The sequence below is a fragment of the Eretmochelys imbricata genome, chromosome 1, assembly GCF_965152235.1.
Source record: "Eretmochelys imbricata isolate rEreImb1 chromosome 1, rEreImb1.hap1, whole genome shotgun sequence".
Lineage (NCBI taxonomy): Eukaryota > Metazoa > Chordata > Testudines > Cheloniidae > Eretmochelys > Eretmochelys imbricata.
Genome location: NC_135572.1, coordinates 7182890 through 7254978, shown reverse-complemented (window position 1 = coordinate 7254978; position 72089 = coordinate 7182890). Strand labels below are relative to the sequence as shown.

At 44.1% G+C, this 72089-nt stretch overlaps 2 protein-coding genes across 2 annotated transcripts; both read left to right on the top strand.

Annotated features, from left to right (window-relative positions):
* Positions 1–24677: 24677 nt before the first annotated feature.
* LOC144279206 (olfactory receptor 52P1-like) lies at positions 24678–25625 on the top strand. Its single transcript, XM_077840695.1, has one exon. It carries the CDS (start codon positions 24678–24680, stop codon positions 25623–25625), a length of 948 nt encoding a protein of 315 aa, XP_077696821.1.
* A 30684-nt stretch (positions 25626–56309) lies between these two features.
* On the top strand, positions 56310–57257 carry LOC144279195 (olfactory receptor 52M1-like). The gene has a single exon (XM_077840683.1). It carries the CDS (start codon positions 56310–56312, stop codon positions 57255–57257), a length of 948 nt encoding a protein of 315 aa, XP_077696809.1.
* The last annotated feature ends 14832 nt before the right edge of the window (positions 57258–72089 follow it).

The window sequence follows — 72089 nt, the reverse complement described above, 5'->3', positions numbered from 1 at the left end:
AAGGTGCTCTGGCTTCGGCCATTGCTACTACTCCAGGAGCGGTGGTAGCGGCTGGGAATCCCTGGCTCTTTTAAATAATCAGCCACTGGGGCAGCTGTCCCCTTTGCCCTCCCCTGCCTAGTCAGTGGCCCTGTTCACACTATTTCCTGACTGTCTTAAAGCCCCATTTTCTAGGATCAAGACACTGCATGGGAATCTCAGCTTTCGGTTTTCTTAAAAAACTTTATTTCAAAAAGTGAGTTGCAGAAAAGTTGAAAAACTGTAGTAGGTGCACCCCCGATGCCCAGAAAGCAAAAGCAAATGAAAACAAAGTGCACATTAGAATATTTTTATATCTCATCCTTTTAATCCAATCTCATGGTTTTTTGGAGTGTGACTCATAAGTTTTGAATGGGGTATGACAATACTGCATACCTAGTTTAAAAGATCTGAAGAGCAATTAGCAAGAGATACAAAAACCAGCATTTTTTTTAAAGTACATCAGAAGCAGGAAACCTGCCAAGCAATTAGTGGGGCCACTGGACGATTGAGGTGCTAAAGGAGCAGTCAAGGAAGATGAGTCTGTTGCAGAGAGGCTAAATGAATTCTTTGCATTCGTCTTCACTGCAGAGGATGTGAGGGAGATTCCCACACCTGAGCCATTCTTTTTAGGTGATAAATATGAAGAACTGTCCCACACTGATGTGTAAATGGATGAGGTTGTGATGCAGCACCCAATACTCATCATAGTGGTATGATTATGAGATGATTATAACATAATTATGATGCATCAAGTACACAATATGTCTTGTGAAGTGTCTTTAGAAAAGTTTTGATTTACTGAATATGATTATCCTATTGGCATCCATGTATCATTTTTGTACCTGAAGTTATGCATAATGACTATGTATTTGTACTTCAGATGTGCTACCTCTTGGTAACACCCACAACTAGCCTTTCTGGAACATCCATGAAGAAGCTAGACAGGGCTGTTGGCTCATCAACAAAGACAATGAACAAGGAAAGAGCTTAGCCATCCTGTGAACATTTCAGCCAGTCTATCAGTAATGGCTGCTATGACTCAGCATGGCATGCAAGGGCAGGGCACCAGAGCACATGACACTGGACTTCATTTTGGTACCTGTATTTTTCTACAAACTGACATGGAACTTGGCTTGAAACAAAGGGTTCCCACCATAAGGAAAGACTTTATGAAGTGGAGGATGATATCATCTCTTGGCCTCACTCCACAGGCAAGAGACTTCTTGTAAACCCTGACAGAACAAAGACTGAATTAGGGAAGTAGTGGTCCCAGGCCAAAGGGATTTCTATCCTGCGTATAAAAACTTGGTGGACTGCTTGTATCATCAGTCAGGGTGAGAAACTGCCATTCCATATCCTATCTAGTATGGTAGCCTTAGGTAATTTGCTTTGATCTGTTTTCTATCACTTATACTCACATAACATCTATCTTTCTGTAGTTAATAAACTTGTTTTATATTTTATCATAACTGGTGTATTTTGAGTGAAGTGTCTGTTAAAATCTCAGCTCTGCAAACAAAGGCCAATCTATCCCACATCAAGGAGAAAGAGACCTATAGTAAGAAGTTTTCATTATACAGACCTCTGTGCAATCTGTATAAATCTGTATAACCAATCTGTATAATTCTGGGTTTATACTCCAGCAACTTTGCAGAACTGTGAAATTAGCTCTGGTCTCCTATTTGTCCTTGAATGGCTTAATTAAAGCAATCAGGTAGCTCACTTCAGTATGTGGCACAACCTGCTCTCATGTTGCGAGCAGGCTGGCTAACCTAGTGAGGAGGGCTTTAAACTAGGTTCACCGGGGGAAGGAAACCAAAGCCCTGAGGTAAGTGGGAAAGCGGGATACCGGGAGGAAGCACAGGCAGGAATGTCTGTGAGGGGAGGGCTCCTGCCTCATACTGAGAATGAGGGGCGATCAGCAGGTTATCTCAAGTGCTTATATACGAATGCACAAAGCCTTGGAAACAAGCAGGGAGAACTGGAGGTCCTGGTGATGTCAAGGAATTATGACGTGATTGGAATAACAGAGACTTGGTGGGATAACTCACATGACTGGAGTACTATCATGGATGGTTATAAACTGTTCAGGAAGGACAGGAAGGGCAGAAAAGGTGGGGGAGTAGCACTGTATGTAAGGGAGCAGTATGACTGCTCAGAGCTCCGGTACGAAACTGCAGAAAAACCTGAGTGTCTCTGGATTAAGTTTAGAAGTGTGTGCAACAGGAGAGATGTAGTGGTGGGAGTCTGCTATAGACCACCGGACCAGGAGGATGAGGTGGATGAGGCTTTCTTCTGGCAGCTCGCAGAAGCTACTAGATCGCACGCCCTGGTTCTCATGGGTGACTTTAATTTTCCTGATATCTGCTGGGAGAGCAATACAGCGATGCATAGACAATCCAGGAAGTTTTTGGAAAGCGTAGGGGACAATTTCCTGGTGCAAGTGCTAGAGGAGCCAACTGGGGGGGAGCTTTTCTTGACCTGCTGCTCACAAACTGGGAAGAATTAGTAGGGGAAGCAAAAGTGGATGGGAATCTGGGAGGCAGTGACCATGAGTTGGTTGAGTTCAGGATCCTGACGCAGGGAAGAAAGGTAAGCAGCAGGATACAGACCCTGGACTTCAGAAAAGCAGACTTCGACTCCCTCAGGGAACGGATGGCCAGGATCCCCTGGGGGACTAACATGAAGGGGAAAGGAGTCCAGGAGAGCTGGCTGTATTTCAAGGAATCCCTGTTGAGGTTACAGGGACAAACCATCCCAATGTGTCAAAAGAATAATAAATATGGCAGGCGACCAGCTTGGCTTAACGGTGAAATCCTAGCGGATCTTAAACATAAAAAAAGAAGCTTACAAGAAGTGGAAGGTTGGACATATGACCAGGGAAGAGTATAAAAATATTGCTCGGGCATGTAGGAATGAAATCAGGAGGGCCAAATCGCACCTGGAGCTGCAGCTAGCGAGAGATGCTAAGAGTAACAAGAAGGATTTCTTCAGGTATGTTGGCAACAAGAAGAAAGCCAAGGAAAGTGTGGGCCCCTTACTGAATGAGGGAGGCAACCTAGTGACAGAGGATGTGGAAAAAGCTAATGTACTCAATGCTTTTTTTGCCTCTGTCTTCACGAACAAGGTCAGCTCCCAGACTGCTGCTCTGGGCATCACAACATGGGGAATAGATGGCCAGCCCTCTGTGGAGAAAGAGGTGGTTAGGGACTATTTAGAAAAGCTGGACGTGAACAAGTCCATGGGGCCGGACGAGTTGCATCCGAGAGTGCTAAAGGAATTGGCGGCTGTGATTGCAGAGCCATTGGCCATTATCTTTGAAAACTCGTGGTGAACGGGGGAAGTCCCGGATGACTGGAAAAAGGCGAATGTAGTGCCAATCTTTAAAAAAGGGAAGAAGGAGGATCCTGGGAACTACAGGCCAGTCAGCCTCACCTCAGTCCCCGGAAAAATCATGGAGCAGGTCCTCAAAGAATCAATCCTGAAGCACTTACATGAGAGGAAAGTGATCAGGAACAGCCAGCATGGATTCACCAAGGGAAGGTCATGCCTGACTAATCTAATCACCTTCTATGATGAGATTACTAGTTCTGTAGATGAAGGGAAAGCATTGGATCTATTGTTTCTTGACTTTAGCAAAGCTTTTGACACGGTCTCCCACAGTATTCTTGTTAGCAAGTTAAAGAAGTATGGGCTGGATGAATACACTATAAGGTGGGTAGAAAGTTGGCTAGATTGTCGGGCTGAACGGGTAGTGATCAATGGCTCCATGTCTAGTTGGCAGCCAGTGTCAAGTGGAGTGCCCCAGGGGTTGGTCCTGGGGCCGGTTTTGTTCAATATCTTCATAAATGATCTGGAGGATGGTGTGGATTGCACTCTCAGCAAATTTGCGGATGATATTAAACTGGGAGTAGTGGTAGATACACTGGAGGGCAGGGATAGGATACAGAGGGACCTAGACAGATTGGAGGATTGGGCCAAAAGAAATCTGATGAGGTTCAATAAGGATAAGTGCAGGGTCCTGCACTTAGGACGGAAGAACCCAATGCACAGCTACAGACTAGGGACCAAATGGTTAGGCAGCAGTTCTGCGGAAAAGGACCTAGGGGTGACAGTGGATGAGAAGCTGGATATGAGTCAGCAGTGTGCCCTTGTTGCCAAGAAGGCCAATGGCATTTTGGGATGTATAAGTAGGGGCATAGCGAGCAGATCGAGGGACATGATCGTCCCCCTCTATTCGACATTGGTGAGGCCTCATCTGGAGTACTGTGTCCAGTTTTGGGCCCCACACTACAAGAAGGATGTGGATAAATTGGAAAGAGTCCAGCGAAGGGCAACAAAAATGATTAGGGGACTGGAACACATGAATTCTGAGGAGAGGCTGAGGGAACTGGGATTGTTTAGTCTGCAGAAGAGAAGAATGAGGGGGGATTTGATAGCTGCTTTCAACTACCTGAGAGGTGGTTCCAGAGAGGATGGTTCTAGACTATTCTTAGTGGTAGAAGAGGACAGGACAAGAGTAATGGTCTCAAGTTGCAGTGGGGGAGGTTTAGGTTGGATTATAGGAAAAACTTTTTCACTAGGAGGGTGGTGAAACACTGGAATGCGTTACTTAGGGAGGTGGTGGAATCTCCTTCCTTAGAAGTTTTTAAGGTCAGGCTTGACAAAGCCCTGGCTGGGATGATTTAATTGGGGATGGGTCCTGCTTTTGAGCAGGGGGTTGGACTAGATGACCTCCTGAGGTCCCTTCCAAAGCTGATATTCCATGATTCTATGATTCTATGATTCTATGGGTGACAACATTGCCTGGACAGGCTGGCTGTGTCTCCAGCAGAGCAACGTGAGAGAGTCCAGCCCACTTGAATGGATAAGGGGCTCCGCAGTTCCATCGGCTGTCAGACTGCACCCCAGGGGGGACAAACTGTTACAGAGGTTTTAGAACAAACTGATACATTAAATGACAATAGGTCTCCAGGACCAGATGATATTTACTCAAGAGTTCTGAAGGAACACAAACAACAAATTGCAGAATTACTATCATATGTTTCAGAGTAACAGCCATGTTAGTCTATATTCGCAAAAAGAAAAGGAGTATTTGTGGCAGCTTAGAGACAAACAAATTTATTTGAGCATAAGTTTTCGTGAGTTACAGCTCACTTAATTGGATGCATCCGATGAAGTGAGCTATAGCTCACGAAAGCTTATGCTCAGTTAAATGTGTTACTCTCTAAGGTGCCACAAGTACTCCTTTTCTTTTAACCCGGTATGTAATATTTCACTTAAATCAGCCTCTGTACCAGATGACTCGTAGATAGCTAATGTGATGCTGATTTTTATAAATCTCTCCAGAGGTGATCCTGGTAATTACAGGCCAGTAATCCTAACTTCTGTATCAGTCAAATTTGTTGAAATTATAGTAAAGAACAGAATTATCAGACACATACATGAACATAATTTGTTGGGGAAGAGGCAACACAACTTTTGCAAAGGAAAACCATTCCTCACTAATCTACTAGAATACTTTGAGGGTGTCAACAAAATTGTCGACAAGGGTGATCCAGAGGATAAAGTGTACTTGGACTTTCAGAAAGCCTTTAAGAAGGTCCCTCACCAAAGGCTCTTAAGAAAAGTAAGTTGTCATGGGATAAGAAGGAAGATTCTTTCCTGGATCAGTAGTGGGTTAAAAGATAGGAAACAAATGCTAGGAATAAATGGTCATTTTTCAGAATGGACAGAGGTAACTAGTGGTGCTCCACAGGGATCTGTACTGGGACCAGTGCTTTTCCACATATTCATAAATAATCTGAAAAAAATGGTTAAGCAGTAAAGTGGCAAAATTTATAGACGAGGCAAAATTATTCAATATCCTTAAATCCAAAGCAGAGAGTTACAAAGGGATCTCACAAAACTTGGTGACTAGGCAACAAAATGGCAGATTAAATTCAGTGTAGATAAATGCAAAGTAATGCACGTTGGAAAATCATAATCCAAAATATACATACAAAACGATGTAAATTAGCTGTTACCACTCAAGAAAGAGATCTTGGAGTCATTGTGGATAGTTCTCTGAAAACATGTGCTCAATGTGCAGATGTAATAAAAAAAAAACCCTAACAGAGTGGGGGGAACCATAGGTGGCAGATATATTAGGCCAGGACAGGCTAAGCCTCTCCAGCCACAGCTGTGGCCACCGCATACCAGACACCAGACACCAGTTGTGTGATTTGCACAGGGAGTTTGTTGCTTATTATTATGCACCATGCAGATTCTGGGGGGTGGAGGGGGAAATGAGGAGGCATTACATGCTACTCAGTTTCCTGGGTTCATCAGTAATCTTCCTGGATTCCATGGAGATTATTGATGAACCCAGTGTTGGGGTATGTTAGGGTTAAGGAAAGACCTAGGAAGCTGCTGATGTGCTGACATGGCATTAGGGGATAAAGGCATAAGCAGGCAGTATTTCTTTGTTTGATAAATAAATTGCCATATTTTTCTCTTCCTTGTTGCTTTTAAGAATTGATAAGCCCTGTAGATGCATGAGAAATGTAATTGTCTAATGAATCCCCTTTGTGTTAAAGAAGTGTTATCTCTCTCTCCTTTCCTTTTCCAGTTACATAAACAAGCCACGGGTCATGGTCCCTTCCTCCCTTGCCTGAGAATTGCTCATGGCCCTTCCCTCCCTCTCCTGAGAACCGCTAATTAAGGACATTTGTAGCAAAAAAATTACAGCAAAGAAATGTATTTTCGAGGTAAAAATGCCTGTGTAACATGTGTAATGCTGTGAACAATAGATAGGGGTGAGTATACTAATAGTATGGGTGTTTCTATTACTTAATAAGGGATTTTGGGATGTTGTAACAAAATTTAGGCATTTACATACTAACGTAAATAAAAAGAGTGTGCTGTAACTAATCCAGTGCTTACTCAACAATTGGGTTGAGGAGAACACGTATCGCAATAAAGAAGCCCATACTCAAATCTGCCTCTGGGTCAACCTGCTCTTTTCTTCTAACACCCAGAAAGCAGAGTAACACACCCCTTACCTCTCCAGCTTTGCTGGCCATTCTGACACTGTTTTGTTGGTGACACAGCCAGCCTCTGCAAGTCCGGTGTCACCCAACACAACAGCAGGTGTTGCCACACATCCAACTAAGGTGCCTGAGTTCTTTACCTAAGCCACTCAATGACAAGCAGGAGACAACAGCCCATTTCCCAGCTCCTCCGCCTTTCACACTTGCTGGAGTATAAACCCAGAATTATACCCTCTTGCACTGCACAGGTGCCTGTACAGCATAAACTCAGTAATATAGGTTGCTTTCTTCTTGATGTGGGAACGATAAGCAACAACCTTTGTACACAGAGCTGAGATTTTTCCCAGACACTTTACTCAGAACATGCTGGTAAAGATAAAGCATAAAACAAGTTTCTTAACAACAAAAAGATCAATTTTATGTGATTATAAGTGACAAGAAACATATCAAATCTGATTACCTAACAAAGACAAACTAAGCCTAACATACTAAATAGATGAGATACGAGTTAACAATTTCTCACCCTCACTGATGATACAAGCTGTCAACCAAGTTTTCCTATGCAGGCTAGAAATCTCTTTAGCCTGGGACCAGCACTTCCGCCAGTTCAGTCTTTGTTCCTCTGGTGTTTACATGAGTTCTCTTGTGTGGGAAGTGAGGCCAAGAGATGATGTCAGACCTCACCTGATCTATTGAAAAAATACAGGTACCAAAATGGAGTTCAGTGTATGTGGTCTGGTCCCATGCCCTTGCTTGCCCTGCTGAGTCATAGCAGCCATTATCCATAGGCTGGCAGGCCAGGAGCATTCTCAGGTCAGCTTACCAGGTCAGGGATAAGCTTCTCGTATGCCCTATAGTTTCTCCTATTGGCCAATTATCCTGAATAAGCCCTTTACAACTAGCTGTCTAGAATGGAAGCATTTTGACTAGTGGGTGTCACCCAGGAATAACTACATTTCAAATACAAAAAGGACAGGAGGACTTGTGGCACCTTAGAGACTAACCAATTTATTTGAGCATAAGCTTTCGTGAGCTACAGCTCACTTCACCAGATGCATACTGTCAAAGTGAGCTGTAGGTCACGAAAGCTTATGCTCAAATAAATTGGTTAGTCTCTAAGGTGCCACAAGTACTCCTTTTCTTTTTGCGAATACAGACTAACATGCCTGTTACTCTGAAACATTTCAAATACTGTTACATAGTCAATAATCATAAATTCAGATAAAAAAATGACGCATGCACAAATAGGATCATCTTATTCTGAAAATTATAACTTTTCCATAGACACTTCACAAGATATGACAGTGGACGAGAAGCTGGATATGAGTCAGCAGTGTGCCCTTGTTGCCAAGAAGGCCAATGGCATTTTGGGATGTATAAGTAGGGGCATAGCGAGCAGATCGAGGGACATGATCGTTCCCCTCTATTCAACATTGGTGAGGCCTCATCTGGAGTACGGTGTCCAGTTTTGGGCCCCACACTACAAGAAGGATGTGGATAAATTGGAGAGAGTCCAGCGAAGGGCAACAAAAATGATTAGGGGACTGGAACACATGACTTCTGAGGAGAGGCTGAGGGAACTGGGTTTTTTTAGTCTGCGGAAGAGAAGAATGAGCAGGGACTTGATAGCTGCTTTCAACTACCCAAAAGGGGGTTCCAAAGAGGATGGATCTAGACTGTTCTCAGTGGTAGAGGAGGACAGGACGAGGAGTAATGGTCTCAAGTTGTAGTGGGGGAGGTTTAGATTGGATATTAGGAAAAACTTTTTCACTAGGAGGGTGGTGAAACACTGGAATGCGTTGCCTAGGGAGGTGGTGGAATCTCCTTCCTTAGAAGTTTTTAAGGTCAGGCTTGACAAAGCCCTGGCTGGGATGATTTAATTGGGTATGGGTCCTGCTTTTGAGCAGGGGGTTGGACTAGATGACCTCCTGAGGACCCTTCCAGCCCTCGTATTCTATGATTCTATATGTTTTGAACAAGATGCATCATAACTAAGCCACAATCATATGGGGGTAGTGTAACAACTGCCTCCTCAGCTGCCCTGGATCCTGCATGGCACATATAAAAATCGCAGGTTCTTGGGGAATCGCAGAATCATAGGACGGGAAGGGACCTTGAGAGGTCATCAAGTCCAGTCCCCTGCACTCATGGCAGGACCAAGCACCACCTGGACCATCCCTGACAGGTGTTTGTCCAACCTGCTCTTAAAAATCTCTAATGATGGAGATTCCACAACCTCCCTAGGCAATTTATTCCAGTAGTTGACCACTCCGACAGTTATGAAGTTTTTCCAAATGTGCAACCTAAACCTCCCTTGCTGCAATTTAAGCCCATTGCTTCTTGTCCTATTCATCACAGGTTGAGGAGAACAATTTTTCACCCTCTTCCTTGTAACAACCTTTTAAGTACTTCAAAACTGTTATGTCCCCTCTCAGTCTTCTCCTTTCCAGACTAAACAAATCCACCTCTTTCAATCTTTCCTCATAGGTTTTCTAGACCTTTAATAATTTTTGTTGCTCTTTTTTGGACTTTCTCCAATTTGTCCACATCTTTCCTGAAATGTGGCGCCCAGAACTGGACACAATACTCCAGTTGAGGCCTACTCAGCATGGAGTAGAGCAGAAGAATTAATTCTCATGTTTTGCTTACAATACGCTTCCTAATAAATCCCAGAATGATGTTTTCTTTTTTTTCATACAGTGTAACACGGTTGACTGATATTTACCTTGTGGTCCACTATGACTCCTAGATCCCTTTTTGCAGTACTCCTTCTTAGGCAGTCATTTCCCATTTTGTATGTGTACTACTGATTGTTCCTTCCTCAGTGGAGTAATTTGCATTTTTCCTTACAGAATTCCATCCTGTTTACCTCAGACCATTTCTCCAGTTTGTCCAGATAGTTCTCAATTTTCATCCTATCCTCCATAGCACTTGCTAACCCACTCATAGAATCATAGAATATCAGGGTTGGAAGGGACCCCAGAAGGTCATCTAGTCCAACCCCCTGCTCGAAGCAGGACCAATTCCCAGTTAAATCATCCCAGCCAGGGCTTTGTCAAGCCTGACCTTAAAAACCTCTAAGGAAGGAGATTCTACCACCTCCCTAGGTAATGCATTCCAGTGTTTCACCACCCTCATAGTGAAAAAGTTTTTCCTAATATCCAATCTAAACCTCCCCCACTGCAACTTGAGACCATTACTCCTCATTCTGTCATCTGCTACCATTGAGAACAGTCTAGAGACATCCTCTTTGGAACCCCCTTTCAGGTAGTTGAAAGCAGCTATCAAATCCCCTCTCATTCTTCTCTTCTGCAGGCTAAACAATCCCAGCTCCCTCAGCCTCTCCTCATAAGTCATGTGTTCTAGACCCCTAATCATTTTTGTTGCCCTTCGCTGGACTCTCTCCAATTTATCCACATCCTTCTTGTAGTGTGGGGCCCAAAACTGGACACAGTACTCCAGATGAAGCCTCACCAATGTCGAATAGAGGGGAACGATCACGTCCCTCGATCTGCTCTCTATGCCCCTACTTATACATCCCAAAATGCCATTGGCCTTCTTGGCAACAAGGGCACACTGCTGACTCATATCCAGCTTCTCATCCACTGTCACCCCTAGGTCCTTTTCCGCAGAACTGCTGCCTAGCCATTCGGTCCCTAGTCTGTAGCGGTGCATTGGATTCTTCCGTCCTAAGTGCAGGATTCTGCACTTATCCTTATTGAACCTCATCAGATTTCTTTTGGCCCAATCCTCCAATTTGTCTAGGTCCTTCTGTATCCTATCGCTCCCCTCCAGCGTATCTACCACTCCTCCCAGTTTAGTATCATCCGCAAATTTGCTGAGAGTGCAATCCACACCATCCTCCAGATCATTTATGAAGATATTGAACAAAACCGGCCCCAGGACCGACCCCTGGGGCACTCCACTTGACACCGGCTGCCAACTAGACATGGAGCCATTGATCACTACCCGTTGAGCCCGACAATCTAGCCAACTTTCTACCCACCTTATAGTGCTTTCATCCAGCCCATACTTCCTTAACTTGCTGACAAGAATACTGTGGGAGACCGTGTCAAAAACTTTGCTAAAGTCAAGAAACAATACATCCACTGCTTACCCTTCATCCACAGAACCAGTAATCTCATGATAAAAGGCGATTAGATTAGTCAGGCATGACCTTCCCTTGGTGAATCCATGCTGGCTGTTCCTGATCACTTTCCTCTCATGCAAGTGCTTCAGGATTGATTCTTTGAGGACCTGCTCCATGATTTTTCCAGGGACTGAGGTGAGGCTTACTGGCCTGCAGTTCCCAGGATCCTCCTTCTTCCCTTTTTTAAAGATTGGCACTACATTTGCCTTTTTCCAGTCATCCGGGACTTCCCCCATTCACCACGCGTTTTCAAAGATAATGGCCAATGGCTCTGCAATCACAGCCGCCAATTCCTTCAGCACTCTCGGATGCAACTCGTCCGGCCCCATGGACTTGTTCACGTCCAGCTTTTCTATATAGTCCCTAACCACCTCTATCTCCACAGAGGTCTGGCCATCTCTTCCCCATTTTGTGATGCCCAGCGCAGCAGTCTGGGAGCTGACCTTGTTAGTGAAGACAGAGGCAAAAAAAGCATTGAGTACATTAGCTTTTTCCACATCCTCTGTCACTAGGTTGCCTCCCTCATTCAGTAAGGGGCCCACACTTTCCTTGGCTTTCTTCTTGTTGCCAACATACCTGAAGAAACCCTTCTTGTTACTCTTGACATCTCTTGCTAGCTGCAGCTCCAGGTGCGATTTGGCCCTCCTGATATCATTCCTACATGCCCGAGCAATATTTTTATACTCTTCCCTGGTCATATGTCCAACCTTCCACTTCTTGTAAGCTTCTTTTTTATGTTTAAGATCCGCTAGGATTTCACCATTAAGCCAAGCTGGTCGCCTGCCATATTTACTATTCTTTCGACTCATTGGGATGGTTTGTCCCTGTAACCTCAACAGGGATTCCTTGAAATACAGCCAGCTCTCCTGGACTCCTTTCCCCTTCATGTTAGTCCCCCAGGGGATCCTGGCCATCCGTTCCCTGAGGGAGTCGAAGTCTGCTTTTCTGAAGTCCAGGGTCCGTATCCTGCTGCTTACCTTTCTTCCCTGCGTCAGGATCCTGAACTCAACCAACTCATGGTCACTGCCTCCCAGATTCCCATCCACTTTTGCTTCCCCCACTAATTCTACCCGGTTTGTGAGCAGCAGGTCAAGAAAAGCTCCCCCCCTAGTTGGTTCTTCTAGCACTTGTGCCAGGAAATTGTCCCCTACGCTTTTCAAAAACTTCCTGGATTGTCTGTGCACCGCTGTATTGCTCTCCCAGCAGATTACAGGAAAATTAAAGTCACCCATGAGAATCAGGGCATGCGATCTAGTAGCTTCCGTGAGCTGCTGGAAGAAAGCCTCATCTACCTCATCTCCCTGGTCCGGTGGTCTATAGCAGACTCCCACCACTACATCACTCTTGTTGCACACACTTCTAAACTTAATCCAGAGACACTCAGGTTTTTCTACAGTTTCGTACCGGAGCTCTGAGCAGTCATACTGCTCCCTTACATACAGTGCTACTCCCCCACCTTTTCTGCCCTGCCTGTCCTTCCTGAACAGTTTATATCCATCCATGACAGTACTCCAGTCATGTGAGTTATCCCACCAAGTCTCTGTTATTCCAGTCACGTCATAGTTCCTTGACATCACCAGGACCTCCAGTTCTCCCTGCTTGTTTCCAAGGCTTTGTGCATTCGTATATAAGCACTTGAGATAACCTGCTGATCGCCCCTCATTCTCAGTATGAGGCAGGAGCCCTCCCCTCACAGACATTCCTGCCTTTGCTTCCTCCCGGTATCCCGCTTTCCCACTTACCTCAGGGCTTTGGTCTCCTTCCCCGGTGAACCTAGTTTAAAGCCCTCCTCACTAGGTTAGCCAGCCTGCTGGCAAAGATGCTCTTCCCTCTCTTTGTAAGATGGAGCCCGTCTCTGCCCAGCACTCCTCCTTCATGGAACACCATCCCATGGTCAAAGAATCCAAAGCCTTCTCTCCGACACCACCTGCGTAGCCATTCGTTGACTTCGACGATTCAACGGTCCCTACCCAGGCCTTTTCCTTCCACGGGAAGGATGGATGAGAACACCACTTGCGCCTCCAACTCCTTTATCCTTCTTCCCAGAGCCACGTAGTCCGCAGTGATCCACTCAAGGTCATTCTTGGCAGTATCATTGGTGCCCACGTGGAGAAGCAGGAAGGGGTAGCGATCCGAGGGCTTGATGAATCTCGGCAGTCTTTCCGTTACATTGCGAATCCTAGCCCCTGGCAAGCAGCAGACTTCTCAGTTTTCCCGGTCAGGGCGGCAGATAGATGACTCAGTCCCCCGGAGGAGAGAGTCCCCGACCACCACCACCCGCCTTCTCCTCTTGGGAGTGGTGGTCGTGGAACCCCCAACTTCAGGACATCGCATCTCATGCCTTCCAACCAGCGGAGTCTCCTTCTGCTTTCTCGCCCCAGACATATCATCTGGTCCACTCTCTGCAATGGTACCTGTGGAGAGAACATGAAAGCGGTTAGTTACCTGTGTCTGTGTTACTGGAACCCGGACATTCCGCTTACCTCTTCTGGAGGTCACATGTTGCCAAGCTTCTTCACTGGCCTCTTGGCTCCTCTGTGCAACCTGCTCTATATCTTTAGAGCTTTGTGCCCCTAGAAGCATATTCTGAGTTTTGTCCAGAAAATCCTCAGTTTCTCGTATGCAATGCAGGGTTGTTATCTGTTGCTCCAGACCTTCAATCTTCTCTTCCAATATGGAGACCAGCTTGCACTTTGTACAGACAAAGTCGCTTCTGTCCTGTGGAAGAAAGACAAACATGGCACATCCAGTGCAGGTCACAACAGCTGAACCCCCACCCCTTCCATATCACCTTCCTACTATGAGCTTCCTCAGAGCAGTTTGCAAGATGTAAGCCTCACTGGGCTCACTCCAGGCGAACTCCCAAGCAAACTCCTGCTGTGAGCTGCTCTGCTGTCCCCCGCTGCTCAGCTGGTTCGCCGCCGCTCAGCTGGTTCGCTTAGCTCTGGCTATTTTTAAACAGCCAGGCTTCCCTGACACAAACAAACGGACACCCTCAGCTTGGTATCATCTGCAAACTTTGTATGTGTACTCTCTATGCCATTAGTTAATCATTGATGGGGATATGGAACAGAACTGGACGCAGAACTGATCCTTGCAGATCCCAACTCGTTATGCCCTTCCAGCATGACTGTGAACCATTGATAAGTACTCTCTGGAAATGGTTTTCCAACCAGTTATGCACCCACCTTTAGTAGAGGGGGGAGGGATAGCTCAGTGGTTTGAGCACTGGTCTGCTAAATCCAGGATTGTGAATTCAATCCATGAGGGGGCCATTGAGGGATCTGAGGAAAAAATTGGGAATTAATCCTGCTTTGAAAAGTGGGTTGGACTAGCTGACCTCTTAAGGTCCCTTCCAACCCTGATATTCTATGATATCTTAAAAATAGATCAATCTAGGTTGTATTTTCCTAGCTTGTTAATGAGAAGGTCATGCGAGACTGTATCAAAAGCCATACTAAAGTCTAGATATATCACATCTACCACTTCCCGCCATCCACAAGGTTTGGTACCCTATCAAAGAAAGCTATCAGGTTGGTTCAACATGATTTGTTCTTAACACATCCATGCTGACTATTACTTATCACCTAATTTCCTTTTGATGTTACAAATGGATTCCTTAATTATTTGCTCCATTATCTTTCCTTGTACAGAAGTTAAGCTGACTGGTCTGTAAATCCCTGGTTGCCCTTATTTCTCTTTTTATAGATGGACACTATATTTGCCCTTTTCCAGTCTTCTGGAATCTCTCCCTTCTTCCATGACTTTTTAAAGATAATACTTAATGGTTCAGATATCTCCTCAGTCAGCTCCTTCAGTATGCATTCCATCAGGCCCTGATGACTTGAAGACATCTAAGTTGTCTAAGTAATTTTTAACTTGTTCTTTCCCTATTTTAGCCTCTGATCCTATTTCATTTTCACTGGCATTCACTATGTTAGCGAACAATTGCCACCAACCTTCTTGGTGAAAACCAAAACACAAAAATCATAAAGCATTTCTACCATTTCCGCATTTTCTGTTATTGCTCTTCCCTCTTCATTGAGTAATGGGCCTACCTTGTCCTTCGTCTTCCACTTTCTTCTAATGTATTGGTAGAGTGTTTTCTTGTTACCCTTTATGTCTCTAGCTAATTTGATCTCGTTTTGTGCCTTGGCCTTTCTAATTTTGTCCCTACCTACTTGTTTTATTTGTTTATATTTATCTTTTGTAAGTTGATCTAGTTTCCACTTTTAGTAGGACTCTTTTTTTTTATTTTTAGATATTAAAGATAATTCAAGATAAGCCAGGATGGTCTCTTGCCATACTTCGTATCTTTCCTACTCAGTGGAATAGTTTGCTCTTGTTCCATGGATTTCAAGAAGGCAGACTTTAGCAAACTCAGGGAGTTGGTAGGTAAGATCCCATGGGAAGCCAGTCTAAGAGGAAAAACAATTAAAGACATTGACTTTATTTTGCTGTTTTCCATCCTACCATTCCTTAGAATCATGAACTCTATCATTTCATGATCACTTTCACCCAAGCTGCCTTCTACTTTCAAATTCTCAACCAGTTCCTCCCTATTTGTCAAAATCAAATCTACAATAGCCTCTTTCCCAGTAGCTTTCTCCATCTTCTGGAATAAAAAAAAAGTCTCCAGTACATTCCAAGAACTTGTTGGATAACCTGTGCCCTGCTGTGTTAATTTCCCAGCAGATGTCTGGATAGTTGAAGTGCCCCATTACCACCTAGTCCTGTGCTTTGGATGTCTTTGTTTATTGTTTAAAAAAGCCTCAACCACCTTTTCTTCCTGGTTAGGTGGTCTGTAGTAGACCCCTACGATGACATCACCCTTGTTTTTTACCTCTTTTGTCCTTACCCAGTGACTTTTGACAAGTCTGTCTCCTATTTCCATCTCAACTTCAGACCAAGTGTACACATTTTTATGTATAAGGGAACACATCCTCTCTTTTTTCCCAGCCTTTCCTTCCTGAGCCAGCTGTACCCTTCTATACTAATATTCCAGTCATGTGTATTATCCCGCCAAGTCTCTGTGATGCCAACTCTGCAATAGTTTTGATTTATTTACTAGTATTTCAAGTTCTTCCTTCTAATTCCCCATATTTCTTGCATTAGTATAGAGACATGTAGGATGATAATTTGATTTTCCCCCAGTTCTGTCTTGACCCTCTTTGATCCCTGCTATTACAGCCCATGCTTCCCCTGATCTCTGACCCTTCTCCCAAGCCTCCAGGTTTTTGATTTACCTGTGGGCTTTGTTCACCTGCCGCCTTCTAACCTAGTTTAAAGCCCTCCTCACTAGATTAGCCAGTTTCCAAATATGCTCTTCCCCTTCCTGGATAGGTGGACCCCATCTCTGCTTAACAGTCCTTCTTCCTTGAACAGCATCCCATGGTCAAGGAACCAAAGCCTTCAGGGTCTCAGGAAGAGGGGCTGGTGTATTGTCCTCTCCACAATGAGGGAGGGGCATACTGGGTTATAAACTTACACTGCTCAAGCTTTTGACGAGGACAAGACAAAACAGATCTGGGTCCTATGCTGGGGAGGTGGGGGGAACTGTCTGGAGACCCGCTATTTCTGGTTCATGAGTGATTAGTGACAGTACTCATGGAATGGCAGCTGGGTGGATCCCTGTCTGTTTATGGCTGTATAAGTGGAAGACCTGGAGAGGATTACACATGGTCATAGCCTCACCATGTGATAGGGGGCTGAGATTGGTATGCCAGAGGGCTCAGTGGTGCTCCACTTATAGGTTGCACAGCGCAGAAGTCCATCAAACCAACACAAGGCACAGGTTCTGCTAGACCATGAGTCCATTTCCCTCTTATTGGGTGCTCAGTTACTGACAGAGAGACCATGGTTATTGGCAAGGAACTCTGGACTGCTGGGTTCTGTCGTGATTTGCTTTGTGACCTTGGCTGAATCATGTCTTGTTTTTGTTTTGTTCAATATCTTCATAAATATATCCGGTTTTGTTCAATATCTTCATAAATGATCTGGAGGATGGTGTGGATTTCACTCTCAGCAAATTTGCGGATGATACTAAACTGGGAGGAGTGGTAGATACACTGGAGGGGAGGGATAGGATACAGAAGGACCTAGACAAATTGGAGGATTGGGCCAAAAGAAATCTGATGAGGTTCAATAAGGATAAGTGCAGGGTCCTGCACTTAGGATGGAAGAATCCAATGCACCGCTACAGACTAGGGACCGAATGGCTAGGCAGCAGTTCTGCGGAAAAGGACCTAGGGGTGACAGTGGACGAGAAGCTGGATATGAGTCAGCGGTGTGCCCTTGTTGCCAAGAAGGCCAATGGCATTTTGGGATGTACAAGTAGGGGCATTGCCAGCAGATCGAGGGACGTGATCGTTCCCCTCTATTCAACATTGGTGAGGCCTCATCTGGAGTACTGTGTCCAGTTTTGGGCCCCACACTACAAGAAGGATGTGGATAAATTGGAGAGAGTCCAGCGAAGGGCAACAAAAATGATTAGGGGTCTAGAACACATGACTTATGAGGAGAGGCTGAGGGAGCTGGGATTGTTTAGCCTGCAGAAGAGAAGAATGAGGGGGGATTTGATAGCTGCTTTCAACTACCTGAAAGGGGGTTCCAAAGAGGATGGCTCTAGACTGTTCTCAATGGTAGCAGATGACAGAACGAGGAGTAATGGTCTCAAGTTGCAGTGGGGGAGGTTTAGGTTGGATATTAGGAAAAACTTTTTCACTAAGAGGGTGGTGAAACACTGGAATGCGTTACCTAGGGAGGTGGTAGAATCTCCTTCCTTAGAGGTTTTTAAGGTCAGGCTTGACAAAGCCCTGGCTGGGATGATTTAACTGGGAATTGGTCCTGCTTCGAGCAGGGGGTTGGACTAGATGACCTTCAGGGGTCCCTTCCAACCCTGATAATTCTATGATTCTATGTCTTCCTATCCCTCAGTTTACCTATCTATATGGTGGGGATATGTTCCCATTCACTAACTTTCAATGAAACAAAAAGAAAAGGAGTACTTGTGGCACCTTAGAGACTAACCAATTTATCTGAGCATGAGCTTTCATGAGCTACAGCTCACTTCATCGGATGCATACCGTGGAAACTGCAGCAGACTTTGTATACACACAGAGAATATGAAACAATACCTCCTCCCACCCCACTTTCCTGCTGGTAATAGCTTATCTAAAGTGATCATCAAGTTGGGCCATTTCCAGCACAAATCCAGGTTTTCTTACCCTCCACCCCCCCCCCCCCCCAAATTCACTCTCTTGCAGCAGGCTGCAGCAGGAGAGTGAATTTGTGTGTGGGGGGGTGGAGGGTGAGAAAACCTGGATTTGTGCTGGAAATGGCCCAACTTGATGATCACTTTAGATAAGCTATTACCAGCAGGACAGTGGGGTGGGAGGAGGTATTGTTTCATATTCTCTGTGTGTATATAAAGTCTGCTGCAGTTTCCACGGTATGCATCCGATGAAGTGAGCTGTAGCTCACAAAAGCTTATGCTCAAATAAATTGGTTAGTCTCTAAGGTGCCACAAGTACTCCTTTTCTTTTTGCGAATACAGACTAACACGGCTGTTACTCTGAAACCTTTCAATGAAACGTTACTGAGGAGTATTAGTGGATCCCTTGGATCCCTTAGACAGCTCTGTGTGCATGCATAAACTGCTCATGTTTCCCCTTAGTCATCTTTCTCCAGATCATTCTGTCTACTGCAGAGGTGGGAGAACTATGGCCCTCAGGCCACATTCGGCCCACGGGACCCTCCTGTCCGGCCACTGAGCTCAGGCCCGGCAGGCTCGCCCCTGGCCCCTCCCCTGTTGTCCCGTCTCCCTCATAGCCTCAGCGAGCTCTGCTGCCAGCGCAGTGTTCTGGGCGGTGGGGCTGAGAATTCCTGTGGCAGCTGCAGAGCCCGGCCTGACCCCAACCACCGGTGCTCCAGGCAGCATGGTAAGGGGGCATGGAGCGGGGGGATTGGATAGAGGGCAGGGGAGTTTGGGGTGGTGGTTAGGGGCTGGGGGTGTGGATAGGGGTTGGGGCAGTCAGAGTGTGGGGAATAGAGGATTGATTGGGGCAGGAGTTCCGGTGGGCAGTCAGGAAGGAGCGGGGGTTGGATGGGGCAGCAGGGGGCAGTCAGAGGCAGGGGTTCCAGGGGCATTCAGGGGACAGGGAGAAAGGATGGTTGGATGGGGCAGGAGTCCCAGGGGGGCAGTCAGGAATGAGAGGAGGGGTTGGATGGGGTGGCGGGAGGCAGTTAGGGGCAGGGGTCCAGGGGCGGTCAGGGGACAGGGAGCAGGGCGAGTGGATGGGGCAGCGGTCCCAGGGGGACCATCAGGGAATTGGGGGTTTGGATGGGGCAGGAGACACGGGGGGACTGGACGGATAGGAGTTGGGGGCCGGGCCACAACCCCCTCCCCTAACCGGCCCTCCATACCATTTCTGAAACCTGGTGCGTACCTCAGGGCAAAAAGTTTACCTGCTCCTGGTCTACTATCTACCCAGCCACCCTGGCACGTACAGGGTATCAGGCACAATAGAGAGCTAACATTAACCCTCGTTTTCTTGCTAATCAACTATAATGTTTTCAATATACACAAATACACAGAGCAGCCAATTCTTCTCTGACTCAGCACAGATCCCAAGAGTTCTCCTCTCCCTTGGGAAGACCCCTTAATTACTGTTTGCTGCTAAAGCTGGATAAACAGCACAGAAGAGCAGACAGGCTTGTCTCCAGCCTGTTTACATCCAGATGCCTCTTCTCCGCTAGAGTCTGAGTGAACCCCACTGGGATAGCACAGAGCTATATAATAAAAGGTGCACATCACGCTGTCAGTTCTCAGTTTGTAATGTGAGACAGATGTGGGACACAACTATCTGAGGGGAATTCCCAGGGAAGACTCGTCTGTCTCGGAATTCACTGCTCCCCATCTCTTGCTGAGGAGTTCACCTGCTCGACAAACCCCATGCAACGTGGGCATGATGAGATAGAGAGTAAGTCTGTGGTCTTTTCCACTGTGCACAGCCATGAAACATACCTGGGCCGTTGCCTCAGGACTTGAGCTTGCTCCAGTATCATGGGCCAGAATGTCCCTGTTTGCTGTGTCCCCGTGGCTGATGGCCTCGAGCCCCAATGTGGCTACATTCCAGTGGCACAGGGGCTCCTTCAGGATGAAAGGTGTTAGAGGATGTGTGATACAAGGCCAAATTCTGAGGCTGTAGCTCATAGTTTGGTCAAGCGCCACTGAATCAAAACTCCCCTTGGAGTAAGAATTGAATAAATACCTCAGGAGTGAGCAGTGAGTTAATGCATAGACACTGTCCTCCTCCTCTTAAAATTCAGGGCTCTGGTAGTTAATGGGTGCATGGAGAGGGGGGAATGCTCACCTGCCTTTATCTGCTGGAAAGCATGGAGATGCTCGGGCTCTTCACTGGAACAATTATAAGAATTTTTCAACATGGGCAAGACATTTTCTCTCCTAACTTAATTCAAGAAGTTGCTTGTACTGTTATGCTGGAAAATTTCAAAAAAACAATTCAGCCAGATGCAGACACCCACTGTGGGATATTTCAGTCCAAAAGGTTAAACTTCGACAAACTTATAAGCAACTGAAAATGAGGCCTCCTAATTGAAGGTGTCAGGCAGCCTTAACTGAAGTTGGTGACACCAGCACAACCCACAACGGCCAATACATTTGTTAATTACATCAAGCTAAACGCTTCTTTCCAATAATGACAGTGGCAGAGAGTTCCACAGGCTAAATATGGATTATGTAAACAACTTTCTTTTCTGAATGTGATATGTTCAGACTTTCAGTGTAATTCCGTATTCCCTTGTTTGAGTGTTATGATACACAGTAAATATGAATGTCTGATCTACTTTCTTTATCAATAAAGATACTTTCTTTATCTTTAGCTGTGAACTCCTGTATAACACGGGCCACTAAATTTCACCCATTTCCCCCTGTATTGAGCTCCATGGCTTCTGTTTGACTAAGACTTGGTCTACACTAGGATTTTACATTATGGACTCACAGAGCTATAGGGTTAGAAAGGACCGCAAGGGTCATCAAATCTGACCCCTGCCAAGATGCAGGATTTGTTGTGTCTTAGTCATGCCAGACAGATAGTTAGCCACTTCCTTTGGAAAACCTTCAGCGAATGAGATCAAACAACCTTCCCTGGCATCTGTTCCTTTGTCCTACTTTTCTTACATTATAAAGTGCTTCCTGAGATTTCATCTAAATCTGCCATGCTGTAGTTTGAACCCATTGCCTCTTGTCATGAGCTTTCTGGCAAGAGAGATCAACTTTACTCCACATTTTTAAGGAAGGCTTTCAAGTATTTGAACACTGCTATTGTGTCCTCTCTTAATCTAATCTTTTAGAAACTAAACATACCTGGTTCCTTCAGTTTACTCATATGTCTTGTACTCCCTCCCTTTGATCATCTTTGCCACTCGCCTCTGGATCCTCTACAGTTACTCTACATCCTTTGTATTCAGCGGTGACCAAAACTGGGCACAGTACTCCAGAGGAGGACTAACGAGCGACAAGTAGAATGGTAATATCACCGCTCATGACCTGCATGTTATGCCTCTGATAATGCAACTTAACATTGCATTTTCATTTTTTGAAGCAGCAAAAATAATCCACACCCCTGAGAGATGTAGCTATATCACATTAACCCTGGTGTAGACAGCATGAAGTCAATAGAAGAATTCTTCCATCTACCTAGCTACCACCTCTCAGGGAGGTGGATTACCTACGCTGATGGGAGAACCCCTGCTGTCGGTGTAAGTGATGTCTACAATGAATTGCTACGGCCGCACCGCTGTAGTGCTTTCAGTGTAGAGAAGCCCTGAAGCAGATCTTCCAGGAAAGCATCCAGTCTTCATCAGCAGACGATGGGGAGTTGGAGAATCCACCACTTCCATTTCTAGTGTATTCCAACACTTAATCACCTTCAATGCTAAACCTTTGGCCCTTATTTCTAACTGGAGATTGTCTGTTTTCAGCTCCCAGGAATTGGGTCTTGCTCTGCTCCTCTCTGCTAGATTTCAGAGCCCATTAGTACCCAGGGTTTTCTCCCCATGAAAGTCTTTGTTTGATCCTCTTTTTGATAAGATAAATAGATTAAGCTCATGAAGACTCAATGTCAGAGGCATTTTCTCCAGCTGCCAATCATTTTTGTTTTTTTTTTTAATGCACCCTCTCCCATTTTTTAAGATCCTTTTGGAAAAGTGGAACTTAGGACTGCATGCAGTCAGTTTCACCAATGCCGTATGGAGAGGTAAAATCCTTTCGCTGCTCCAACTCACCACTCCCTTGTTTATGCATCCAAGGATCTCATCAGCCCTTTCCACCACAACATCACACTGGGAGCTCATGGGGAGTTGGTTCTCCACAGTCACCCCTAAATCCTTTTCAGGGTCCCTGCATGTAATACTATAGTGCCCTAGTCTGTGGGTCAGGCTTGAATTCCCAGTTCCGAGAGGATAATTTTGCATTTAACTGTATTAAAACATTGTGTATGCATGGGCTCAGCTCACCAAACCCTCCACAGCGATAAATATGCCTGCCATGTTCTCCTCATTGTAACCAATCTGCCAGGCTTTGTATCATCCACAAATTTTATCTTCACTGATTTTCTTTTTGCTTCCAAATCATTGATGAAAACATTGAATAGCATCAGGCCGAAAACTGATCCCTGCAGAATACCACTAGAAACACCCCAATTCGTTGACAATCACTGACTTATAACTGCTTTCTGAGATCTGTCGGTTATCCAGTTTTTAATCCATTTAACATGTACTAAAAGCTATTGCACTGTGTTCATTTTTTATCTGAATGTTTCCCCTACTAAATCAAATGCGTCACAGAAATCAAAGTCTTTTGCATCTGCATCATTCCCTTGATCAACCAAACATGTACTCTCATTAAAGGATGAAATTGGGTTTATTTGACAAAACCGGTTTTCCATAAACCATGGTGTGGACTGTCATTACTTATATTCCTCGACTTTTTTTTTAACTAATCCCACACCAGGATTTTTTCCATTTTTTCCTCACCTTCTCAAAGATTTGCAATAAACTTTCCCTTTTATTTTGTTATAGTTTACATTTAACACTGAACTGTCCTCTTCTTGCCATTTTTCTTTGTCTCTGTTGCTGCCTGATTGCATACTTCTGGTTCCGAATGAGGTGTGTGGTTGATCTGGGAGATTGTAACCTGTGTTCGTAATTCTAATGTACTACAGTAGATGCTGTTTAAAATCCTCCTTGACTGCTAATGCACTGAAAATATTTCATCACTTCAGGTGATAGAAGCACTTGATCCTGCTTCAGAAAAAAATATTTCTTGAACACATCTACTGTTTCTTCAACACTAACAAGTTTCCTTTCTCTTTGCTACATGTTGCTTTCAGCCTCTTAATTGCTGTCTGTATTTTGTCTTTGAACCCAGTTATTGTCCAAAGTTCTCTGCTTTTTTGACTGTGGAATTTTGGCTTTGTAATAATCTCTTCTTAAAGCAGTCTCAGTTTTCATTCCCATTTTTTGGTCTTTGTTGATAATTTGCCTCAGCTTTGGAGAACTTGTCCTTTTGAAGAACTAAACGTCTTTAGATGTGACTGGTTGGGAACTCTTCTCTGTTTGTCCATTTGAATGTAATCAGTTCCATTCTTTATTTTGTTCTCCTCTATCAAATGTCCCTTTCCTTGTTTCTTCTCTAAACTAAACAGTCCCAGACTTTTCAGTCTGTCCACATAGGGCAGCCTCCCACATTCACAGAGCCTGTCTCGGAACTCCCCTTTCTATCTGCTATGTCCTTGGGTGACCACAATGGAGTGCTTATCCAGAACAGGTTATTCTCTGCCCCATTCCTTGGGCATCCGAACATTATCTTTGTTTTGGCTACTACTGTGAATAAGCAGGTGTTTTCATGGCGCTGCTAACAGTGAGGCCCAGGTATTTTCCCTGGGGTATGTTCTATTTGGGATATTTGCCCCTGGCATCTGTCTTGGCAAAGGTTTGGGTTTTTTCCACTCTCAGGTTTTGAGCAACTGGGTGTATGGGCAAGTCCCTACAGCATGGACCCTGTAGCTTGGCTTTCATTGCATTTCCACACCTGTATTTCCTGCTGATGCCTTTTCAGGTTTCCCTCAACACAACATGTAGGAATGATTGATGCATGGAGCACAATAAAAATGGACTTGGCATTAGTAGGGTTAAAGTTTTTCATAATTCATTTATCTCAATAATGAAAATGGCATTTCTCTGTTTGTGAAGATTGAGCAATCTATTTCACCCATGAGAACAGCCTCCAGCTGTGCATGTTGTGTCTCATATTAACATTGTCTCTCCATCCAGACATTTGTACTGCGACCTTCACGCTAGACCCTGGGCACCTACAGGAAGACAGGGGAATATACGGTACATGCAGGAGACACTGTTCTGCCTCAGAGTTGGACACTTTCTCCCCCTACTCTATGTCAGATTCCAACACAACCGACTTCACCAACCCCTCCACCTTCATCCTGCTGGGCGTTCCTGGCCTGGAGGCTGCCCATGTCTGGATCTCCATCCCCTTCTGCACCATGTACATCATAGCCATCTTGGGGAACTTCATCATCCTGTTCATCGTGAAGACGGAGCCGAGCCTCCATGGGCCGATGTACTATTTCCTCTGCATGCTGGCCATCACCGACCTGGTCCTGTGCACAAGCACAGTTCCCAAAATGATGAGCATCTTCTGGTTCAATTCCAGGGAGATCGATTTCAGTGCCTGTCTCACCCAGATGTTCTTCATTCATTGCTTCTTTGCAATAGAGTCTGGGATCTTCATGGCCATGGCTTTTGATCGCTACGTGGCCATCTGCGATCCACTGAGACACTCCACCACCCTGAGAAATCGAATTGTGGCCAAGATTGGCCTGGCTGTGGTTTTGCGTGGCAGCATGCTTGCACTGCCCTGTCCCTTGTTGGCAAGGCAGTTGCCATATTGCAGAACCAATATCATCCTGCACACATGCTGCGAGCACATAGCCGTGGTGAATCTGGCCTGTGCTGACACCCGCATCAGTAGTTACTATGGCCTCATTGTGGCAAGCTCAGCCATTTGTCTAGATATGTTTTTTATAGCTGTGTCCTATACCCAGATCCTCAGGGCCATCTTCAGCCTCCCCACAAAGGACGCCCGGCTCAAGACTTTTGGGACCTGTGGCTCCCACCTCTTTGCCATTTTAGCCTTTTACATCCCAGGTCTCTTCACTCTCCTCACGTATCGGTTTGGCCACCATGTGGCCCTGCATTTCCACATTCTCTTTGCTAATGTGTGCCTACTGGTACCCCCCATGCTAAATCCCATCATTTTTGGTGTGAGGACGAAACAGATCAGGGACAGGATGCTCCGGCTCTTTATACATAAAGGGACCTAAATTTTTCTCCTAGTGCTCTGGCTCTCAGACCGAGCTCTGCACTGAGCTGGCTTGTGACATGGTATTGGGCCCTCTTCCCTGGATCACATACAGGACAGTCTGAGAGGCATTAAACCCTTTCTTGACCATACTGTGCTGGCTTAGCATGACAAACTGGGGAACTGGTCTGTGTACAACTCACTGAGATGACACCTTTCAAATTGCTTTTAACTTGACCACCAAGGCCCCACTCCTTGCCCCACATCTTCCACCAAGGCCCTACCCCTGCTCTGCCTCTTCCCTCTCAAAGGCCATGCCCCTGTCACTTGCTCCTCCTGTCCCCCTGTCACTCTCTGGATCATCTCTATGTCCCTCCCCACGAGCTGCAAGTGCACCATTTCAGATTTTGGTAGGGGTAACATCTTTAACCCCAATTCAAGGTGCTACTTAGGCTCTCGGAACTCTAATTTTTTTGGCAGATAACTTAGAAAAGAGCTGACAGGAGCACTTTATCTAATTCATATATATATAACTCATGTGATACTTTGAAAATGAAAACCAGCAGGATCTTTTTCAGGGGATAAGGCAATACGCCACATTTATTCTGAATACAGAAAGAATCAAAGTAAGCAATCAGTTATAGCTATAACTTTCTATTCACTCACACATTCATTCACACACAGTCAAGTTCTTCCAGGTTGTTGTTATAGTTACCAGCCTAGCAGTGCTCATGCCAAGTCATTGGCCAGGCGGCCTGGAGACGAGGATGGAGTCAGGCCTTGTCACATGCACATCTGATGAAACTGGAAGTTGTTTGCAGAACCAGACCCAAAGTCCTAAGTCTTTTGGGTCTGTCTTTACAGGGTTTCATCCTCATACAAGTCTATTGGGTTTGCCTCGTCATGCTATTCTCACATTTGAAGTGATACTCAATCACGCAGATGGCACAGGAATGATAGTTAGTTTTTATTTTGCTCTTTGGTTCTTTGGTCCCGCTCTCCTTGGGCAGCTGGGGCTGGATTCCGGTGTACCCTCAGGGTTATCGGGTTATCTCGCCCAGCGCATTCTTCGGCCAAATGGTCCTCTCGGAGGGTAGTTGTTTTTCTTCCTCCAGATGTGGTGTCATTTATTATGATTCTAAGGCCGGCACCTCAACCCAAGTGTGATTGTGGTTGTATGTTTGGATGGGTTTTATTACCCATCCAAACATACAACCACAATCACACTTAATATTTTCTTTCGATCATATCTACATTTTATTATCAATTCATTCTTTAACATAACCATTCTAAAATAATTGAGGCATGACAGACTCCAATAAAGCTATTCATATCACTTGTTACCTATAAAAAGAAAAGAAGCAAGATAAAAAAAATGCAAGAGTGGGGGTTAACAGATCTTATTCCTGAGTTGAGGAAAACAGTTGTAACAGCAGCTGTCCTTAAAGGTAATCTTATCACGTTAGAACAGACTTTTTGTTTCGGGATGTGCTTCTACTTTCAACACGGACCTTGTAAACTGACAGGAATATTTCTTTCTAATGGGCATGCCAAATCTGGGCCTCTTCTGAGCCATTCTTTCTCACACTTTCTCATAACATAAACATATTAATTGTTACTTTAATCCAACACTCAGCTCTGGTACTAACATACTCTGGCATTTTGTGGCAACTCACTTAAGGGACACTGCTTAGGTTTAAAATGTTAATGCATATTCTTCCTTTGTTACTAACTCTGTGGATGAAGAGACCCTGTCAGCCACTCCTGGGTTACAGCTCAGCTCTAGGAGGGGAGAGGGTTCTGGTGCATTACAGCGGGGGCAGATATATCTGGGGTCTATGTGAGCATGAGAATGACCATACTGGGTAAAACCAATGGTCCATCTAGCCCAGTATCCTGTTTTCTGACAGTGGCCAATACCATGTGCTTCAGAGGAAATGAACAGAACAAGCAATCATCGAATGATTCACCCCTGTCCTCCACTCCCAGGTTGTGGAAAACAGATTCTATGGACATGCAGAACATGGTGTTGGATCCCTGCCCATCCTGGCTAATAAAAATGATGGATCTATTGTCCATGAACTTATCTAGTTCTTATTGAAATCTGTGAAGAAATTATTTCTTTTGTTTGTTTTAAATCTGCTGATGATTAATTTCATTGGGTGATCCCTAGTTTGTGTGTTGTGAGGAGTAAATTACACTTCCTTATTCAATTTCTCCACACCTGTCATGATTTTATAGAACATCTATCATATCAATCTCTCCTCATACAGAAGGCATTCTGTACCCCTAATCATTTCTGTTGTCCTTCTCTGTACCTTTGCCACTTTCAGTGTATCTTTTTTTGAGATGGGGCAACCAGATCTGTGCACAGTATTCAAGATGTACATCACAGAATCACAGAACTGGAAGGGACCTTGAGAGGTCATCAAGTCCAGTCCCCTGCACTCATGGCAGTACCAGCACCATTTATAACATCCCTGACAGGTGTCTGTCCAACCCGCTCACAAAAATCTCCAATCATGGAGATTCCACAGCCTCCCTAGTCAATTTATTCCAATGCTTAAGCACCCTGACAGTTAGGAATATTTTCCTAATATCCAACCTAACCTCCTTTGCTGCAATTTAAGTCCGTTGCTTCTTGTCCTATCAGAGGTTAAGGAGAATAATTTTTCTCCCTCCTTGTAACAATCTTTTAGGTATTTGAAAACTGTTATCATGTCACAGGATCATAGAATCATAGAATATCAGGGTTGGAAGGTGTGACAGGTTGGATCACAAAATCTCCCTTGGGGTTGCCAACTGATGTGCCAAGACTACTTCTTCCCCTGATTTCCTGTTCTGGCTGCTTGGGACTTCAGTACCCAGCCTGGTTTGAGCCAGATCCACTAGCCTGCTGCAATCCCAGACCCACCTCTGAACCACGTCCCACAAACTGCAAGCTTAATTGAAAGCAGCTTAAGAGGAGTTCCTGTCTTTAATACTCAGATGCCTAACTCCCAATGGTGTCTAAACCCCAAATACCTCTGTTTTATCCTGTATAAAGCTTCTACAGGGTAAACTCATAAATTGTTCTCCCTCTATAACATTGATAGAGAGATATGCACAGCTGTTTGCCCCTTCCCCCCTTCCCCCGCCCTCCCCAGGTATTAATACATACTCTGGGTTAATTAATAAGTAAAAAGTGATTTTATTAAATACAGAAAGTAGGATTTCAGTAGTTCCAAGTAGTACCAGACAGAACAAAGTGAATTACCAAGCAAAATAAAATAGAACATGCAAGTCTATGACTAATACAGTAAGAAAACTAAATACAGTTAAAATCTCAGCCTCAGAAGTGTTCCAGAAAGCTTCCTTTTACAGACTAGTCTCCTTCTAGTCTGGGTCCAGCAATCACTCACATCCCCTGTAGTTACTGTCCTTTGTTCCAGTTTCTTTCAGATATCCTTGGGGGTGGAGAGGCTGTCTCTTGGGCCAGCTGAAGATCAAATGGAGGGGTTTCTCAGGGGTTTAAATAAACTTTTTCTTGTGGGTGGAGACCCCCTCCTCTCTCCTATGCAAAGTTCAGCTCCAAGATGGAGTTTTGGAGTCACATGGGCAAGTCGCATATCCATGCATGACTCAGAACTTATAGGTAGCAGCCATGGTTCAAATGCTGCCTTGAACGTCTTCAAATAGACTTCTTATGTAGATTAGAGCCTTCCAAGATCCATTGTCCATTAAGTGCTTCTTGACTAGGCACTTAACTTGCCCATTCCTTTTTCAAGAAGCTGACCAAATGCTTTATTAAGGCTACTGTAAAGGTTCTTTCCCCACTCTGAATTCTAGGGTACAGATGTGGGGACCTACATGCAATAAAGGCACACTGTTGACTCATATCCAGCTTCTTGTCCACACTAACCCTTAGGTCCTTTTCTGCAGAACTGCTGCCTAGCCACTTGGTCCCTAGTCTTAAGTGCAGGACTCTGCACTTCTCCTTGTTGAACCTCACCAGATTGTCCACTCAGAAGACTGTCCCCCTCTCAGTCTTTTCTTTCTTAGACTAAACAAACTCAGTTATTTCAATCTTCCCTCATAGGTCAAGTTTTCCAGACCCCTAATCATTCTTGTTGCTTTTCGCTGGACTCTCTTCAATTTGTCCATATTTTTCCTTAACTGTGGCACCCAGAACTGGACACAATACTCCAGTTGAAGCTAAATCAGCACAAATGTACCATACATTTATAAAAAGAGAAGGAGTACTTGTGGCACCTTAGAGACTAACCAATTTATTTGAGCATAAGCTTTCATGAGCTACAGCTCATTCATCCAATGACGTGAGCTGTAGCTCATGAAAGCTTATGCTCAAATAAATTGGTTAGTCTCTAAGGTGCCACAAATACTCCTTTTTGTGAATACAGACTAACACGGCTGCTACTCTGAAACCTGTCATAGATTTATAGAGGCAATATGATATTTTCTGTTTCATTATTTATCCCTTTCCTAATACTTCCCAACATTCTGTACGCTTTTCTGATTTCCACTGTTGTTTTCAGAGAAATATCCACAATCACTCCAAGATTTTTTTACTTTCTAACTTAGACCCTATAATTTTGTCTGTATAGTTGGCATTGTATTTTGCCAGGTACATTATTTTGCATTTATCAACACTTAATTTCATCTGCCATTATGTTGCCCCATCACCCAGTTTTGTGAGATCTCTTTGTAGCTCTTTGCTATCTGCTATGGATTTAACAATCTTGATTAATTTTATGTTATCTGCTAATTTTGCCACCTCACTCTTTATCCCTTTTTCAAGATCATTGATGAGTATATTGAACAGCACTGGTTCTCGTATAGACCCCTGGAGGACAGCACTATTTACCTCTTTCCATTCTCACCAGGTGTTCTTACCTTTCATTCCTATCTTTTAATGGGGAGGCCTGATATTGCTTTTAGGATCATCTAACAAGCCTTAATTTAATTTAATGACCAGCCCTTTGTTATCCTAATCATCCTGCCTCTGTTCATAAACAAACTTCCTGTCCTAAAGGCAGAAGCTGGGAGGATCTCTGTATAAATAGGTTGGTCATTAAAGACTATCAGCCCTAACAAGATCTTGCCCAGACAGAAGAAAGGAGTAACTGCATTCTAGATAAAGCCAGTTTTCTCCAGTGTCTCAGCAGTGGGGTGGGCATGGAAGGAATGGAACCTCCACAGAAGAGTGGAAAAAGAGAGGTGGTGTAAGTCCAGCCCTTTCAAAACACAGAGAGAGAATGAGCCAGAAGAAACTGGGGCAGGAGAGAGGCACAAGGGCTGCAGAGGGGGCTCTTTGTTTGCAGGGCTATGGCTGCAGCAGAGATACAGACTGCAGCTCGAGAAGAAGCCACGAGTATTGCACATGTGCTGGGTAGCAGGGAAAACACTCTTTCAGTTTCCTTTGCTTTGTACCTCGGTTTGTTTTTCTCCTGTGGTACAGACCAGAATGCAGTCTTTTCAGGACATGGATGTATGTCTTATTTAAAATAGAAAATTAGAGCTCAGAGAGCTCTAGTTCTATAAATGTATTGCTGTAATCCTCCATACCCCAAAGCAACACATCTTTTGCCTGTACTTTTCCATTAACCATACTGAGGGCTTTGTTTGGGACAATGAACTTGAAAAAGACTTTGACTGGGGAGGTGGTTGCAGAAAACCCAGCCCATGTATGGAAGAATGGAGAACTGTTTGCACCATCAGGATGAGACAGTGCATAATTCAAAACCTGTCTCTTTTATAGCACACAGATTGCAATGTTGCTTTATGGTAATCTACTTTGATCTGTACACTTGTTACTTAGAATCACTTAATATCTATCTTTCTGTAATTTATACATCTGATGTCAATTTTTTATATATGTAACAATGTCTTGTTTGAAGTGTAAAGGCAAATCTGCTCAGGAAATCTGCTGCTGCTTTGTCCTCTCCAGATTGAGGGAGGGATGGACTAGGTAATTAACTTGAACTGGTCAGGCATCTGACAAGGACAAGACAGTACAGCACTGGGGAGCTGGGGGGACTGTCTGAAACCTCTCTATTATTATTTCATCAGTAGCTGGCAAAAGTATTTGCATACCTCAGCTGGGTGTGACCCTGCCTGTGAATATTTGTGTGAGTGCAGCACCTGGAGGAGCTTTTCACATTATCACACTTGAGAGGGGGCCAAGACTGGTATGCTAGAGGGCTCAGTAATACCCCAGTTCCAGGTTGCACCCTGAGGAAGTCTGTCACAGTGGTGCAGCAAACAAGGTGAAACGCACAACTTGTTCTGAGTGAGATTTGCTCTTCATACACTTGTGTGGAGATTTTAAGTGAGACTTGATGTGTGGTGGCTCAAGATCAGTTTCAGAGGTTACCAGTTTGTTATTTTCTGTTGCTTATTTCAAGGAAGGGAGGTAGAGGAAGATGAGTGAAAACACTGAAACAATTGTGAAATTGGAGCCCTTCACATTGCAGACAGTAGAAAAAGAAGAAAAGGAGAATTCTGGAGATAAGGCAGAGAGAGGCTGGCAAGGAGAGCCTGGACACAGAAGGGCTATGGCACTAAAACTACAAGAAACTGAGGAGAAAGAGAGAGAACAGAAACACCTTTACTACCTTTGAGAGGCTTTGTATGATTCTTAAGATTCAATAAATTGCCAATTGAGGATGCTTTAGATTATTATAAATTCAAAGAAATGGTTTTGAAACAATTCCAGATTACCCCTTAAGCATATTGAGTGAAATTTAGGAATCTTAAGAGGGATGCTGGTATGAGTAATGAGGAATATGTAAACAAATGAAAGATCTGATGGGAAAGTGGGAAGGGGTAAAGGTGTTACAAGCTTTGAAGGAATGTTTGACTTTGTTGCTCAGGATCATGCCTGAAACATATGTAAAGATGTTGTAAAACAATGGTTATGGGACAAGAAGATAAAAACTCTGGATGAGATGGCTTCGCTAGCTGATGATTTGAGCAAACACAGGCATTTATAGTGGAAAAAAAAAACTACAGAGAGGGGTTGAAACTGTAGCCCTAAGGGTTAATCTGCTTGGTTGCATAGATATATCTTTTCTTATAAGTTTAAGTATGTGATGTATTGTAATCGGTTTATAGATTTATATTAAAAATAAGTTTGGCTTTAATGCAAGAGACCTACAGGCCCAAAACCTGTATGTTAAGCTAATCCAAAGTTAGCCTATCTATTTTAAGACCTTTTACCCAGACAGTAAAGTTGACCTTCATCTTGTTACCCAAATAGATAAAGTACCCATGCCTATGTCTAAGACCTTTGCCGAGACCAATAGACAAGGAAGAATAGCATAGGGTTTTTTTCAAAGTTTTACCCACAGACGTAACAAGTACACCACAAGTGCATACATACCTGTCATCTATATGCACATACATACTAGCCTATGGGGTAAGCGTACCCTAACATTTCTATGGGGGAGTAATGAAATTTGGGCATAAGAGGAAGGATTTCCGGCTCTGGTGCCCTATAAAAGAGGTGACTCACCTTGCTATCTTAAGCTTATTCTCTTCATCTTCAACTAACTATCGATGCTCTCCATCTATGATGGCTATTAATTATTGATAGTCTGTACTTCTTTTCTTTTCAAACTTTAAGTTCCCAGGGGACTAGGCTAAGATTGGTTTCCCTAAACTTTTATTCTCAGTTTTGTTTATTAGGTTTTAATTTTAAGTAAGTTAAATAAGTAAACTCTAAGGCAGCTTTGACAGCTTGTTGCCTTAGTTTCCTCTGCAAGAGGTGAGAAACTGGAACCGCCAGAGGCGAAGTCCTGTGTCTTTCAAAACCAGGTTATCAAAACAGGGTGTGAGTATAGTAACGAAAGTTTTGAAGGACATAATATTGTATTACCATATCTATATCTTGCATAACAGTAATACAGTAAAAACTCTGAAACTCTATTTTACCATTTACTTACTATTTCATCGACTTTAATAAAAAGGTCTTTGTGATGATACCTGTCTCAGTGTGAGCTTCCTGTCATACCCCTGAGGGTCCTTTTTAAATTCTGTGCAGCCTGATTTGGGACAAGAACTTTATCTTCTGATCACACAGATTGGCGAGCCTAAACCCATACAAATTAATATTCTTAATTAATCATTAATAATATGATTGATTAATTAAAATATTAAATTATATTGATCTGATACATCAAACCAATTATATTAACACACCCTCAATGAGGCTACAAAACTTGGTCGGAAGCAAGGTTCAAGTTTTACTCCTGGGAAGAAAGAGCCTGGCTGGGAGTCTGGGCGCTCACCTCCCCAAAACCATTCCTCTAATCCCTGACCTAAATCTCCTGTAAAAACAGAGGAGCTGGGAATGTGCTATCAGTGTACTCCCACTGATCAGATGAGCAATAAATTCCCTGTACTGGGGGGAAGCAAGCAACAGGTATCTTATCTGAATGCTGCTACCCTGAGGACAGAAGCTTCTCAGGCGTCTGTCACTTGTCACATTGGATTTAAAAATTAGCCTGTGCACAAGGCATGAAGCACATGAAGGCTGTCAGCATTAATGGCAGGGAACACCTTGGGTGGGAAGATACAGGGCCAAAAGTTGGATAGTCAGGTGAAATGTAGTGCAAGAATGGGACATAATGCCAGGACAGATTCAATTCCTTTTCTAAGTAGATGGATAGAAAATCCTTGTGTCTGGCTAAAGTGCACATAGAAACGGAGAGTTTGGAAGCTGTATGCTGGAGGAAGTAAACAATTATGCTATTTCTGTGCTAATAGGCAATGATTTTTTTCGCATTGCTCAGGATGTTAAGGGGACCCCAGAGGGAAAGGGTAAATCCCAGCAACTGCTGAAGGAATGGGAGAAAGTCTTCTCCATTGCTATGCAGCAGAGCAAAATGGCATCCTTCCAGGGGTGGGGCGTGGGGGTTAGGGTGAGAGTTCCCCTAACACTGCAGTGGGAGGCAAGACCTCAACAGGAAGGTCAGGGGTGTAGCACCTGCCAATGAGATAACTGTCCAGGCAGTTCGCTTTCATCAGGGGACAGATTACACTTTAGAGCACTTAGAGTTATAGGTCCAGGGGGCAAGGGCCAGAATAGGAAACTCGGGGAGGAATAGTGGGAGTACAAAAATGACTCCTCACTGATCACATGGGGCAGGATGCCCAGGACAGAATGGATGATTCAGCTGCTGTGCCCCGAGGCACCCAAAACCTGTGGCTCAGAGTGGGAGGGCTGTTATCTGGCACTTATCTCCTGGAAAGCATGGAGGTGATAGGAATCTTGACTGGAACCATTACAAGAATTGTCCATCATGGGCAAGACATATTTTCCCCTAGCTTCATTTGAGAAGTCAGCTGAAGAGTTATGCTTTCAAAAAATAATGCTCTAGGGCAGTGAGAACACAGATGCAGGGAATGGTGTGCAGGGATTATACTGTGTTTACCTCAATACGGGTATATCTTGTGGTGTCTAAAATAAAGGAATTGTTTTCGCAACCCCTTTTGCAAGGCCTGCATTTGTTTGCTTTAAGAATCACGAGCCTTGAAAGAAAGAAACTGGAAACAGAGTGCACCCAAGGCGGAGCTCTGGGAAATGTATGCTGAAGTAATCGGAGCGCCTGGGGGAGCTGGGCCTGAAACTAGCCTTAGGGCCTCGGCATGCTGCTCTCCACTCCCAGAGGGAGGGGTTAGATTAAAAGCTGCACCCCGAGAGCAGGCCTAGAAACCCAGATCCCGAGGCGTGTCTCTGTCTCAATGTGAACAGGAGTAGCAGTGGTACTGTGATAGCAAACTTCGAGCTGCTACCCAGATGTTAGGAGACTGTGAGGGGAAGGGGAATGGGGCAAGGAGGTGTGCACAAGATGTTCTCTTCACCCAAATGTGACTCATTCATCCCTGCCCTCGATGTTTCCCTGAGTGCTCAAGTTCCTGGACTGACCCAGCTGGGTTGCCCTGAACCAGGCAGTGTTAGTTTAGGGTCAGGGAGGAGATTTGTTTCTCCCTTAGTAAGTGCTCCCCAGAATGGCAGAGGCAAGGAGACCCTGTTCTACTGGGTTTTGTCCCATCTCTCCCCCCCCGCAAAGTGTGAATATAGAACCAGACCCCCTTAAGCACATTCTCAGAGATCAATCCGGACAGCACTCAGTTTGCAAGAAGGCTACGTTCCTTTGAGATTTGCCATGAAGATGCTGATGATGACTGATGGGACAAATGGCTCCCCACATAGAATCAAATAAGAATCATAGAAGATCAGGGTTGGAAGAGACCTCAGGAGGACATCTAGTCCCACCCCCTGCACAAAGCAAGACCAACCTCAACTAAATCATCCCAGCCAGGGCTTTGTCAAGCCAGGCCTTAAAAACCTCAAAGGATGGAGATTCCACCACCACCCTAGGTAACACATTCCACTGCTTCAGCACCCTTCTAGTGAACTCGTGTTTCCTAATATCCAATGTAGACCTCCCCCACTGCAACTTGAGACCATTACTCCTTTTTCTGCCACCACTGAGAACACCTTAGATCCTTCGTCTTTGGAACCCCCCTTCAGATAGTTGAAGGCTGCTAACAAATCCCCCCTCACTCTTCTCTTCTGCAGACTAAACAAGCCCAGTTCACTCAGCCACTCCTCAGGAGTCATGTGCCTAATCAATTTTGTTGTCCTTCGCTGGATTCTCTCCTATTTGTCCACATTCTTTTTTGTAGTGGGCGGCCCAAAACTGGATACAATAATCCAGATGTGACCTCATCAGTGCCGACTATCGGGGGAAAGCACTTCCTTCGATTTGCTGGCAATGCTCCTACCAATGCAGCCCAATATGCCTTTAGCTTCTTGGCAACACGGTCACACTGTTGACTCATATCCAGGTTCTAATCCACTAATCTCCAGATCCTTTTCTGCAGGACTGCCACTTAACCAGTTGGTCCCCAGCCTGTGGTGGTTCACGAGATTCTTTCATCCTAAATGCAGGACTCTGCGCTTGTCCTTATTGAACCTCGTCAGATTTCTTTTGGCCCACTCCTCCAATTTGTCTATGTCACTCTGGACCCTATCCCTACCCTCCAGCATATCTACTTCTCCCCGCAGCTTAGTATCGTCTGCGAACGTGCTGAGAGTGCAATCCATCCCATCTTCCAGATCATTAATGAAGATGTTAAACAAAACCGGCCCCAGGACCGACCCCTTGGGCACTCCATTTGATACCGGCTGCCAACAAGACTGTGATGTTATTGACAGGAACTGTGACTGTATATGTCATTGTTGCAACCAAGGTGCTATAGTTGCACCAAATCTTGTACAAAGGAGGTCAAGTAAGTTGTCTGTGGATAGGTTGTAATTTGGTAGTTAATATTATGCTGTCTGTATGTGTGTATCATTTTTGTATTGGAAGTTATGAATATTAGCTATGTACTTGTATCTCAATGTGTTTGATTCTAAGTAGCACCAGTGAAGCATTTGGTCAGCCTCTTGAGAAAGGACCCAGTCAAGAAACTCTAAACTGGCAATGGAATTTGGAAAACACCAATCCACATATGAGCTTTCCTGGCAACGTTCATACTAACGTAAACAATGGCATTGTCCTGCATAAAGCTGAATCATTCATGGACATGTGACTTGCCCAGGTGGCTAAAAACTCCATTTTGTTGCTGTGATTTTGCACAGGAGAACAAAGGGGTTTCTGCCCACGAGAGAGAATGTAAAAGCCCTTGGAAGCCTCTCCATTTTGTCTTCAGCTGCCTCAAGAGATGGTCTCTCCAACCCAAAGAGATGCTGAAAGAAACTGGAACTAAGGATAGTAACTAAAGGGGGTGTGAGTGATTGCTGGACCCAGGCTATAACCAACAAAGTTGGTCTGAAAAGGATTGGACCTGAACGAGGAAGGAGTCCAGTCTGTGAAAGAAGCTGATAGGAACATCTTGGAGGGTGAGATGTTACCCGTCATCAGTTTCTTAATGAATTAGTCTGAGACTTGTGTGTTTTGTTTTATTTTGTTTGGTAACATACTTTGTTCTGTCTGTTATCACTTGAAACCACTTCAATCTGTCTCGTTATACTTAATAAAATCACTTTGTTTTATTAATTAACCCAGAGTAAGTCATTAATACATGGGGGAGCAAACAGCTGTGCATATCTCTGTATCAGTGTTATAGATGGCAGACAATTTATGAGTTTACCCTGTATAAGCTTTATATAGAGTAAAACAGATCTATTTGGGGTTTGGATCCCATTGGGAACTGGGTGTGTCTGGGTGCTGGAGACAGGAGCACTTGCTAAGCTGTTTTCAGTTAAGTCTGCAGCTTTGGGGACGTGGTTCAGATCCTGGGCTTGTGTTGCAGCAGGCTAGCATGTCTGGCTCAGCACGACAGGGTTCTGAAGTCCCAAGCTGGGAGGGAAAACGGGCTCAGAAGTAGTCTTAGCATATCAGATAACAGTCCCCAGGGGGTCCCTGAGACCGAACCCTTCACAAAGACATGAAGCCATTGACCACTACCCGTTGAGCATGATGATCTAGCCAGCTTTCTATCCACCTTATAGTCCATTCGTCCAATCCATACTTCTTTAACTTGCCGGCAACAATACTTTGTAAAAAGGTCTGTTGATCCAGTAATGTGTGTGAGACTGAGGTCTGGCAAACAGAAAGTGCAGGTGACATTTGCTGAACAAGGAAAGTGAGAGGAACATTTTCAGGGGGTCACATATTGTGCATGTGTTGCATGGTAAGGGAAACACTCTTCCATTTTCCTTTGCTCTGTGCCTCAGCTTGCTTTTCTCTTTCGGTACAGATCAGAATGTAGTCTTTTTCAGCTAATGGATCCAAGTCTTCTATAAAAATACAAAATTAGATCTCAGAGAGCTCTAGTTCTATAGATATATTGCTGTGACACTCTGTACGCCAAAGCAACACCCTAGCACCCCCTTATTCACCACTGCTATATAGTTGTAACACATCTTGTACAAAATATGTCATGTGAGTTGTCAATGGAAAAGTTATGGTTTCCTGAATATGACTCCTTATTTGTATGCATGTGTCATTTTTGTACAACACTCCTGGAGTGAACTAAGTGGGGAGGTATGACACTCTGTGCCCCAAAGCAACACCCTGGCATCACCATATTTACCATGGTGATATGTTTATGATATATTTTATACAAAGTCTGTCATGTAACATATCGCTGGAAAAATTATGGTTTGCTGAAAAACATTACTCTATTTGTGTGCATGCATCATTTTTGTACCTAAAGTTATGAAAGCATGCAAGGGGATATGACCAGCATGGATCGAACTGTGGATGTGGTCCCAGGCTGATGGGATGTGTAGGCTTTGTATGGAAGATTGCTGGACTGTTTGTATCATCAGGGTGAGACACAGCTTGATTCAAATCCTCTCTAGTGTATGGAACTTAGATTGTGATTTTGTTTACTTCTCAGATAACCAACTTTGTTCTGTAAGTTATTCCTTCCAATCACTTAATAAATCGGTTTTATATTTTGTTTTTACCTAAAACAGTGAGTTGTTTGAAATGCAAAGGGAATGGGATAGCTCAGTGGTTTGAGCATTGGCCTGCTAAACCAAGGATTGTGAGCCCAATCCTTGAGAGGGTCATTTAGGGATGTGGGGCAAAAATTGGGGATTGGTCCTGCTTTGAGCAGGGGGTTGGAGTAGATGACCTCCTGAGGTCCCTTCCAACCCTGATATTCTATGATTCTATGAATGGGGGTGGGGAAATTGGAATAATGTTTTGACACTAAACTGGGAGGAGAGGTAGATATGCTGGAGGGTAGGGATAGGATACAGAGGGCCCTAGAGAAATTAGAGGCTTGAGCCAAAAGAAAGCTGATGAGGTTCAGCAAGGACAAGTGCAGAGTGCTGCACTTAGGACAGAAGAATCCCATGCACCGCTACAGACTAGGGACCGAATAACTAGGCAGCAGTTCTGCAGAAAAGGACTGAGGGGTTACAGTGGACAAGAAGATGGATACGAGTCAACAGTGTGCCCTTGTTGCCAAGAAGGCCAATGGCATTTTGGGATGTATAAGTAGGGGCATTGCCAGCAGATTGAGGAACCTGATGGTTCCCCTCTATTTGACATTGATGAGGCCTCATCTGGAGTACTGTGTCCAGTTTTGGGCCCCACACTAAAAGACGGATGTGGGAAAATTGGAAAGCGTCCAGCGGAGGGCAACAAAAATGATTAGGGGACTGGAACACATGAGTTATGAGGAGAGGCTGAGAGAACTGGGATTGTTTAGTCTGCAGAAGAGAAGAATGAGGGGAGATTTGATAGCTACTTTCAACTACCTGAAGGGGGGTTCCAAAGAGGATGGATCTAGACTGTTCTCAGTGGTAGTGGATGACAGAACAAGGAGTAATGGTCTCAAGTTGCAGTGGGGGAGGTTTAGGTTGGATATTAGAAAAAGACTTTTTCACGAGGAGAGTGGTGAAACACTGGAATGGGTTACCTAGGGAGGTGGTGGAATCTCCTTCCTTAGATGTTTTTAAGGTCAGGCTTGACAAAGCCCTGGCTGGGATGATTTAGTTGTTGATTGGTCCTGCTTTGAGCAGGGGGTTGGACCAGATGACCTCCTGAGGTCCCTTCCAACCCTGATAGTCTGTGATTCTATGAATTAAAACCATAGAATCATAGGACTGGAAGGGACCTCAAGAGGTCATCAAGTCAAGTCCTCTGCACTCATGGCAGGACCAAGCACCATCTAGACCTTCCCTGACAGGTGTCTGTCCAACTCGCTCTTAAACATCTCCAATGATGGAGATTCCACAACCTCCCTAGGCAATTTATTCCAGTGGTTGACCACCCTGTCAGTTAGGAAGGTTTTTCCTAATGTCCAATCTCAACCTCTCTTGCAGCAATTTAGGCCCATTGCTTCTTGTCCTATCATCAGTGGATAAGGAGAATAAATTTTCTCCCTCCTCCTTGTAACAACATTTTAGGTACTTGAAAACTGCTATCATGTCCCCTCTCAGTCTTCTCTTCTCCAGACCAAACAAACCCAGTTCTTTCAATTTTCCCTCACAGGTTATGTTTTCTAGACCTCCAATCATTTTTGTTGCTCTTCTCTGGACTTTCTACGATTTGTCCAAATCTGTCCTGAAATGTGGTGGCCAGAACTGGATATTTAAGTTGAGGCCTAACCAATGCGAAGTAGAGTGGAAGAATTACTTCTCGTGTCTTGTTTACAACACTCCTGCTAATACATCATTTCCCATTTTGAATGTGTGCAACTGATTGTTCCTTCCTATATGGAGTACTTTGCATTTGTCCTTATTGAATTTCATCTTATTTACCTCAGACCATTTCACCAGTTTGTCCAGAACGTTTTGAATTTTCATCCTATCCTCCAAAGCACATGCAACTCCTCTCATCTTGGTATCATCCATAAACTTTGTAAGTGTACTCTCTATGCCATTAGCTAAATCACTGATGAAGATCTGGAACAGAACCAGACCAAGAATTGATCCTTCCAGAACCCCACTCATTATGCCCTTCCAGCATGACTGTGAACAATTTATAACTACTCTCTGGGAACGTTTATTCAACCAGTTATGCACCCACCTTATAACAGATCGATCTTGGTAGTATTTTCCTAGTTTGTTAATGAGAAGGTCATGCAAGACTGTATCAAAAGCCTCACTAAAGTCAAGATATACCACATCTACCACTTCCACCCTATCCACAAGATGATACCCTGTCAAAGTAAGCTATCAGGTTGGATTGACATATTTGTTCTTGACAAATCCATGCTCACTATTACTTATCACCTTATTATCTTCTTAATTATGATCCTTAATTATTTGCTCCATTATGTTTCCGGGTACAGAAGTTAAGCTTACTAGTCTGTAATTCCCTGGGTTGCCCTTATTTCCCTTTTTATAGATAGGCGCTATATGTGCTCTTTTCCAGTCTTCTGGAATCTCTCCCTTCTTCCATGACTTTTCAAAGATAAATACTTAATGGTTCAGATATCTCCTCAGTCAGCTCCTTAAGTATGCATTCCATCAGGCCCTGATGACTTGAAGACATCTAACTTTCTAAGTAATTTTAACTTGTTTTTTCCCAATTTTAGCCTCTGATCCTATCTCATTTTCACTGGCATTCACTATGTTAGGCAACAATTGCCACCAGCCTTCTTGGTGAAAACCAAAACACAAAAGTCATAAAGCATTTCTACCATTTCCGCATTTTCTGTTATTGCTTTTCCCTCTTCGTTGAGTAATGGGCCTAACTTGTCCTTTGTCTTCCACTTGCTTCTAATGTATTGGTAGAGTGTTTTCTTGTTACCCTTTATGTCTCTAGCTAATTTGATCTCGTTTTGTACCTTGGCCTTTCTAATTTTGCCCCTACCTACTTGTGTTATTTGTTTATATTCATCCTTTGTAATTTGATCTAGTTTCCACTTTTAGTAGGACTCTTTTTTTATTTTTAGATATTCAAGGTGATTCAAGCTAAGCCAGGGTGGTCTCTAGTCATACTTCCTATCTTTCCTACTCAATGGAATAGTTTGCTCTTGTGCCATGGATTTCAAGACAGCAGACGTTAGCAAACTCAGGGAACTGGTAGGTAAGATCCCATGAGAAGCAAGTCTAAGAGGAAAAACAATTGAAGACATTGACTTTATTTTGCTGTTTTCCATCCTACCATTCTTTAGAATCATGAACTCTATCATTTCATGATCACTTTCACCCAAGCTGCCTTCTACTTTCAAATTCTCAACCAGTTGCTCCCTATTTGTCAAAATCAAATCTAGAATAGCCTCTTTCCCAGTAGCTTTCTCCATCTTCTGGAATAAAAAAAAATGTCTCCACTACATTCCAAGAACTTGTTGGATAACCTGTGCCCTGCTGTGTTATTTTCCCAGCAGATGTCTGGGAAGTTAAAGTCCCGCATCAGCACCAAGTCCTGTGCTTTGGATGTCTTTGTTTGTTATTTAAAAAAAGCCTCATCCACCTCTTCTTCCTGGTTAAGTGGTCTGTAGTAGACCCCTACGATGACATCATCCTTGTTTTTTACCTCTTTTATTCTTACCCAGAGACTTTTGTTAAGTATGTCTCCTATTTCCATCTCAACTTCAGACCAAGTGTACACATTTTTATATATAAGGGAACACCTCCTCCCTTTTTTCCCAGCCTCTCCTTCCTCAACCAGCTATACCCTTCTATACCAATATTTCAATCATGTGTATTATCCTACCAAGTCTCTGTGATGCCAACTATTTATAGTTGTGTTCATTTACTAGCATTGTAAATTCTTCCTGCTTATTCCCCAAACTTCTTGCATTAGTATAGAGACATTTAAGATACTATTTTAATCCCCCCCCCAGTTCTGTCTTAGCCCTCTTTGATCCCTGCTATTACAGCCCATGCTTCCCCTAATTTCTGACCCTTCTCCCAAGCCTCCAGGTTTTTGACTTACCTGTGGGCTTTGGTCACCTGCCTCCTTCTAACCTAGTTTAAAGCCCTCCTCACTAGATTAGGCAGTCTGTTTACAAATATGCTCTTTTCTTTCCTGGATACGTGGACCCCATCTCTGCTTAACAGCCCTTCTTCCTTGAACAGCATCCCATGGTCAGGGAACCAAAGCCCTCAGGGTCTCAGGAAGAGGGGCTGGTGTATTGTCCTCTCCACAATGAGGGTGGGGCATACTGGGTTATAAATTTACACTTGTCATAAATAAAAAGGGAAGGGTAAACCCCTTTAAAATTCCTCCTGGCCAGAAGAAAAATCCTCTCACCTGTAAAGGGTTAAGAAGCTAAAGGTAACCTCACTGGCACCTGACCAAAATGACAAGATACTTTCAAAAGCTGGGAGGAGGGAGAAAAACAAAGGGTCTGTGTCTGTCTATATGCTTTTTTTTTTTTTTTTTGCCGGGGATAGACCAGGAATGGAGTCTTATAACTTTTAGTAAGTAATCTAGCTAGGTATGTGTTAGATTATGGTTTCTTTAAATGGCTGAGAAAAGAACTGTGCTGAATAGAATGACTATTCTGCCTGTGTGTCTTTTTTGTAACTTAAGATTTTGCCTAGAGGGATTCTCTATGTTTCGAATCTAATTACCCAGTAAGGTATCTACCATCCTGATTTTACAGAGGTGATTCCTTTCCTTCTATTTACTTCTATTTCTATTAAAAGTCTTCTTGTAAGAAAACTGAATGCTTTTTCATTGTTCTCAGATCCAAGGGTTTGGATCTGTGGTCACCTACGCAAATTGGTGAGGATTTTTACCAAACCTTTCCCAGGAAGTGGGGTGCAAGGGCTGGGAGGATTTGGGGGGGAAAGATGTGTCCAAACTACATATCCGAGTAAACCCAGTTAGAGTTTGGTGTTGGCAGTGGATATTCCAAGGACAAAGGATAAAATTAATTTGTACCTTGTGGAAGTTTTAACCTAACCTGGTAAAAGTAAGCTTTCATGCAGGTCCCCACATCTGTACCCTAGAGTTCAGAGTGGGGGAGGAACCTTGACATGGTGGCAGAGTGGTGGGATTAACTTGAAATCATTTTGAGATCAATTTGAGATTTTTTGAACTAGAAATACAGATTTTAAAAAGGATTTTTTTTCCTTTGGAGCTGCTGGAAAGCAGCTTGTTTTTTCTCTGCTTTGGGGCCAGAGGAGAGACAAAAGGGGATTATCTTTGTGAATTGCAGGTTTTCTTTGCCTGGACGCAGGGTACTTAACCTCCTGCAGGGAAATTCACAGTCTGGGTAAACCAGAAGTTTTTTTCTCCCTAAAAGTAAATAGGGGGGTTTTCTGCCCATTTGCCTGGAGACAAAAGTGGCAGAGGTTGTTTTTTTGTTTTGTTTTGTTTTGTTTTTTATGATTTTGATTTTTTTACAAGGAGCACAAGTTTGAAAAGGATTTTTTTTTTCCTTTGGGCTGCTGGTAAGCAGGTTTCCAAGTAGTTGGAGGTTTTTTGCTTTGATTTAGGGCCAGAGCAGAGACAAAGGGAATTGTCTTTTTCTGTAGGCTGACAATCACTATCAGAGAATAGGTATTCTATTCCAGCACAGCAAAATTTTACAACCAAGTTTGTTTGTTTATTTCTAAACCTCGGGTGTAAAGTTAGTTAAAAACAGACAGGTTAGGGTGACAAAATCCACGGCTCAACGAAAGCTGGAATTAGCCAGATTTCAGGCTGAGGAAAAACAAAAGGAACATGAAAGAAAGATAGAACTCATGTGGCTGGAGAAGGAGGAGAAGGAAAAAGAGAGGAAGCATGCACTGGAGATGGAGAAGGTAAAGGCTCAGCAGAATATCCCAACAAACCCTAGCAATCCTTCTCCAGGTACCACTTTCCATCCCAGAAAGTTCCCCACCTACAAGGTAGGTGATGATACTGAGGCCTTCTTAGAAAACTTCGAAAGGGCCTGCCTTGGGTACAGCCTCTCTACAGACCAATACGTGGTAGAGCTGAGGCCACAGCACAGTGGACCCTTAGCTGAGGTGGCAGCTGAAATGCCTAAAGAACACATGAACAAGCATGAAAAGTTTAAATCCAAGGCAAGAGTCAGAATGGGGATAACACCCTAGCATTCTCATCGGAGGTTCAGAGCCCTAAGGTGGAAACCAGACATGTCATTTACCCGACATGCCTACCACATTGGGAAACATTGGGATGCCTGGATATCAGGAGCAAGTGTTGAATCTCCAGTAAATTTGCCCTTCCTAATGCAAATGGAACAATTCTTAGAGGGTGTTCCTGAGGAAATAGAAAGATACATCCTAGATGGGAAGCCCAAAGCTGTAATCGAGGCAGGAGAGATTGGAGCCAGATGGGTAGAGGTGGCAGAGAAGAAGAAAATTGGTCGCAGTTGGAGCGGAGTCCAGAAGGGACAACCCCAGACCACACCTTATTCCCAGAGGCTGCCCAAGGCTCCTTCTACCTCCCAAAGAACCCTCCAGACACCTTATCTTCCCACCACCCCGTTCTCTAGCAAACCACCTCACCCCAGTGACCCGTCAGCTGGACGATGTTTTAAATGTAATGAGCTGGGGCATGTAAAGGCCAACTGCCCCAAGGACCCCAACAGATTACAGTTCATTGCACCGGAATCACACCAGAGGTCTGCAGGCCCAGATACCTCCCAGATACCCTTGGAGCGGAGAAAAACTGTGAGTGTGGGCAGGAAGAAGGTCACCGTGTGAAGGGACACCGGAGCACAAGTGTCAGCTATCCATGCTTCCTTAGTGGACCCCAATTTAATCAACCCAGAGATCCAAGTGACGATTCAACACTTCAAATCCAACTCTTTCAATTTGCCTACAGCCAAGTTGCCTGTCCAGTACAAGGGCTGGTCAGGAACGTGGACTTTTGCAGTCTATGATGATTATCCCATCCCCATGCTGTTGGGGGAAGACTTGGCCAATCATGTGAAGTGGGCCAAGAGGGTGGGAAGGGTCATCCCCAGCCAGGCTAAACAAGCTGTGAGGCCTAGTTCTGTTCTGGAAACTTCTATCAGGACCCGGTCAGAGGTGATGGACCCGGACCCCAGGCCAATGTCTTCAACAGCAGTAGTGGATCCAGTCCCAGAGACCCAGTCAGAACCAGTCCCAGAACAAGAACCAGCGGAACAACCAACACCAGACCCATTGTCAGCACTGAATCCAGTATTTGCAACCTCAACACCAGAGGGCCCCACCGAACCTGAACTAGCAGCAGCCCATAACCCTACACGAGAGGCTCAGCCAGAGCCTGAACCCCAACATAGGGTCCCAGCGGAAAGTGGTTCACAGTCAACAGAAACAGCTCCATCCCCTATATCGCTTCCAGAGGGACCAAGCCTAGGTCCACAATCCCATGAGGAACTGATGTCTCCAACATCAAGGGAACAGTTCCAGACCGAACAGGAAGCAGATGAAAGCCTCCACAGAGCTTGGACGGCGGCACGGAGCAACCCACCGCCTCTCAGCTCTTCTAATCGATCCAGGTTTGTTGTAGAAAGAGGACTTTTATACAAGGAAACTCTTTCTGGTGGACACCAGGAAGACTGGCATCCTCAGAGACAGTTGGTAGTTCCAACTAAATACCGGGCTAAGCTCTTGAGTTTAGTCCACGATCACCCTAGTGGCCATGCTGGGGTGAACAGGACCAAAGACCGTTTGGGGGTGTCATTCCACTGGGAGGGAATGGGCAAGGATGTTTCTACCTGTGTCCGGTCTTATGAAGTATGCCAAAGAGTGGGAAAACCCCAAGACCAGGTCAAAGCCCCTCTCCAGCCACTCCCCATCATTAAAGTTCCATTTCAGTGAGTAGCTGTGGATATTCTGGGTCCTTTTCCGAAAAAGACACCCAGAGGAAAGCAGTCCATACTGACTTTCATGGATTTTGCCACCCGATGGCCGGAAGCAGTAGCTCTAAGCAACACCAGGGCTAAAGGTGTGTGCCAGGCACTTGCAGAAATTTTTGCCAGGTTGGCCCTCTGACATCCTCACAGATGCAGGGACTAATTTCCTGGCAGGAACTATGGAAAACCTTTGGGAAGTACCTCATGGAGTAAATCACTTGGTTGCCACTCCTTACCACCATCAAACAAATGGCATGGTGGAGAAGTTTAATGGAACTTTAGAGGCCATGATATGTAAATTCGTAAATGAGCACTCCAATGATTGGGACCTAGTGTTGCAGTAGTTGCTCTTTGCCTACAGAGCTGTACCACACCCCAGTTTAGGGTTTTCCCCATTTGAATTTGTATATGGCCGTGAGGTTAAGGGGCCATTACAGTTGGTGAAGCAGCAATGGGAGGGATTTACACCTTCTCCAGGAATTAACATTCTGGACTTTGTAACCAACCTACAAAACACCCTCCGAACCTCTTTAGCCCTTGCTAAAGAAAACTTATAGGATGCTCAAAAAGAGAAAAAAGCCTGGTATGATAAACATGACAAAGAGCATTCCTTCAAAGTAGGGGACCAGGTCATGGTCTTAAAGGCTCTGCAGGCCCATAAAATGGAAGCATCGTGGGAAGGGCCATTCCCGGTCCAGGAGCTCCTGGGAGCTGTTAATTATCTCATAGCATTCCCCACCTCCAACCGAAAGCCTAAGGTGGACCATATTAATTCTCTAAAGCCCTTTTATTCCCGAGAATTAAAGGTTTGTCAGTTTACAGCCCAGGGAGGAGACGACGCTGAGTGGCCTGAAGGTGTCTACTACGAAGGGGAAAGTGCTGGTGGTGTGGAAGAGGTGAACCTCTCCGTGACCCTTGGGCGTATGCAGCAACAGCAGATCAAGGAGCTGTGCTCTAGCTACGCGCCAACGTTCTCAGCCACCCCAGGACTGACTGAATGGGCATACCACTCCATTGACACAGGTAATGCTCGCCCAATTAAAGTCCAACCTTACCAGGTGTCTCCTCAAGCTAAAACTGCTATAGAATGGGAGATCCAGGATATGTTACAGATGGGTATAATCTGGCCCTCTGGAAGTGCATGGGCATCTCCAGTGGTTCTCGTTCCCAAACCAGATGGGGAAATACGTTTTTGCGTGGAATACTGTAAGCTAAATGCTGTAACTCGCCCAGACAACTATCCAATGCCACGCACAGATGAACTATTAGAGAAACTGGGACGGGCCCAGTTCATCTCTACCTTGGACTTAACCAAGGGGTACTGGCAGGTACCGCTAGATGAGTCCGCCAAGGAAAGGTCAGCCTTCACCATACATCTCGGGCTGTATGAATTTATTGTACTCCCTTTCAGTCTGCAAAATGCACCCGCCATCTTCCAAAGACTTGTAGATGGTCTCCAAGCGGGATTAGGAGAATATGCAGTCACCTACCCTTGATGATGTGGCCATCTTTTTGGATTCCTGGGCAGAACACCTGGAACATCTACAAGAAGTCCTTGAGCGCATAAGGGAGGAAGGACTAACTGGTAAGGTTAAGAAGCGTCAAATAGGCCTAAACAGAGTGACTTACCTTGGACACCAGGTGGGTCAAGGAACTATCGGCCCCCTACAGGCCAAAGTGGATGCTATCCAAAAGTGGCCTGTCCCAAAGTCAAAGAAACAGGTTCAATCCTTCTTAGGCTTGGCTGGTTATTACAGACCATTTGTACCGCAATACAGACAAATCGCCGCCCCACTGACAGACCTAACCAAAAAGAAACAGCCAAATGCCGTTCAGTGGACCGAAAAGTGTCAGAAGGCCTTTAACAAGCTTAAAGCGACACTCATGTCTGACCTTGTACTAAGGGCCCCAGACTTTGACAAACCGTTCCTAGTAACCACAGATGCGTCCGAGCGAGGTGTGGGAGCAATTTTAATGCAGAAAGGACCTAATCAAGAATTCTACCCTGTAGCGTTTCTCAGCAAAAAACTGTCTGAGAGGGAAAGCAACTGGTCAGTCAGTGAAAAAGAATGTTATGCCATTGTCTATGCCCTGGAAAAGCTACACCCATATGTTTGGGGACGGCGTTTCCACCTGAAAACTGACCATGCTGCACTACAGTGGCTCCTACCACCATGGGAAATAACAAAAACTTATTTGGTGGAGTTTAGCTCTCCATGATTTTGATTTCGACATCCAACACATCTCAGGAGCTTCTAACAAAGTGGCTGATACACTCTCCTGTGAAAGTTTCCCAGAATCAACTGGTTAAAATCGTCCTTGAGATGTGGAAAAATATTTTTTGTCTTTATGCACTTGGTAGTATATTTAGAGATGCATGTGTCTTATTAACTCTGTTTTTCCTAGAGCTCCAGGAAGAAATCCCAACCAGCGTTTCACCCTAGCTGAGATTTGGGGGGGCGTGTCATAAATATAAAGGGAAGGGTAAACCCCTTTAAAATCCCTCCTGGCCAGAGGAAAAATCCTCTCACCTGTAAAGGGCTAAGAAACTAAAGATAACCTCACTGGCACCTAACCAAAATGACCAATGAAGAGACAAGATACTTTCAAAAGCTGGGAGGAGGGAGAGAAACAAAGTGTCTGTGTCTGTCTATACCGTTTTTTTTTTTGCCGGGGACAGAACAGGAATGCAGTCTTAGAACTTTTAGTAAGTAATCTAGCTAGGTATGTGTTAGATTATGGTTTCTTTAAATGGCTGAGAAAAGAACTGTGCTGAATAGAGTGACTATTCCTGTCTGTGTGTCTTTTTTGTAACTTAAGGTTTTGCCTAGAGGGATTCTCTATGTTTTGAATCTAATTACCCTGTGAGGTATCTACCATCCTGATTTCACAGAGGTGATTCCTTTCCTTCTATTTACTTCTATTTCTATTAAAAGTCTTCTTGTAAGAAAACTGAATGCTTTTTCATTGTTCTCAGATCCAAGGGTTTGGGTCTGTGGTCACCTATGCAAATTGGTGAGGATTTTTACCAAACCTTTCCTAGGAAGTCGGGTGCAAGGGTTGGGAGGATTTTGGGGGGAAAGACGTGTCCAAACTACGTTTCCTAGTAAACCCAGTTAGAGTTTGGTGCTGGCAATGGATATTCCAAGGACAAAGGATAAAATTAATTTGTACCTTGGAGAAGTTTTAACCTAAGCTGGTAAAAGTAAGCTTAAGAAGTTTTCATGCAGTTACCCACATCTGTACCCTAGAGTTCAGAGTGTGGGAGGAACCTTGACAACACTGGTCAAGTTTCTGACCAGGACAAGATGATACAGCTCTGGATCCTATGCTACGGAGCTGGGGGGAACTGTCTGGAGCCCCACTATTGCTCGTTCATGAGTGACTAGTGAAAGAATTCATGGAAAGGCAGCTGGGTGAATCCCTATCTGTGTTTGGCTGTGTGAGTGGAAGACCTGGAGAGGCTTACACATTGTCATAGCCTCACCATTTGATAGGGGGATGAGATTGGTATGCCAGAGGGCTCAGTGGTGCTTCACTTCCCGGTTGCACAGAAGAGAAGTCCATCAATCCATGCAGAGTTCTGCTAGACAGAGGTCCTGCTAGACCATGAGTCCATTTCCCTCTTGTCATGCCCTCAGTTACTGACAGAGAGTTCGTGGTTACCGGCAAGGAACTCCGGACTCCTGGGTTCTGTCGTGATTTGCTTTGTGACCTTGGCAAAGTCAGGTCTCCCCATCCTGCAGTTTACCTATCAGTATAATGGGAATATGTTCCTAGTCACTTTCCTATGCTCAGTGTTTTCATGATCCTTCAACGAAATGTTACTGAGGAGTATTAGTGATCTTTGATCCTTTAGAGACAACTCTGTGTGTGTGCAGAAACTGCTCATATTTCCCCTTAGTCATCTTTTTACAGATCATTCTGTCTACTATCTACCCAGCCACCCTGGCATGTACTGGGTATCAGACACAATAGAGAACTAACATTAACCCTAGTTTTCTTACTAATCAACTATAATTTTTCAATATACACAAATACACAAAACATTATGCTTAGTGTTTTCAAGATCCTTCAATGAAACATTACTGAGGAGTATTAGCGATCTCTGATACTTTAAAGAGAATGCTGTGTCTGTGACAGGGCAGCCAGGACAGTCTCTGACTCAGCACAGACTCCAAGAGTTCTCATCTCCCTGGGGAAGACCCCTTAATTACTGTTTACTCCTAAAGCTGTATAAACAGCACAGAAGAGCAGACAGGCTTGTCTCCAGCCTGTTTACATCCAGATGCCTCTTCTCCACTGGAGGCTGAGTGAACCCCACTGGGATTCCACAGAACTATATTATAAACGGTGCACATCCTGGTGTCAGTTATCATTGGGGAATGTTGCTATAGATGCTGGAGTGAGACATATGTGGGACACGACTATCTGAGGGGGATTCCCAGGGAAGACGCTTCTATCTTGGAATTCACAGCTACTCATCTCTTGCTGAGGAGCTCACCTGCTCAAGAAACCCAGTGCAACATGGGCATGATGAGAGAGAGAGTAAGTCTGTGGTCTTTTCCACTGAGCGCAGCCATGAAACATACCTGGGCCCTTCCCTTAGGACATGAGCTTGCTCCAATATCATGGGACAGAACATCCCTCTTTGCTGTGTGCCCATGGCTGATGTCCTCCTGCCCAAACATGGCTGCATTTCAGTGGCACAGAGGATGCTTCAGGATGAAAGGTGTTAGAGGATGTGTGATACAAGGCCAAATTCTGAGGCTGTAGCTTATAATTTTCTCCACTGAATCAAAACTCCCCTTGAAGGAAGAACTGAATAAAGACCTTGGGAGTCAGCGGTGTGTTAATACACAGACCCTGTCCTCCTCCTCTTAAATTTCAGGGCTCTGGTAGTTAACTGGTGCAGAGGGGTGGGGGTTCCCTTACCTGACTTTTTATCTGCTGGAAAACATGGAGGTGCTAGGGCTCTTCACGGGAACAATTATAAGAATTTTTCAACAAAGGCAAGACATCTTCTCTCCTAACTTAATTCAAGAAGTTGCCTGTACTGTTATGCTTGAAAAATTAAAAAAAAAAAATCAGCCAGATGCAGACACCAAGCATGGGAAATTTCAGTCAAATTGATTAAAGCTGGCAAATTTATAAGGAACAGAAAATGAGGTCTCCTACTTGAAGGTGTCAGACAGCCTTAACTGAAGTTGGTGACACCAGCACAACCCACAACAGCCAATACATTTGTGAATGACATCAAGCTAAACTCTTCTTTCCAATAACAACAGTGGCAGGGAGTTCCACAGGCTAAATATGGATTATGTAAAAAACTTTCTTTTCTGAATGTGATATGTTCAGACTTTCAGTGTAATTCCATGTTCCCTTGTTTGAGTTATGATACACAGTAAATATGAATGTCTGATCTACTTTCTTTATCAATAGTTTAATAAGGTTCAAGGTCAGAAGGGACCATAAGATCACCCAGTCTGAACTCCTGTATAACACGGGCCACTAAATTTCACCCAGTTCCTCCTGTATTGAGCTCCATGGCTTCTGTTTGATTAAGACTTGGTCTACACTAGGATTTTACATTATGGACTCACAGAGCTATAGGGTTAGAAGGGAACGCAAGGGTCATCGAATCTGACCCTTGCCAAGATGCAGGATTTGTTCTATCTTAGTCATGCCAGACGGATAGTTAGCCACTTCCTTTGGAAAACATCCAGTGAAGGAGGTCAAATAACCTTCCCTGGCATCTTTTCCCTGTCCTACTGTTCTTACTTTAGGAAGTTCTTCCTGAGATGACACCTAAATCTCCTATGCTGTAGTTTGAACCCATTGCCTCTTGTCCTGTGCTTTGCAACAAGAGCTAACAACTTTCCTCCACGTTTTTATGGAAGTGTTTCAAGAATTTGAACACTGCTATTGTGTCTTCTCTTAATCAACTCTTTTAGAAACTAAATATACCCGGTTCCTTCAGCTTGCTCATATGTCTTGTGCTCCCTCCCTTTGATCATCTTTGCCACTCGCCTCTGGATCCTCTACAGTTACTCTACATCCTTTGCATATAGCAGTAACCAAAAGTGGGCACAGAACTTAGAGGAGGACTAACAAGCAACGAGCTGAGTGGTAATATCACCTCTTGTGACTTGCATGCTATGCCTCTGATAATGCAATTTAACATTGCATTTTCATTCTTTTGAAAGAGTAAAAATAATCCACACCCCTGAGAGATGTAGCTATATCAAACTAACCCCAGTGTAGCCAGCATGAGGTCAAAAGAAGAATTCTTCCATCTACCTAGCTACCACCTCTCAAGGAGGTGGATTACCTACGCTGATGGGAGAACCCCTGCCATCAGTGTAAGTGATGTCTACAATGAATCGGTACGGCCACACCGCTGTAGTGCTTTCAGTGCGGAGAAGCCCTGAAGCATATCTTCCAGAAAAGCATCCAGCCTGCATCAGCAGATGATGGGGAGTTGGAGAACCCACCACTTCCATTTGCAGTGTATTGCAACAGTTAATCACCTTCAGTCCTAAACCTTTGGCCCTTATTTCCGACTGGTTATCCATCATTGTTCCTTAATGCAATGAAAGCCAGGCTAGAGAGTCCATGATGTTGTGACTTTCCTGTGAACACGGTTGCTCAAAACATGGTGGAAAAAACCCAAACCTTTGCCAAGACAGGTGCCAGGGGCAAATATCCCAAATAGAACACATCCCAGGGGAAATACCTGGGCCTCACTGTTAACAGCTCCATGAAAACACCTGCTCATTCACAGTAGTGGGCAAAACAGATAATGTTCAGATGCCCAAGGAATGGGACAGAGAATAACCTACTCTGGATAAGCGCTCAGTTTTGGTCACCCAAGTACATAGCAGATAGAAAGGGGAGTTCCAAGACAGGCTCTCTGAATGTGGGAGGCTGCCCTATGTGGACAGACTGAAAAGTCTGGGACTGTTTAGTTTAGAGAAGAAACAAGGAAAGGGACATTTGATAGAGGAGAACAAAATAAAGAATGGAACTGATTACATTCAAATAGACAAACAGAGAAGAGTTCCCAACCAGTAACATCTAAAGACAATTAGTCCTTCAAAAGGACAAGTTCTCCAAAGCTGAGGCAAATTATCAACAGATTGGGAGGAAAAATTTAGACCAAAAAATGTGAATGAAAATTGGGACTTCTTTAAGAAGAGATTATTACCCAGCTAGAAAGCCAAGATTCCACAGTCAAGAAAGCAAAAAGCTTTGGACAAAAACCAGGTTCAATGGCAAAATACAGACATCAATTAAAAGGGGGGAAAGCAACACATAACAAAGGGAAAGGAAACTTGTTAATGTTGAAGAAAAATTTGATGTGTTCAAAAAATATTTTTTCTGAAGCAGTATCAAGTGCTCTATCACATGCGGTGATGAAATATTTTCCAGTGTATTAGCATTCAATGAGGATTTTAAACAGCATCTACAGTAGTACGTTAGAATTACGAACATGAGTTACAAACTCCCAGATCAACCACACACCTCATTCGGAACCAGAGGTATGCAATCAGGCAGCAGCAGAGACAAAGAAAAATGGCAAGTAGAGGACAGTTCTGTGTTAAATGTAAACTATAACAAAATAAAGGGAAAGTTAATTTAAAATATTTGATAAGGTGAGGAAAAAATCCTGGTATGGGATCAATTAAAAAAAAAAGTTGACGAATATAATTAGTACCAGACAACACCAAGGTTTATGGAAAACAGGTTTTGTCAAATAAATCCATTTTCATCCTTTAATGAGAGTATATTTGGTTGATCAGGGGAATGATGCAGATGCAATAGACTGATTTTTCTGAGGCATTTGATTTCGTAGGGGAAACATTCAGATAAAAAAAGGAACACAATGCAATAGCAGTGGAGTACATGTTAAATGGACTAAAAACTGGATAACTGACAGATCTCAGAAAGCAGTTATTAGGTTTCAGAGTAGCAGCCGTGTCAGTCTGTATTCGCAAAAAGAAAAGGAGGACTTGTGGCACCTTAGAGACTAACCAATTTCTTTGAGCATAAGCTTTCATGAGCTACAGCTCACTTCATCGGATGCATTTAGTGGAAAACACAGTGAGGACATATATATATAGACACAGAACATGAGAAAAAAACAAAACCGAAAAACCAAACCTGCAAGGAGAGTGATCAATTAAGATGAGCTATTACCAGCAGAAGAACAGGGTGGGGGGAGGGGGGAAACTTCTTGTAGCGATAATCAAGGTGAGCCATTTCCAGCAGTTAACAAGAACAACTGAGGAACAGTTGGGGGCGGGGGAATAATCATGGGGAAATAGTTTTACTTTGTGTTATAACCCATCCATTCCAAGTCTCTATTCAAGCCTAAGTTAATTGTATCCAGTTTGCAAATTAATTCCAATTCAGCAGTCTCTCGTTGAAGTCTGTTTGATTGTCAACAAATGAGGGTGTTTCTAGTGGTATTCTGTAAAAATCAGTTTTAGGCCCGATGCTATTCAGTGTTTTCGTCAATGATTTGGAAGCAAATAGAAAATCAGTGCAGATAAAATTTGTGCAGGATACAAAGATTGGTACATTGGTTACAATAAGGAGAACAGGGCAGGCATATTTATTGCTGTGGAGGGTTTGGTGTATGAAATTCAGGGACCCTGAAAAGGATTTAGGGGTGACTGTGGAGAACCAATTCACCATGAGCTCCCAGTGTGATGCCGTGGTGGAAAGGGCTGATGAGATCCTTGGATGCATAAACAAGGGAGTGGTGAGTTGGAGCAGCGAAAGGATTTTACCTCTCCATATGGCATTGGTGAAACTGACTGCATGCAGTCCTGGGTTCCACTTTTTCAAAAGGATCTTGAGAAATGGGAGAGGGTGCATAAAAAATAACAAAAATGATTGGTGACTGGAGAAAATGCCTCTGACATTGAGTCTTAACAAGCTTCATCTATTTATCTTATCAAAAAGAGGATCAAACGAAGACTTTCATGGGGAGAAAACCCTGGGTACTAATGGGCTCTGAAATCTAGCAGAGAGGAGCAGAGCAAGACCCAATGCCTGTGTTTCCTGCTGGTGCCTTTTCAGGTTTCCCTCAACACAACGTGTAGGAATGATTGATGCATGGAGCACAACAAAAATGGAATTGGCATTAGTAGGGTTAAAGTTTTTCATAATTCATTTATCTCAATAATGAAAATGGCATTTCTCTGTTTGTGAAGATTGAGCAATCTATTTCACCCATGAGAATAGCCTCCAGCTGTGCATGTTGTGTCTCATATTAACATTGTCTCTCCATCCAGGCATTTGTCCTGCGACCTTCACGCTAGACCCTGGGCACCTACAGGAAGACAGGGGAATATACGGTACATGCAGGAGACACTGTTCTGCCTCAGAGTTGGACACTTTCTCCCCCTACTCCATGTCAGATTCCAACACAACCGACTTCACCAACCCCTCCACCTTCATCTTGCTGGGCATTCCTGGCCTGGAGGCTGCCCATGTCTGGATCTCCATCCCCTTCTGCACCATGTACATCATAGCCATCTTGGGGAACTTCACCATCCTGTTCATCGTGAAGACGGAGCCGAGCCTCCATGGGCCGATGTACTATTTCCTCTGCATGCTGGCCATCACCGACCTGGTCCTGTGCACAAGCACCATTCCCAAAATGATGAGCATCTTCTGGTTCAATTCCAGGAAGATCGATTTCAGTGCCTGTCTCACCCAGATGTTCTTCATTCATTGCTTCTTTGCAATAGAGTCTGGGATCTTCATGGCCATGGCTTTTGATCGCTACGTGGCCATCTGCAATCCACTGAGACACTCCTCCACCCTGAGAAACCCAATTGTGGCCAAGATTGGCCTGGCTGTGGTTTTGCGTGGCAGTATGCTTGCACTGCCCTGTCCCTTGCTTGCAAGGCAGTGGCCATATTGCAGAACCAATATCATCCCCCACACATGCTGTGAGCACATGGCCGTGGTGAATCTGGCCTGTGCTGACATCCGCATCAGTAGTTACTATGGCCTCACTGTGGCAAACTTGGTCATTTGTCTAGATATGTTTTTTATAGCTGTGTCCTATATCCAGATCCTCAGGGCCATCTTCAGCCTCCCCACAAAGGACGCCTGGCTCAAGACTTTTGGGACCTGTGGCTCCCACCTCTTTGCCATTTTAGCCTTTTACATCCCAGGTCTCTTCACTCTCCTCACGTATCGGTTTGGCCACCATGTGGCCCTGCATTTCCACATTCTCTTTGCTAATGTGTGCCTGCTGGTACCCCCCATGCTAAATCCCATCATTTTCGGTTTCAGGACCAAACAGATCCGGGACAGGCTGCTCCAGCTCTTTACTCCTAAATGGACCTAATATTTACTCCTAGTGCTTTTGCTCTCAGACCAAGCTCTGCACAGAGCTGGCTTGTGACATGGTGGTGGGCCCTCTTCGCTGGATTACATAATGGACAGTCAGAGAAACTTTAAACCCTTTCTTAACCTTACAAACTTGACAAACTGGCAAACTGGCAAAGTTGACACCTTTCAAATTCTGGTAACTTGACCCCCAAGGTCCCACCACTTGCCCCACCTCTTCCACAAAGGTTATGCCCCTGCTCTGCCTCTTTCCCCCAAAAGGACATGCCCCTGTCACTTACTCCTCTCGTCTCCTTATCACTCGCTGGATCATCTCCATGTCCCTCCCCTGCTAGCTGCAAGAGTGCCATTTCAGATTTTGTTAGGGATGACAACTTTAACTGTTATTCAAGGGCTACACAGGCACTCAAAACTCTAATTTTTTTGGCAGATAACTTAGCAAATAGCTGACAGGAGTACTGTATCTAATTCCTATATAAAAGAAAGAAAAAAAATAAATATTAGACCCACTCAGCTCTAGTACTAACATATTCTGGCATCTTCTGGCAAGTCACTTAAGGGACACTGCTTAGGTTTAAAATTCTAATGAATAGTCTTACTTTATTAGTAACTCTGTGGAGAAGGAGACCCTGCCAGGACTCCTGGGTTCTATCTGAACTCTGAGATGGGAGAGGGTTATGGTGCATTACAGTGGAGGGCAGATATACCTGGGGTTTATATAAGAGCATAAGAATGACCATACTGGGTAAAACCAATGGTCCATTTAGTCCAGTATCCTGTTTTCTGACAGTGGCCAATACCATATGCTTCAGAGGGAATGAACAGAACAAGTAATCATCAAGTGATTCACCCCTGTCCCCCACTCCCAGGCTGTGGAAAACAGATGCTATGGACATGCAGAACATGGTGCTGGATCTCTGCCCATCCTGGCTAATAAAAATTGATGGATCTACTGTCCATGAACTTATCTAATTCTTATTGGAATCTATGAAGAAATTATTTCTTTTGTTTGTTTTAAATCTGCTGCCTATTAATTTCATTGGGTGATCCCTAGTTTTTGTGTTATGAGAAGGAGTAAATAACGCTTCCTTATTCAATTTCTCCACACCTGTCATGATTTTATAGAACATCTATCATATCCCTCCTTATTCATCCCTTTTCCAAGCTGAAAAGTCCCAATCTTTTTAATCTCTCCTCATAAAGAAGGAATTCTATACCCCTAATCATTTCTATTTGCTTATCTGTACCTTTGCCACTTCCAATTTATCTTTTTTGAGATGGGGTGACCAGATCTGTATGCAGTATTCAAGATATAGATCATAGAATCATAGAAGTGGAAGGGACTTCGAGACTTATCAAGTCCAGTCCCCTGCACTCATAGCAGGACCAGTACTATGTATAACATCCCTGGCAGGTGTTTGTCTAACCTGCTCTTAAAAATTTCCAATGATGGATGTTCCACAACCTCCCCAGGCAATTTATCCTAATGCCTAACCAACCTGACAGTTAGGAAGTTTTTCCTAATGTCCAACCTTAACTTCCCTTGCAGCCATTTAAGTCCATTGCTTCTTGTCCTATCATCAGAGATTAAGGAGAACAATTTTTCTCCCTCCTTCTTGTAACAACCGTGTAGATATTTGAAAACTGTTATCATGTCCCCTCTCAGGCTTCTCTTTTCCAGACTAAATAAACCCAGTTCTTTCAATCTTCCCTCATAGGTCAAGTTTTCCACACCCCTAATCATCCTTGTTGCTTTTCTCTGGGGTCTCTTCAATTTGTCCATATCTTTCCTGAAATGTGGTGCCCAGAACCGAACACAATACTCCAGTTGAGGCCTAATCAATGCAGATGTACAATAGATTTATAGAGGCAATATGATATTTTCTGTCTTATTATCTGTCCCCTTCCTAATAATTCCCAACATTTGGTTTGCTTTTCTGATTGCCACTGTTGTTTTCAGAGAACTATTCACAATGATCATTTCTTTTCTTTCTAATTTTGACCCTATCTTTTTCTCTGTGTAGTTGGGATTATATTTTGCCATGTACATTATTTTGCATTTATCAACACTGAATTTCATCTGCCATTGTATTGTCCCATAACCCAGTTTTGTGAGATCCCTTTGTAGCTCTTTGCAATCTGCTTTGGATTTAACAATCTTAATTAATTTTATATTGTCTGCTAGTTTTGCCACCTCACTGTGTATCCCTTTTTCAAGATCAGTATGTTGAACAGCACTGGTTCCAGTATAGACCCCTGGGGGACAGCACTATTTACCTCTTTCCATTCTCACCAGATGTTCTTACCCTTCTTTCCTATCTTTTAATAGGGGTGCCCGGCATTGCTTTCAGGATCATCTAAAAAGCCTTAATTTAATTTAACGACTAGCCCTTTGTTATTTTAATAACTGTGTGTGATGTTGCACCCCATAATGCTTAATAGAAATATGCTTATGAGAGTAAATATGATATAACTGAAATATATTTTATGCTCGATATGCCATGTAACATAACTTTGAAAAGACTATGATCTATTGAATATATTCATCCTATTTGTATGAATGTATCATTTTTATATCTGAAGTTATGAGCATTGGCTCTATACTTGTATTTAAAGTGTTTGCTGTAGGAAGCACATAAGATAGATTTGGTCAACATAGTGTGAAGGGGTCATTCAAGTAATTGGGAGTACTTAGTTAATAATGGTCTTTCGGAGATGGCAATCCACATCTGAGCTTTCCTGGGAACTTTCAAACTAACATGTAAACAATGGCGTCGGCCTGCAAAAAGCTAATCAATCATAGACATGACTTGCCCAGGTGGCAAGAGACCTCACCTTGTGGCTGTGATGTTGCGCGAGAGAGAATATAAGAGGCCCTGGAAAGCCCTCCATTTTGTCTTCAGCTTCCTCAGAAGATAGACTCTACACCCCAAAGAGATGCCTGAAAGAAACTGGAACAAAGGACAGTAACTACAGGGGTGTGAGTGATTGCTGGACCCAGATTAGGAAGGAGTCTAGTCTGTTAAAGAAGCTTATAGGAACATCTCTGAGGGTGAGATTTACCTGCACTTAGTTTCCTACTGTATTAGGCTTAGACTTGCATGTTTCATTTTATTTTGCTTGGTAACTTACTTTGTTCTGTTTGTTATTACTTGGAACCACTTAAATCCTACTTTTTATATTTAATAAAATAACTTTTTATTTATTAATTAACCCAGGGCAAGTAATTAATTCCTGGGGGAGCAAACAGCTTTTCATATCTCTCTATCAGTGTTATAGAAGGCAAACAATTTATGAGTTTACCCTGTATAAGCTTGATACAGCGTAAGACAGATTTATGTGGGATTTGGACCCCATTGTGAACTGGGTGTCTTGGTGTTGGAGACAGGAGCACTTCTTAAGCTGTTTTCAGTTAAGCCTGCAGCTTTTGGGGGACATGGTTCAGACTTAGGGCTGTGTTTGTAGCAGGCTACCATGTCTGGCTCAACAAGACAGGGTACTGAATTCCCAAGCTGCCAGAGAAAAGAGGCTCAGAGGTAGTTCCAGCACATCAGGTGGCAGTCCCAAGGGGGTCTCTGTGACCGAACCCATCACACCCTGCCTCTCTTCATAAAAAAAACTGCCTCGCCAAAGGCAGAAGCTGGGAGCATGTGTCTATAAATAGGTTTGTCATTAAAGACTATCAGACCTAACAAGATCTTGCCCAGACAGAAGAAAGAAGTAACAGCATTCTAGATAAAGCCAGTTTTCTCCTGTGACTCAGCAGTGGGGTGGGCATGGAAGGAGTGGAACCACCCCAGAAGAGTGGAAAAAGAGAAGAGGTGTAGATCCAGCCCTTTATAAACACAGAGAGTGGATGAGTCAGAGAGCCAGAAGAAGCTGGGGCATAAGAGTGGAACAAGGGTGGCAGGGGGTACTCTTTGGTTGCAGGGCTATGGCTGAAGCAGAGAGACAGACTCCAGGTGGAGAAGCCAGGATTTGAAGGACGTAGCCCCTGGACACTCTAGATGGCTCTTACCAAATCCCACATAATGCTCCAGGGTGGTGAGAATATTGAGGCATGGAATGTCGTCCAGGTGTTCTATTGAGTTTACCTAGATGTGGATATTTCTTGTTCTGTCTAAAGTTGAGGAATTGTTTTAGCAACCCCTTTTGCAAGGTCTGGGTCTTTTTGGTTTAACGACCCTGTGACCCAAAAGAGAGAAACTGGAAAAAAAGTGTTCCCAACAGGGAGGTCAGGAAAGGGTGTGCTGAAGCAACTGGAGAATCTAGGGAACCGAGCCAAAAGGAGTCTCCTGGCCCTGGCACTTGGTGAGCAGGTCTCTGTGAGTGGAAGGGGAGTGGGTCTGGTTGGATACATGTCCAAAAGATATTCTCCTCACCCAAATGTGGTTCCTCTGCCCACAGTGTTTGCCTGAGTGCTCTGGTTCCCAGACTGATCCCTGTTTAGTTCAGTTATTTCCCATCTCTCTTTCTCTCTCCCCCTCTCCCTCTCTCTCTCTGTGCATTTGCATCCACTTCTCCCTTTCCTTTGTAACTCACCTGTCAGGGTTCTCTCCCCACTCTGAACTCTATGGTACAAATGTGGGGACCCGCATGAAAGACCCCCTAAGCTTATTTCTACCAGCTTAGGTTAAAATCTTCCAAAAGGAATAAATTGCTCTTTGTCCTTGGACTGGGGTATGCTGCCACCACCAAGTGATTTAGACCAAGAATCAGGGAAAGGACCACTTGGAGTTCCTATTCCCATAAAATATACCCCTAAGTCTACACCCCCTTTCCTGGGGAGGCTTGAAATATAAACAAGGTGAGCACAAACCAGATCCTTGGGTTTGTGGGACACTAAAAACCCAACCAGATTCTTAAAAAACAGAACTTTATTATGAAGAAAAAAAGGGTAAATGAAACACCTCTGTAAAATCAGGATGGAAGGTAATTTTACAGGACAATCAGATTCAAAAACACAGAGGATTTCCCTCTAGTCAAAACTTAAAGTTACAAAAACCAGGGATAAACCTCCCTCTAGCACAGGGAAAATTCACAAGCTAAAACAAAAGATAAACTAACACATTTCCTTGCTTTACTTACAATTTTTGTAATCTAGATGGTTAGTTCAAGTAGGGCTTTGGGAGATGTTTTTCCCCTGTCCTGATTCCTCGCTGATCCGGAAAGAAACAACAAAGAGAACAAAGCAAAAACCTTCCCCCACAGATTTGAAAGTATCTTCTCCTCTTATTGGTCCTTTTGGTCACGTGCCAACCAGGTTACCTGAGCTTCTTAACCCTTTACAGGTAAGGAGGGATTTTATGATACCCTTAGCAAAATGTCTAAGACATCACCCAACACACACCCCTCCCTCTCTCTGCCACTTCTAATGTGCAACCCAACCAAAGAACCAATTACAAATGGACAAGGGGCTATTTTTAAATTGACTTCAGTGACAATTGCAGGTGTAGCACTGTGAATTGTTGCAGCTGAGAGCTGATCTGGCTGGGCAAGAAGATGGGTGCATTAGTCTGGTTATTAATCACAGTAAAACAAAATCCCTGGCCATGACCATCAAGCAACCTTAGGGTTGCCAACTCAGTCAGATCGGACATCATTTGCAGCAATGGTGTCCTGTCCATCTGATCCGGCCAAGTTGGCAACACTAAGCAACCTGCAGCTGCAAACTGCAACCAGCTCAATATGAACCTGTCTGGAAGGATTGCTGGGCAGGTGGCAGCTTCATACACAGGTCTGGATGCTGCTTGAAATCTATGGATGTTTGAACAAGAGCAACTGCTGCCCTGTTCCCTTCCATAGCATTTGTGGGGATGTCATGGCAGCAGGCTTCCTACAAAGCTGCAGATCTATAGAACACTGGGCACCCCACCTCCCAGGGATGGCAGTGATATGGAGGGGGCTGAGGAAAACTGAGGAACTCTGGGCTTATGCTTTCCATGCCTGTGGTTTCCAGCAGCTGCTTCACATCAAGGGGCTGTACAAGATCAGGAGAGAGGATATATTGAACCCAGTAACCACCCCCATCAGCTGTGTCCATTCTGGTAGCTTTCTTGCTGGGGACACATTACAAGAGTGAAAGACCAGCAAATTCTAAATTGGATATATTGAGGAATGCCTCTACACAACCACTTATTCTGTGGACACCAGGAGCTTCAGTAACACAAGACTACCAACGCAGAAATATATAACTGGATGCCTTAAGCCCCTTCCCAGAGATCAATTCGGGAAATGCTTGGTTTGCAAGGAGGCTGCATTACTCTGGGATATGCAGTGACAATTTTGAAGATGACTGATAGGATGAATGACTCTCAAGATACGGTGGCAAAAGGATTGTTGATCCAGTAATGTGTGTGAGGCTGAGGTCTGACAAAGAAGGGTGACACTTGCTGAACAAGGAAAGTGAGAGGGACATTTTCAGAGGGTCATGTATTGTGCACGTGATGGGTAGTAGGGAAAACTTTCTTTCATTTTCCTTTGCTCTGTACCTCGGTTTGCTTTTCTCCTGTGGTAGAGACCAAAATGCAGTCTTTTCAGGATATGGATGTATGTATCATATACAATAGAAAATTAGATCTCAGAGAGCTCTAGTTCTGTAAATATATTGCTGTAATCCTCTGTACCCCAAAGCAACACCCTGGCACCCCCATATTCAATACTGTTATGTAATTGCAACAAACCTTCTACAAAATATGTCATGCAAGGTTTCTAGGAGAAAGTTGTGGTTTGCTGAATATGATTATCCTATTTGTATGCATGTATCACTTTTGTATCTGAAGTTATCAGATCTGACAATGTGCCTGTATTTCAAATGTGTTTGTTCATGTGGTAGCTCACATAAGGTAGCTTAAATCCAGTCTACCCAGCACATTGTGAATGGACTATTCAAGTTGATGGCACATCAATGAACACAATGGGCCATGGAGGAAGCTTATTCCCACCTGATGGATTTTAATGTTCCTGTGGACATTATAGCCAGAACATGGGTAATGGTCCCTGCTATGATTCTTGCAAGGGCATGTGCCCAGCTTATGTGATGCTGGACTCCATCTTTTGCATGTACTGTTCCACTAACCATGTTGGGGGCTTTGTTTGGGACAGTGAAGTTGAAAAAGACTTTGACTGGGGAGGTGATTGCAGAAAACCCAGCACATGTATGGAAGAATGGAGAACTGTTTGCACCATCAGGGTAAGAGAGTGCATGATTCAAAACCTGTCTCTTTTATAGAACACAGATTGCAATTTTGCTTTATGGTAATCTACTTTGATCTGTACACTTGTTACTTATAATCACTCAATATCTATCTTTCTTTAATTTATACATCTGATGTCAATTTTTTACATAAAACAGTGTCTTGTTTGAAGTGTAAAGGCAAATCTGCTCAGGAAATCTGCTTCTGCTTTGTCCTCTCCAGATTGAGGGAGGGATGGACTGGGTAATTAACTTACACTGGTCAGGCATCTGAAAAGGACAAGATGGTAGCGCTCTGGGATCCTAGGCTGGGGAGCTTGGGGGAACTGGGTGAAACCTCTCTATTGTTATTTCATGAGTGGCTGGCAAAAGCATTCACATAACTCACCTGGGTGTGACCCTGTCTGTGAATATTTATGTGAGTGCAGGATCTGGAGGGGTTTTTAGCTTTTGACATTATCACAAGAGGGGGCCCAGACTGGTATGCCAGAGGGCTCAGTGGTACCCCAGTTCCAGGTTGCAACCAGCAGAAGTCTGTCATAATGGCACGGCAAATGGTGAAAGACACAACTTGTTCTGTGTGAGACTTGTTCTTCATATACACTGGTGTGGAGATTTTAAGTGAGACTTTATGTGTGGTGTCAGGAGATCAGTTTAAGAGGTTACCAGTTTGTTATTTTCTCTTTGCTTATTTAAGGAATGGGAAGTGGGGGCAGAAAAGGAGGAAGATGAGTGAAAACAGTGAAACAATTGTGAAATTGGAGCACTTTGGATTGCAGGCAGTAGAAATAAACAAAAGGAGAATTCTGGAGATAAAGCAGAGAGAGACTGCCAGAGAGGAGGCTGAACACAATAGGGCTATGGCACTAAAACAACAAGAAACTGAGCAGAAACACCAGTTGAACTTGATGGAAAAGCAGAACCAGAACCCTCCTACCCTCCACTGATTCCTACCTCTCTGAAAATTGACAAATGGGAACCATTGTGTCCGACATACAATGAGGCAGGTGATATTGCTGAATACTTTACTACCTGTGAGAAGTTTTGTGTGATTCATAAGATTCCTGACTACCAAAATATGCCCCGTTCAGTTGCAAAGTTGACTGGTAAAGCTCTGGATATATTCAATAAATTGCCAATTGAGGATGCTTTACTTTAGTAAATTCAAAGAAATGGTTTTAAAACAATTTCAGATTACCTCATAAGCATATTGAGCTAAATTTATGAATCTTAAGAGGGGTGCAGGTATGAGTAATATGGAATATATAAACAAATGAAAGATTTGATGGGAAAGTGAGTAAGGGGTAAAGGTGTTACAAACTTTTTAGGAATGTTTGACCTTTTTGCTCAGGATCATGCCTTAAACATATGCAAATATGTTGTAAAATAATGGTTATGGGACAAGAAGTTAAAAACTCTGGATGAGATGGCTTCTCTAGCTGATGATTTGAGCAAACACAGGCATCTATTGTGAAAAAAAAAACACAGTGAGAGGGCTTTAAACTTGGTAGGACACAAGGTTCAAGTTTTACTCCTGGGAAGAAAGAGGCTGGCTGAAAATCTGGGCACTCACCTCCCCAAAGCCATTCTTAAAATCCCTGATCTAAATCTCCTGTAAAAAACAGAAGATCTGAGAATGCGCTATCATTGTAATTCCACTGATCACCTGAGGAATAAATGCCCTGTGCTGGGGGAAGCAGGAAATAGGTATCTTATGTGAATTCTACCACCCTGAGCACAGAAGCCCCCCATTAATCAGTCACTTGTCACACTGGGTTTCTAAAATTAGCTTTTGCACAAGGCATGAAGCACACAAAGGCTGCCAGCATTAATGGCAGGGAACACCTTGGATGGGAACATACAGGGCAGAAATTTGTGTGGTTAGGTGAAATGTAGTACAAGAAGGGGTCATACTGCCAGGACAGATTCCAGAGCTTTTCTAAGTTTTTTTTTACTTTGGGTCAGGCCACTTTTGGATAGCATCCACTTTGGCCTGTGGGGAGTTGATAGTTCCTTGACCCACCTGGTGTCCAAGGTAAGTCACTCTGTTTAGGCCTATTTGACACTTTTTAGCCTTAACAGTTAGTCTTGCCTCCCTTACGCTCTCGAAGACTTTTTGTAGATGCTCCAGGTAGGTCAAGGAACTATCAACCCCCTACAGGCCAAAGTGGATGCTATCCAAAAGTGGCTTGTCCCAAAGTCAAAAACAGGCTTGGCCAGATATTACAGGTAATTTGTACCTCACTACAGCCAAATCGCTGCCCCACTGACCGACCTAACCAAAAAGAAACAGCCAAAGGCAGTTCAGTGGACTGAAGAGTGTCAGAAGACCTTTAACCAGCTTAAAGCGACACTCATGTCTGACCCTGTGCTAAGGGCCCCAAACTTTGACAAACCATTCCTAGTAACCACAGATGCATCTGAGTGTGGAGTGGGAGCAGTTTTAATGCAGGAAGGACCGGATCAAGAATTCCATCCTGTCGTGTTTCTCAGCAAAAATACTGTCTGAGAGGGAAAGCCACTGGTCAGTCAGTGAAAAGGAATGTTATACCATTGTGTATGCGCTGGAAAAGCTATGCCCATACATTTGGGGACGGCATTTCCACCTGCAAACCGACCATGCTGTGCTACAGTGGCTTCATACCGTCAAGGACAATAACGAAAAACTTCTTCGGTGGACTTTAGCTCTCCAAGATTTTGATTTTGAAATACAACACATCTCAGGAGCTTCTAACAAAGTGACTTATGCACTCTCCCGTGAAAGTTTCCTAGAATCAACTGGTTAAAATCGTCCTTGAGATGTGGAAAATATTGTTAGTTTTTATATAGTCAGTAGTACATCTAAAGGTACATGTGTCTAATTAACTCTGTTTTCTCCTAGAGCTCCAGGAAGAAATCACAGCCAGTGTGGAACCAGCTGTCTGACACGTTCTGCGATTTGGGGGGCATGTCATAAATATAAAGGGAAGGGTAACAACCTTCTTGTATACAGTACTATAAAATCCCTCCTGGCCAGAGGCACAAAATCCTTTTACCTGTAAAGGGTTAAGAAGCTCAGGTAACCTGGCTGGCACCTGACCAAAAGGACCAATAAGGGGACAAGATACTTTCAAATCTGGGGTGGGGGGGGGTGGGGGGATTTGGTTTTGGTTTGTCTGTTCTGAGTGCTTGCCAGGCACAGATCAAGGAAGCAAGCAATCCAACTCCATTAGAATCAGTAAGTATTAGCAAGGGAATGTGTTAGCTTATTTTTGTTTTGTCTTCTGATTTTATCTGTGCTGAGAGGAAGGTGTATTCCTGGTTTTATTTTTGTAAATTTAAAGTTTGGCCTAGAGGGAAATCCTCTGTGTTTTGAATCTGATTGTCCTGTAAAAATTACCTTCCATCCTGATTTTACAGAGGTGCTTCTTTTACTATTTTTCTTTATAATAAAGTTCTGTTTTTTAAGAATCTGGTTGGCTTTTTAGTGTCCTACAAACCCAAGGGTCTGGTTTTGCTCACCTTGTTTATTTTTCAAGCCTCCCCAGGAAGGGGGGGTGTAGGTCTGGATGGATACTTAATGGGAATAGGAACTCCAAGTGGTCCTTTCCTTGATTCTTGGTCTAAATCACTTGGTGGTGGCAGCATACTCCAGTCCAAGGACAAACAGAGATTTATTCCTTGGGGAAGTTTTTAACCTAAGCTGGTAGAAATAAGCTTAGGGGGTCTTTCATGCGGGTCCCCACATCTGTAGCCTAGAGTTCAGAGTGGGGAGGGAACCCTGACAACCCTAAATTCAGTCTGGGCAGGACCTGTGAGAATTTGCAATAAGAGAAGTCCCACTGTTTATCAGCTAGAAATCCAGTCAGAGAAGAAAACCACACTGAAATGGTTCCACTCCTCACAGCTGAAAAGTTGGAAAGGAGAAAACCCTGATAGGTTCCAAACAAATTAAAATTACTGCACATGCTCGACCCCAAGAGGGCGTTTGGAGCACAGTGAGGAAAAAATAAATCAAGAGCTCACCCCCGAGAAAGGGAGAGGGAGAACTCAGCTGCATGGTTTGAGCATAAGTTAATGTTTAGTTTTTGTTATTGTGTAACCTCCTGCTACATAGGGAGGGGGAAAAGTTTTGTTTTATTTTTCAGATGAAGAGCATAGATGCTGAAACATTTTGGAGGTGAGGCATTCCTGTGTCTGCTGGTGTTGGAACTACGGCTGTGCTTCTTTGATGGTGTGAATCCAGAAACTATTGTATTCAAGATGGGGGGACATTTCCCATGGCAGGACATGCTTCCATGCTGATGATGCTCATTAAAAAAAAGCACTAATTAAATTTGTGACTGAACTCCTTGGGGGAGAATTGTATGTCTCCTATTCTGTTTTACCCACATTCTGCCATATATTTCATGTATCAGAGGGGTAGCTGTGTTAGTCTGTGTCCACAAAAACAATGAGGAGTCTGGTGGCACCCCGAAGTCTAACAGCTTTATTTGGGCATAAGCTTTCTTGGGCAAAAAGCCCCCTTCATCAGATGCATGGAGTGAAAATTACAGACACAGGCATAAATATACTGGCACATGAAAAGAAGGGCCTTACCTTACAAGAGGAGAACCAGTGTTGACAGGTTCAATTCAGTCAGGGTGGATGTGGCCCACTCCCAATAGTTGATGACAAGGTGCCAATACCAAGAGAGGGGAAATTGCTTTTGCAGTGAGCCAGCCACTCCCAGTCCCTAGTCAAGCCCAAATTAATCGTGTTAAGTTTGCAAATGAATTGTAGCTCTGCAGTTTTTCTTTAGAGTCTGTTTTTGAAGTTTTTTTGTTGAAGAAGTATGGCTACTTTTAAATCTGCAACGGAGTGCCCAGGGAGATTGGCGTGTTCTCCTACTGGCTTTTGAATGTTACCATTCCTGATGTCTGATTTGTGTCCATTTATTCTTTTATGTACAGACTGTCTGGTTTGGCCAATGTCCATGGTTGAGAGGCACATGATGGCATATATCACACTGGTAGATATGCAGGTGAATGAGCCACTGATGGTGTGGCTGATGTTGTTGGGTCCTATGATGGTGTTGCTAGAGTACATATGGGGACAGTCTGTGGCTGGGATATTGTGTCCATCAGCTACTCTAACCAGCCCTCCCATCACTGAGCAGCCACCTCCACCCTGTACAACCCCGCTTCAGCAGATCCTGTGACAGGCCATAGTAGCATATCGCTGATGAACCTGTGCTAGCCGTGAGCTGGAGAGGGACGTAGAGAAGATGTAGAGGCAGAGAGATTGTGGGAGGGTGGGCCTAGCTCAGAGTGGATCACTCAGATCTCTGCCTAACTTTGGGGATCCCTGGATTCTGGTCCCCTTTTCATTCCTCAGGGAGAAGGGAAGGGACCTCCCCTCTTGGCATGATCCGAGGGAAATCCATAGGGAATCTTGTGGAATATCCTTTCCCTTATTAGTAGTATTTATTATTTATTTCAGCAGATCACAGCTTTGACAGCATCATCGTTACCACTCGGCCGCCCTGAGGTAGCCCTGTGATTAATCAGAACCATATGAACAGTGATGACAAGCCCGGATTCCAGTAACAGAGCCTGCAGCTGGGCTGGTGCTGCAGTCCAATTAGGTATCATCAGCATGCATCCCCTGTGAATTGGTCTCCTGCAGTTTGCCATTGGCTGTGACGGTGGATAAAGATGGTACACACTAAGTCAAGGAGCTGACATTCCCTAATGGCCAAGTGGCCCCCAAGGAAAAGTGCAGGCATGCTTCATAAAGACACCTGCCTCCCCATCTGAACAGATACAGCCTGCTGCCCATGCAATCTCCTCTATGACTCCTTGTCATTTAGGGTGAAGACCTCTGGTGTCAGCGGATTCCCGTCTAGCAGGAATTGGGTACGTTGGCAGGTTTCACTATCTTTAAAATGCGAAGTGGAGGGGAAGGGCTGGAAGCTGTTTCCACTGGCAGATGTTCAGTGCAGCCACCGTGGACTCAGCAGGGCTGTCGTGGTGACTCAGTGACGGGGCTGGAGGGCAGGCAGCACTAGGTAGCTTGGGAACCCCTCCCCCACATCTGCTCATGCTGCATGGTGGGTTATTCGGGTTACACAGAAATCTGAGATTGGAAGCAACCTCAGTGGGTTAAAACCCTGATGCCCCGAGTCAGAATTTCTCAAGGGGTCCTATTTCTACCAGTGCCATGTGCTCTCGGCCCAATTCTGCCAGGGGCTGAGCAAGAGGAGACCCAAGGAATATCAGTGAGTAGTTCCCAGATCACCTCATGTTTATTTGCCTCTGGAAATTTTATCAGGAAATGTATTTTTAATTATTTTATTCTCTGATTTGACTGTGAGCGCAGGAATTCAGATCTGCATTGCTCTGTGGTAACAGGTCTGACAGGGATTATTTCTGTTTTCTGATTGGCTGAGGGCTCTAGAATCTCTGCCCTATAGAGTCACAGGGCTACCAGCATCTCTGCCCCCTCTCTGGTCTCCAAGTGCTTTCCCTCTCATGGGGTGGAAACCTCCTCCCACCCTCAGACTGGGCCTTGGGCTACCACACACTGCGGGTCAACTGTGCTTGCCAAGCAGGTCCCAGTGGGTTTGACACCTGTGGTTCTTCCCTCTGGGAGTGGTGAGATGAGTGGTCAGCCAGCGTTCTTGAACCAAAATACGGTTTAATCTGAAGAGTAGGAAGAAAGTGTAACATGGGAGAATAAAAGGGTTTTCAAAGAACTGTATGTACTTGTCTCTGATACCAAGCCCTGAAACTCTGATGGGGATCCAGGCAGGCCGAGGGCCTTCAGATTTCCCGAGCAGTGTTTGTGAGTGTCAGTCCGAAGAGCTTCTCAGCAACCGCTGCCCCACCTCTGGACAGACTCCCAGTCCTGGCAATACACACAGTGTAACATGGCTGGAGCCTGGAAATAGGCTCTTACCAGCTTGTAGCTCTGGTGTTGTCTCTCAGCTTCCCTGAAGTGCTGACTGAGAGACGGCTTTTCTTGATCTCTTACTTCCCAACCTCCTTGTTTTCCAGAAGTCTCTTATTAAACTAAGAGCAGCCATACCGGTTTAACCTAAGATAGCCTTGACATAAACATCCCGATTGTAACCCAATATACCTGTAGAGCAAATATCCCCAGAACTGGGTTTAACATATGCACTCCTTATGGCAGCTCAGCTCCATGTCTGTTCCAATACCATTCCCGGGTGGTATGGATTTTGTGAATACAGGACAGAGGCAGTCAGAGTGAGAAAGAGCAGTAGACTACTTTTGTGTGTGAAATGAAGTTGCATTTCAATGAACTCTCATGCAATTGACTTTGAAATCCATGTCCTGCAAACCCTTATCGTGTCTGAATAACAGGTGCTGAGGTTTCTATGTACTACAAAGTGAGAGCTCAGGGACTCAATATTATCTACACTGACCCCACTCCAGATACAGGCTACAGACTGACAGAACAGAACCTGAGGAGAACGAGTCAGGTATTAACCCAGAGACAGAGGAGCTACTAGACATCTTTTTTTTCTGACAAGTGACTGAGTGGGGGCTGAAATGCATGATCTGTTCAGGTTCTGAAGAAATCCAGGTGACAGACACTACATCTGTAGACCCACTCTAACCTGGCAAATAATCTCTGAAAGAAAATCAGAGG

Bases quoted from the DNA above. Each gene is read 5' to 3' on its own strand.
- LOC144279206 (XM_077840695.1), top strand. From the start codon at position 24,678: ATGTCAGATTCCAACACAACCGACTTCACCAACCCCTCCACCTTCATC.
- LOC144279195 (XM_077840683.1), top strand. From the start codon at position 56,310: ATGTCAGATTCCAACACAACCGACTTCACCAACCCCTCCACCTTCATC.